The sequence below is a fragment of the Notothenia rossii genome (assembly GCF_949606895.1).
Source record: "Notothenia rossii genome assembly, chromosome: 11".
Classification (NCBI taxonomy): domain Eukaryota; kingdom Metazoa; phylum Chordata; class Actinopteri; order Perciformes; family Nototheniidae; genus Notothenia; species Notothenia rossii.
The window spans coordinates 22,278,322-22,350,410 of record NC_136910.1 but is presented as its reverse complement, the minus strand read 5'-3'; the positions used below and the strand labels follow the sequence as shown (position 1 = coordinate 22,350,410).

Genomic DNA, 72,089 nt, shown 5'->3' with positions numbered 1-72,089 from the left:
TCCTCGAGACTTGGTGCACAGGAGATGTGAGTGGAGGACTGAGGAGGGGAACCGAGGAGAGAGGAGTGGAAGCAGCAGGCGGTTAGAGAAAGGAGAACTCCTCTCCTCTGAGCGGTCATTTTAAAGAGACGTCCATTAATGATGACAGGAGGCACAGCAGCCCTCTGTCTGATGGACAGATGTGTTCATGACCACTTATATATTTACTTTTAATTCATTCACAGTGCGGTATAATGAGACAATAACAGGCTACAGATGCGGACATATACACATACACATATATTTATATAAATATATACAATTTTAGAATCAAACAAGTATGAGAGCACTCTCATAATAACGTAACACAATCAGAGACTGGATATATCCCCCCCCCTCTCTCTGGTCGCTGAAATGGGGAATTGAAATTACGGGCCAAAAGTTGTACAAGTATTAAAAGTAAGCATAGGACACCAAACCAACTGAGACCCGTCTGTCCGCCGCATCTACGCACTGTACAACACACACACTGTACCACACACACACCTACACTGTACCACACACACCTAAAGCTCCTAAAGCATAATCCGCCGTTTTGTATTTTATTATGTGAAGCACTAAATGGTCTTAGAAAAATATCGACTCTTTGTTTGTAGATATCTACTAAACTACAGCATACAAATACAGAAAGTAATGTAGGCCTGCTATACTGAGTGATATTTTACACACTGCTCTGCTTTCTGCACGGACCTCACAGCTGTTCTCACTGGAAACATCGCGTTGCGATGAAAGCAGTTACTAAAATAATATCCAGGGGATGCATGCAGAGCTGTCATTGGCTGAGATAAGTCCGGCCGTGCGTCACGCCTCCACCGTTCCCGGAAATGCATAAGTGGAGGAGCCGTGGAGGACCCATCAGTGTCTCCTCGGTTAGAGCTCCTCCAGAGAGCCTCCTCGATACTCGATGCTCGGTCCTCGAAGTGCATTTAGAGAAATTAGACGTCCTTCAAAATGGCGCGCTGAAATTCATTTCCGGGTCACTACCGGAGGACCGAGGAGTCGAGGAGGGGAAATTTGAGTATTGAGAAACCTCTATTGTCTCATTCCAGGTCCCGTTATTTCCTGCCTTGGTTCTTTTTCCCGCCATCGTCAGCGTCTGCCCCGCCCCTGATTGTTTCCACCTGTGCCCACTTACCTCATGTATATATTGTCTTGTCTCCCCTTGTTAGTTGTCGGTTCGTATTGTTCGTTCGTTCCATGAAGCCAGATCCAAGCCATAATTTAAAGGACTCAGTGTTTTGCCTTTTATTCTCCTTGTGAGCGCTTTACTTTTGACAGTTTGTTATATCCTCTGAAAGAGTGATTTTGTTTTTGCAAAGTAAAGATTATTTTCTTCAAACCTTTTTTGTCTCTGGGTTGTGCATTTGAGTCCTCATTGAGTCAAGATTCCTAACATATTTAAACCCTTCCAAACCCTCCAACATTTCAGTTAATGTGTCCTTGATATTTTGACATCATGACTCATCTGAGAATAAAGCACACACTTTTAGAAAGTCTATTCATAAAAACATATGTGTTGCAAACAAAAGGTAGCAGAAACGGTTGTGTGAAGAATACAAATATAAGCTTGTTAACGAAACAAAAACACTGTCTTCTTTCACTTCTTCTTTCATCCATTAAGATTGTTTTTGGCACTGTGAGACAATCAGGTAAACACTTTGCTTTATGCTTCATTATTGTGAGCATCACTAACACAATTACAGTTACTTACAGAATACCTCTTAATCACATACATAACAATGGATCCTTAACTTCGATCTTGTACGTACTGTGACTTAAGGTACGTAACATACCTACAATTTTCTTATTATTGTAAAGTTGAATGGTAGTCCTTCTTGTTTATTTCTTTACCATACTGAACCCACACACGCACACACACATACACACATGCTTTTAGTTGATGCCCTTTTTCCTCTGCTATAATGTGTGTGTGTGTGTGTGTGTGTGTGTGTGTGTGTGTGTGTGTGTGTGTGTGTGTGTGTGTGTGTGTGTGTGTGTGTGTGTGTGTGTGTGTGTGTGTGTGTGTGTGTGTGTGTGTGTGTGTGTGTGTGTGTGTGTGTGTGTGTGTGTGTGTGTGTGTGTGTGTGAGCCTATGGGGGCATCCGGGACATGATAACATTCACAACAGGGAACAGTTCCTTCTCGTTGTAAGTTGTGTGACGTCAAAGCGTACACATCAGACACACTGGTTATTTTCACAGGGGATGCTCTCCACTGCTGTGTTCAAATAACAAAGTGTTTACACAATCTATTGTGAAGGTACGTTAAAGAGGACATATTCTGCTCATTTCAGGTTCAAATTTGTATGTAGTGCCTCTGCTGTGACATGTTTACATGCTTTAATGTTCAAAAAGCTCTTTATTCTTGTGCAGCACCTCTTTTCACCCTCTGTCTGAAACCACAGCCCAGTCTACTCTGATTGGTTAGTTCTGTTGTGATTGGTCAACAGCTTAGAGATGTCCTGCCCCTTAGCCTATCACGTACAATGATGTAGCGCGAGCTAATAGAGGCGCAAGTGTTACATAGTGATGTCACTATGTTATGGGGGGAAATAGGTGTCCATGGATGCGTTGCAAGCAGGGGGGGGGAGTGTGGGAGAGGAACTCCTTCTTGAGGGAACACAGGGATTTTAGCCTTTGAAGACCATTTACAAGCACAAAAACCTATATACACACTACAGGAAAGAGAAAAGCACAACAAGCATAGTAGGGCCACTTTAAGTTTGGACTCTGGACATCCAGATTTGGGCCTGTCTGACTTAGTTAGAAGTATAAGAAAGGATAACCATGATTATAGTTAACAGCAGAACCTAAATAAATGCGATTTTCTCTTTCTATCACAGTGTGAAACAGAAACGGGGATCTGAAGCTAACAGTAGAAGCCCAGTGGCAGAAAATACATTCCAGCATTTCTTGTTAAACACCTTCTCCTGCTTATTAGACTGTTGGTTTACGCAGCTTCTGCACAGCTCTGAACAATAGAGGCCTCTGCATCGACTTCCCCCTCCTGCTGCGTTCCGGCGCTTACACTCATTATTTCTCCGATGCTACGCGGTAATTAGATGGCCATTTCTCCAAATCAGCACACTGGCTCCTTTTAAATGTGACCAAAATACATTGATGTTGCCACCCTTGATCCCTCTCGCAGCGTGATGATTGTGTGAGAGTTTAGAAGAACTGCAGGAGAGGACATTGTGTTTTTTTGTTGCTTAAAGACCTGTTCATCAGCTCGTTTTTCAGCTTTAAACCTGTTGACCGAGAAAATGAGGTTCTTTTATAGGCAGCTACTGTATCAACACATTGTGATCTGCACTGCCTTGTGACTTTTACTGCACTGTGATTTCATTACTGCTGCACTCATCACTCTATCAAGTAAAATGCCAACACAGAGGGCTAAAGTTACACTGCAGCACTGACTGTACAGAAGGTGGGTGTGTGGCAGAGAAGTGCACTCCAGTTAATCCTGGACTTAAGTCAACTCAAATCACTGTTCTGATGACTTGTAAATTGACCTAACAGAAATTAAACTTGACACATGAAATGAAAGTCAAAGATGTGTGACTACAGCCTCCTAGATTATTGTCTATGTTCATTTTGTGTCTATAGTTTTGAAAACGTTACATATTAAAAACTTTCATCGTTGGGAAGCTCATTGTCATGCTAATGTTAGCTAACGTTAGCCTGATAACCAATGATATCCCTAATCAATCCTAATCACCAGAATAAAATGTTCGCAAACATCGTTTTTTTTTATTGATTACATTTATTTCACTTTTTGTGTCTGTGTTGAGTTTAATGGCCAAGGTGCAAGTGTAACAGGTAGGCTTTTAGTCTGAGTTGAAGATATGTAGACTTTCTGCTGTCAATGGGGTGCTGGTTCCACCATTTAGGAGTCAGGATAGCAAACATGCCAGAGCACGTGCTGAAGTGTTTGGTAAACTATGCATGTCCTGGATGAAGGAAGGGCCTTTACAGCATTTTAAGCCAGTACCAGTGTCTTTCTGAAGGTTAGATCAATTGGCCACCAACATTAGTATTATACAGGTAATAATACCTAGACTATGTCTTTTAAAAGATTGGATACCCGTAGGGGACCTAACCTGCCTCAACTAAAGACTTGACTTGACATTAACTGTGATTTGCCCAAGAAAATATGACTTGGGACTTACTTGAGACTTGGACTTAATAAGATGAGTCACCTTTCTGTTTTGTGGATTCAAACCATTTAATAATTCTGAGATCAATAATGTACTTTGTAATACCACAAATTTGTTTCAAACGGACTGAAGATTTGATCCTCTATTTAGACATATTCTTGTTTGATTTATTTGCAATTTACTTCAAAACTTCATTTTTCTCCGTAAATGAGTAAATGGCTTATGGTTAACAGAGAAGCTATGCGTCTCTGGGAGCAATCCTCTACAACAGGGACGTTCAGTCTAATTGGTATTTCTAATCAACCTAACTTCCTCCTACTGCTACTCTCAAGTCACCATGTAACACTATCATGAGTTACTCCATCAGATAACTCATCACAGAAACACTCATATACCCCCAACTCTATTTTTCTCTTTCGAGTGAATTATGCTATAAGAAATGAATACGTAGAATAATAATAAGCAGAACTGAAGGAAATAATAAGCTTCCTGACACATTTGAAAATGGAGCTAATCCTTTTAAGATTTGTCATCAACAGACCAGATGTTATTGTTCTTTCTGTCAAGATGATGTTGGCAATATTTCATACTGTCTGTCAATGGAACAAAGCCATGTTTTTGCATGCGTCAACTGTGGGCTGTACAGTCATGATGGACATCTTATATTAGATTTGAACAGCAAGCCTGACATAAATCGGAGGTGGACAGATTGGACAAACGCTGCTAAACAATCCAGTGTAATTCATAAACTGTCTGTATTTTCCATAAATTACTGAAAATAAATTGACTGTTAATGTAGCTGAAACCTATTAATTAAAGCTGCTCGTATCTGTCACACTCCCAGGTTTATGTCACGTTCAGTGCTTGAATTGGAATGAAAAAGGTGCCAGTACTCTAAATCAGCAACAAGTATTTGGCACAAAGTCATAGTATATCCTATAATGCTGGTGGGTTTGTCTCTTTTCTGTATATTTTAGAAAGGCTCACTGTACTTAAACAAAATGAATCAGGGTGCATCTGAGATTAGAGGGGGTGCAGTGGTAAAGTGCTATTTTTATAAGTGGGGAGTGGACCTGACACCCTCTAGTCTAGGTGGGGTCCCCCGGGATTTTTTTTTTTAAATATTGAAGTTAGATGCATCAATCTGGTGCACTTTGAGAGCAAAATGAAGAGATATATGGATACCTCTCAACATCCATAATGAAACAACTGTAAACAGATTTACTTTTTCTTTATGGATATAAAAGAAAGTAAAGCTTGACTCCTACTGGCTGGTTAAATGACTCCTTGTCCCTGAGGCCACTACCAGTTTTTTGTGCCATTTTGCTGGATCTATTTGTCAATAGCGTTGCTGCACAAAGTGATAGCCCTCTATTTTAAATCTACTACCCCAAAAGAAACATATGGAGATGGGTTACTATTTAAAAAAATTGGAAAATCTATTTGGGAACAGTGGGGCCGGGCCTCAAATCTTATAGGGGGGTCCGGGGCATGCTCCCCCGGTAAGATTTTTTTTTAAATGTTGGACTTAAATGCATCAATCTGGTGCATTTTGAGGGGGAAATAAAGAGACTACACCCATATGAAACAAAAATGTATACATTTAAATAATCATAAAATCATAAGTCCATGGCCATAACCAATAACATACAATATCCAATATGAAAAAACATTGAAACTTGTTTATTTATTTGTTTTTGGTTCATTTATAGTTGTGAGTGTGTCTGGGCTCCTGAATCAGCCTCTCCTGTCTCCCTCCTCTCCCCCCTGCTCCTCTTTGAGGCAACAGCAAAGACTAGTTTTAGCTCTCAACAAGTTTATCTTACCTTTTTTCACCTAGTTAACATTTTGTTTGTATTATTCATGCATATTTTACTAATCACTACCCCCTCAAATGGAAATATGTGTTTACATAAATGGTGACCGAACCGTTTGAGACCCACTGAGATAACTTAAACTAAGTTAACTATCTAAACACTCAGAGAGTAATTTACCTCACCAGAGCTGTAGTTATCAGCCTCTCAGTCTGACAGCAAAGGACTCTCCCTCCACCTTGTTGTTGAAACAGCTCCTTATATCCGTTAGCGCAGCTAGCTAGCACCAGATGCTAACAACAATACACGTAACCGGTGCGCGCGCTTTCTCGCTCGCTCGCGCCACACATACACCAACACACACCCTCCCGAGCCTGAATGACACACAGAGACCAATCGAGGGCATTAGTATGATCTGTATGAAAGTGGCAATGTCGGCAGGCCACGTCATGTAGACAGCCAGTCACCCTCTGTGAGGCAGAGTCAGACCCACATTTGCGCTGCGTTGCGTTCACAATATATACGTATAAAAAAAATCCTCAGGCCAGCAGGCCACTTAACAGGCCAGGCCATTGGGAAACCTCCCGGTCCCCCCGATGGCCAGTCCGGGCCGTCATGACGTGCCACCGGCGGCCGGCGGCTGAGTACCGGCATTTTACTGAGTACCGGCACCTTGCCGGTACTCAGTAAGAAGTGCCGGTACCACATGGGTAAAAATCAGAAGTGCCGGTACTGCGTACCGGTGAGTACCGGCCCAATTCAAGCCATGGTCACGTTGGTAATTTTGTATGTTTGGGTTTTGCTGTCATGTTTTTCTCCTGGGTTATTGTCTGGTCCTTTTCCCTGTGTTTTTCCTTCCGTCGTTAGTTTCCCTGGTGTGTCTACTTGTTTGATTGTGTTCACCTGTGGCCCTTGTGTTTCTCCTCCCCTACCCGGCTGTTTCTCGTCTTGTGATTACCCCTCCCTGTATTTAGTCTCGTCTCCTCCTGTGTTCAGTGTTGGTGCTTCTTTTGTTCGTGACTTCGGTCACCGTAGAGTGTTTTGTTTGTTCCAAGTTTACTCAAGACCTTGAAATAAAGGTATTATCAAATGTTATCTGCGTTTGGGTCCTACCTTCTTCACTCTGCGTAACAGAAAGCACCAACCTTGAAATGGGCCCAGCAGATCCGTTCGAGCTGGAATTATTGAATTTTTCCTTTTTTTTGGCTAACTGCTCGGATCGATGGAAGAGAGCACCCGGAGTTCAGCAGCGAGAGGCTGTGTTGTCGGAGGCGCGCCAGATGTCTAGAGAGAAACCAGGTTTGGTGAAGTTCTTACCTGGCTGGATTTCAAAGATCCTCCCGGTGTGTGATTCCCGGCCTGCTAGCCCCAGGGAAGCTAGCTCCCTGTCTCCCAATTCCCAACCTGGTACCGTACGCCTCGGTGGGGTTCCGTCTGAAGTCAACTCATGCTTCTGCCCCAGTTCCTGCTCCTGTCCAGGAGTCGTATTCTGGAACTCTTCTGGCTTATGGAGGTCCACGGAGCCTTCAGGCGGCTGCTAAGAGAAGGAGTCATAAGGCCAAGCTAGCAGCCCGAGCCCCAAGAGCCATGGTTCCAGCGCCTGTACAGGCCCCAGCAGCCATGGCTCAATGCTCCAGTACCGGCCCACACAGTCAAGGTTTCGTGCTCCAGTACCATCCCACACAGCCATGGTCCCGTGTTCCAGTTCCGTGCCCAGCAGCCATGGTTCCGGCTACGGAACCGGCCCACACAGCCATGGTTCCGGCCCCAGTTCCGGCCCCAGCAGCCATGGTTCTGGCTTCAGTACCGGCCCCAGTACCCATGGTCCCGACTCCAGTTTCGGCTCCAGGACTGGCTTACCGGCAAACGCCAGCTCCACGAGTTCTGTCGGCGTACCGGCCAACACCAGCTCCCCGAGTCCTGTCAGCATACCGGCCGACTCCAGCTCCTCGTCTCCTGTTGGCTGTTCAGCCGACGCCAGTTCCCCGAGTCCTGTCGGCGTACCGGCCGACTCCAGCACCTCGTCTCCTGTTGGCTCCTCCAGCCGACTCCAGCCCCCCGTGTTCTGTTGGCGAACAAACCTTCTCAAGTCCCCTCTCAAGCCACATCTCCAGTTCCCTCTCAAGTCAACTCTCAAGTTCCTTCTCGAGTCATCTCTCAAGTTTCCTCTCCAGTCCCCTCTCAAGTCTCCTCTCCAGTTCCCTCTCCAGTCCGCTCTTGAGTCCCCTCTCGAGTCCCCTCTCGAGTCCCCTTTCAAGACACCTCTAAAGTCACCTCTCAAGTCACCTCTCAAGTCCCTGCTCAAGTCCCCTCTCCAGTCTCCTCTCAAGTTCCTACCCGAGTCCCCTCTCAAGTCACCTCTCGAGTTCCCTCTCAGGTCCCCTCTCGAGTCTCTTCTTGAGTCCCCTCTCAAGTCACCTCTCAAGTTCCTACCCGAGTCACCTCTCAAGTCTCCTCTCGAGTTCCCTCTCAAGTATCCTCTCGAGTCCCCTCTCAAGTCTCCTCTCAAGTATCCTCTCGAGTCCCCTCTCGAGTCTCCTCTCAAGTTCCTACCCGAGTCACCTCTCAAGTCCCCTCTCGAGTCTCCTCTCAAGTCCCCTCTCGAGTCTCCTCTCAAGTCCCCTCTCCAGTCTCCTCTCGAGTTCCCTCTCAAGCCCTCTCTCGAGTTCCCTCTCAGGTCCCGTCTCGAGTCTCTTCTCAAGTCACCTCTCGAGTCTCTTCTCAAGTCACCTCTCAAGTCTCCTCTCGAGTTCCCTCTCAAGTCGCCTCTCGAGTTCCCTCTCAAGTATCCTCCTGTGTTCCCTCTCAAGTCCCCTCTCAAGTCTCCTCTCAAGTTCCTACCCGAGTCTCCTCTCGAGTTCCCTCTCAAGTATCCTCTCGAGTTCCCTCTCGAGTCTCCTCTCGAGTCCCTTCTCAAGTCCCCTCTCAAGTCTCCGTTCAAGTTCCCTCTCAAGTCATCTCTCAATTCAACTCTCAAGTTCCCTCTCGAGTCCCTTCTCAAGTCCCCTCTCAAGTCTCCGTTCAAGTTCCCTCTCAAGTTATCTCTCAAGTCAACTCTCAAGTTCCCTCTCAAGTCTCCTCTCGAGTTCCTTCTCAAGCCCTCTCTCGAGTTCCCTCTCAAGTCTCCTCTCAAGTAACCTCTCGAGTTCACTCTCAAGTCTCCTATCGAGTTCCCTCAAGTATCCTCCTGTGTTCCCTCTCAAGTCCCCTCTCAAGTCTCCTCTCAAGTTCCTACCCGAGTCCCCTCTCAAGTCACCTCTCAAGTCACCTCTCGAGTTCCCTCTCAAGTATCCTCTCGAGTTCCCTCTCGAGTATCCTCTCGAGTTCCCTCTTGAGTTCACTCTCAGGTCCCCTCTCGAGTCTCTTCTCAATTCACCTCTCGAGTATCTTCTCAAGTCACCTCTCAAGTCTCCTCTCGAGTTCCCTCTCAAGTCGCCTCTCGAGTTCCCTCTCAAGTATCCTCCTGTGTTCCCTCTCAAGTATCCTCTCGAGTTCCCTCTTGAGTCTCGTCTCGAGTCCCTTCTCCAGTCCCCTCTCAAGTCTCCGTTCAAGTTCCCTCTCAAGTCATCTCTCAAGTCAACTCTCAAGTTCCATCTCGAGTCCCCTCTCGAGTCCCTTCTCAAGTCCCCTCTCAAGTCTCCGTTCAAGTTCACTCTCAAGTCATCTCTCAAGTCAACTCTCAAGTTCCCTCTCAAGTCTCCTCTCGAGTTCCCTCTCAAGCCCTCTCTGGACTTCCCTCTCAAGTCTCCTCTCGAGTCTCCGTTCAAGTTCCCTCTCGAGATCCCTCTCAAGTCACCTCTCAAGTCAACTCTCAAGTAACCTCTCGAGTTCCCTCTCAAGTCTCCTATCGAGTTCCCTCAAGTTTCCTCCTGTGTTCCCTTTCAAGTCCCCTCTCAAGTCTCCTCTCAAGTTCCTACCCGAGTCCCCTCTCAAGTCACCTCTCAAGTCACCTCTCGAGTTCCCTCTCAACTATCCTCTCGAGTTCCCTCTCGAGTCTCCTCTCGAGTCCCTTCTTAAGTCCCCTCTCAGGTCTCCGTTCAAGTTCCCTCTCAAGTTCCCTCTCGAGTCCCTTCTCAAGTCCCCTCTCAAGTCTCCGTTCAAGTTCCCTCTCAAGTCATCTCTCAAGTCAACTCTCGAGTCCCCTCTCGAGTCCCCTTTCAAGACACCTCTCAAGTCACCTCTCAAGTCACCTCTCAAGTCCCTGCTCAAGTCCCCTCTCCAGTCTCCTCTCAAGTTCCTACCCGAGTCGCCTCTCAAGTCACCTCTTGAGTTCCCTCTCAGGTCCCCTCTCGAGTCTCTTATTGAGTCCCCTCTCAAGTCACCTCTCAAGTCTCCTCTCAAGTTCCTACCGAGTCACCTCTCAAGTTTCCTCTCGAGTTCCCTCTCAAGTATCCTCTCGAGTCCCCTCTCAAGTCCCCTCTCAAGTATCCTCTCGAGTCCCCTCTCGAGTCTCCTCTCAAGTTCCTACCCGAGTCAACTCTCAAGTCTCCTCTCGAGTTCCCTCTCAAGCCCCCTTTCAAGTATCCTCTCGAGTCCCCTCTCGACTCTCCTCTCAAGTCCCCTCTCGAGTCTCCTCTCAAGTCCCCTCTCGAGTTCCCTCTCAAGCCCTCTCTCGAGTTCCCTCTCAGGTCCCCTCTCGAGTCTCTTCTCAAGTCACCTCTCGAGTCTCTTCTCAAGTCACCTCTCAAGTCTCCTCTCGAGTTCCCTCTCAAGTCGCCTCTCGAGTTCCCTCTCAAGTATCCTCCTGTGTTCCCTCTCAAGTCCCCTTTCAAGTCTCCTCTCAAGTTCCTACCCGAGTCTCCTCTCGAGTTCCCTCTCAAGTATCCTCTCGAGTTCCCTCTCGAGTCTCCTTTCGAGTCCCTTCTCAAGTCCCCTCTCAAGTCTCCGTTCAAGTTCCTTCTCAAGTCATCTCTCAAGTCAACTCTCAAGTTCCCTCTCGAGTCCCCTCTCGAGTCCCTTCTCAAGTCCCCTCTCAAGTCTCAATTCAAGTTCCCTCTCAAGTCATCTCTCAAGTCAACTCTCAAGTTCCCTCTCAAGTCTCCTCTCGAGTTCCCTCTCAAGCCCTCTCTCGAGTTCCCTCTCAAGTCTCCTCTCGAGTCTCCGTTCAAGTTCCCTCTCGAGATCCCTCTCAAGTCACCTCTCAAGTCAACTCTCAAGTAACCTCTCGAGTTCCCTCTCAAGTCTCCTATCGAGTTCCCTCAAGTATCCTCCTGTGTTCCCTCTCAAGTCTCCTCTCAAGTTCCTACCCGAGTCCCCTCTCAAGTCACCTCTCAAGTCACCTCTCGAGTCCCCTCTCAAGTCACCTCTCAAGTCACCTCTCGAGTTCCCTCTCAAGTATCCTCTCGAGGTCCCTCTCGAGTATCCTCTCGAGTTCCCTCTCAAGTCTCCTCTCGAGTCCCTTCTCAAGTCCCCTCTCAAGTCAACTCTCAAGTTCCCTCTCAAGTCCCTTCTCAAGTCCCCTCTCAAGTCTCCGTTCAAGTTCCCTCTCAAGTCATCTCTCAAGTCTCCTCTCGAGTTCCCTCTCAAGCCCTCTCTCGAGTTCCCTCTCAAGTCTCATCTCGAGTCTCCGTTCAAGTTCCCTCTCGAGATCCCTCTCAAGTCACCTCTCAAGTTTTCTCTCGAGTTTCCTCTCAAGCCCTTTCTCGAGTTCCCACTCAAGTCCCTACTCAAGTGCCGTTGAAGGTTCCGCTGGGGGTCCTGCCAACCCTATGTCCTGTGCCGTTGGAGGTCCCGCAGATTGTTCTTCTGCCGGGGGTCCTGCCAACCCCATGTCCTGTGCCGTTGGAGGTCCCGCAGACTACTCTTCTGCCGGGGGTCCTGCCAACCCTATGTCGCGTGCCGTTGGAGGTTCCGACGACTGCTCTCCTGCCGGTGGTCCTGCCGGCCCGGTGTCCTCTTCCGTGGGGAATCTTGCCGACACCCGTCCCACCGGCTCCGGATCCTGTCCGGTCGACGTCGCCTCCTGCCCGGCCTCCGGAGCTGTCCGGTCTTCGCCCTCGAGCCCGGTCCCCTGAGTTCGCCCGCTGTGGTTTCCGCCCCTCCTCGAACTCTGCCTTGCCCCCGGGCCGTCCACCTGAGAACCCCTCCTCGAACTCTGCCTTGCCCCCAGGCCGTCCGTCCGACACCTCCTTTTTGAACTCTGCCTTGCCCCCGGGCCGTCCGCCTGAGACCCCCTCCTCGAACTCTGCCTTGCCCCCGGGCCGTCCGCCCCGAGTTCCCCTTTTTGAACTCTGCCTTGCCCCCGGGCCGTCCGCCCGAGACCCCATCCATGGTTTCTGCCTTACCCCCGGGCCGTCCGCCCGAGTTCCCCACCTTGTTCTCTGCCTTGGCCCCGGGCCGTCCGCCCTCCACCCGTCCCCAGACCCCCTCCACCCACCCTGCTGGACTTTGTTTTTTGGGACGTCTGGGATCCGTCCCTTGAGGGGGGGGGGGGGGTTCTGTCACACTCCTAGGGTTATGTCACGTTGGTAATTTTATATGTTTGGATTTTGCCGTCATGTTTTTCTCCTGGGTTATTGTCTGGTCCTTTTCCCTGTGTTTTTCCTCCCGTCGTTAGTTTCCCTGGTGTGTCTAGTTGTTTGATTGTGTTCACCTGTGGCCCTTGTGTTTTTCCTCCCCTGCCCGGCTGTTTCTCGTCTTGTGATTACCCCTCCCTGTATTTAGTCTCGTCTCCTTGAAATAAAGGTATTATCAAATGTTATCTGCGTTTGGGTCCTACCTGCTTCACTCTGCGTAACAGTATCAATATTGAAGTAGAAATGTTTGACTTGACGAAATGTACAAACATTTATCAACTACTTGCATTAAGAATTATTATTCAAAACAACATTCCCCTATTGTGTCCCCCTATCATCCAATTTACAAGCCAAAGTAGACAATGGCTTCCAGCAAAAAATATCAAATAAATAAAAAATAACAAACCTCCTCTATATTATTCCTCCTTGGCTTTAGGGAACAATTTTAGCATCTTTTAGCAAAGGGCTTCCCAACTGGGGGTGCAGGGACCACTAAGGGTACTTGAAGGGATTGCAGGGGGTACGTTGAAAGATTAGGGATTACAATATATTTCCACACAAAAAACACGTTTTAAATAAATTTTCATAAGCGTGGTGTCCTCCCCCAGAACTATCAACGCTTATGAAAGACAAGCAAGCTCAAGTGTCTCATTCAAACATCTGTCTTAATAAAACATGTTCAAACTGCTAAAAGTGAGTCTTGATATTATTTTTCACTGACAATAAGTGTAAATGTCAAGTTTAAATGCATTTGTATTAAGGGTGAGTAATACAAGTGATTTTCCTTTAAGGAGCATTTGGGTTGAATAAGATTACAAATGGTTTACCACGAGAAAAAATGTAGGCGGATCATCACAGATGAGAGAGGGGGTACTATAGAGTAGCGAAGTCCCTCCCCTTCCGGGGGACCTCCATGGGACCTTATTTCAAAAAAAAATTATGTATTGAAGTCAATGGAGAGAGAAAGATTATCTTTCAATCCCATTTTAATTGTGCCACGAATTACACATATGATGTTTGTCAATTTAAAAGATAATTTTGCAAGTCAAAAAAAAAAAAGTGTCGTAAAACTGTGAAGTAACACATTTGTTTGTGTGAAACGCTCGAGGAACTACATCTCCGGTCTCGCAGAACAACATACTTCACCAAGATGGCCGTCACTACTGTCTTGTCAACAAAACGATTGACTACCCTCACTATCACCACAATGTAACACGTCCAGAAGAATGTCATTCAAAGCTACCTGCCTGCCTTCCTTTGATTCTCTCTGAACTGCCTGGTCTTTTTAATGTTTAATGTCAACCATTTGTGCAGATAGCATGAAGTAGAAAAGATCGGCGATCGGCGATCGATGCTAGCGTTAGCATTTCTCCCCCGAGCTTAAACTGTGTATTATAGAATGATCACACCGGTGACAGTACTCTCCAAAGTGTTCACAAAATATGACTACTACTCTTACTGTTTAACATTTTGGGTTACTTAATGTTACTTCATATTGTCATATTGTCAACATGTCTTATATTTCAACAGTTTTACGACAAACTGTGACTTTTTGACATGGAAATTATTTTTTAAGATTGACAAACATCATATGTGTAATTCATGGCACAATTCAAATAGGATCGAAAGATAAGTTTTCTCTCTCCATTAACTTCAATATATTATTTTTCCGAAATAAGGTCCCATGGACCGGAAGTAGATGGGCGTGACTTCCCCACTCTATAGAATGGCGACCAGCTCAATGGTATAAAAAAAAAGTTTGGGAACCACTGCACATTGTTTTGGTTTGTCTTGCACATTTATTGACCATCTTTCCAGCAAACATCCTGCTGCTTCCAGCTAAAAATATCCAATAAAATGACATGCCTACCCACAAACAGAATATGTTAGGGAAAAGCTGGTGAACAGCATGTAGCAAAAGAAAAATCTTTAATCATTGATCACGTGACAGCTAATAACAGGGTCCCTTCAGCCAAGAAATCCAAAACTGCCTTGTGACCTTCATCGATGGGAGGAGTCAGATCCTCAGGAGGAACCATGGGCGTAATGTACGGTAGATATGTAATATGTAATGCAGCCGAACCGTGTATTACAATGCCGTTATGTGATGACTTTCAAAGACAAAAGCAAGCAAACTCGGAATAAAGTATTATTTTATTTTTAAAAAATGGGAATGAATGGTGAAAAAAAACGTAGGGATCTTACAATTTCAGAGGCATTTTTGTAGAAATACTACATCCTACGTTGCGGACCAATGTAGTTATTACACTTTTTTTGTGAGACTGTGTTGGGGAAACACCATATCCCAGCATGCATTGCGGCTACAACATCCAATCATCGAGCTTGAACCGGGCCTACGTCTGTTTCCGCTGACTTTATTTTGAAAATCAGTTCCTGATGGACGGCTAAAAAGCCCAATATTATAGAATTAAATGAATAAATAAAAAGAAGGATAATTGTACGTTATTGTTGAGTAAATAACAGTGTGTTATTTAGAAAAGGATAACAAATTCGCAGGAAAAAAATATTTTAAAAAATACAGATTTTAGTATTCTGAGGCTCTGAGCCCCATTTCTTTTCCTCACGGACGGCAAAAAAAGTCAGACATTATACGATTTAAAATAAAATCAATAATCGTAGCTTGATATTTAGTAATAACATGTTTTTATAGACCACACAGTTTCCGGTCTTCTCAGACCCGACCGTATCCATTTGACTCATATGCAAGCAAAACTCGGACTCAGAACTCAATGGGAATAGTTGGCGTATGATAGGCACGCAAAATCGAACTTTAGCGTATCTATTGCACGCATTTTCCAATGTGTAAAGTCGTGTCATTTGTACGCAGACTGAAGAGAGTGGGTTGAATATATACAGTTCTGTTTCATATGAGTGTTGAGAGCTTTATCCATAAATCTCTTAATGTTGGCCTCAAAGTGCACAAGATTTATACATTCAACTTCAATTTAAAGAAAAAAATCTTCCCGGTTGCATGCCCTCGGACCCCCCTAGAGGAAGTGAGGTCATCACAAATAAAACAGGTTCACATGGATAGGATACTAGATAAGTGTGCACCAGTGGCGTCGCCTGGCCTGGACATCCGGGGCTTTAGCCCCAAATGTTTTTTCTGTAGCCCCGGACAATTCTCCCTCAATAATATAATACATTAACCGTGCTTTACGTGAACCTCATCATGACACAAGAGAGGACGGCAGGACTGTAATTTCCAGTGTTCAGTGAATGCAACAGAGGCATGACACCAGACCATCAGAGAGTTGCATGGAAATAAACGTGTGCTTGTGTCATTCAAGCTCGGCTTTGTTTGTGTGTGGAAATAGCGCATTTAGTTTGATAGAGAGAGAGAGAGAAGGAGACGGAGCGAGGGAGAGAGAGGGACCGGTGCCAGCAGGGACCGTGTTGTTAGCATCTGGTTAGCTAGCTGCACTAACGGACATAAGGAGCTGTTTGTTCCACAACAAGCTGGAGGAGAGTCCTCTCCTGTCAGACTGAGAGACTCAGGTGAGCTAAAGGACTCTGAGTGTTTAGATAGTTAACTTTAGTCTAAGTTATCTCAGTGGGTCTCAAACGGCTTGGTCACAAATTATTCAAAAGATTATTTCTGCGGCACACCTTCATATGATCATATAGTACACTTTCTGTCCGCTGTGACTGTCGATATAATTATATTTGGTATGTACGATCGCCATATATTTCCAGTCTTGTGCTATTGCGGTTAGCTGTGTAAAACTGTATACCTCTGTCAGCCGCCATTACCGTATGTACAACGTTATCCCCCTGTAAGCCGCCATTATCACGTGTTAAAACACTTGCAATTGTTGCGGTCAAGTGAGCCCTCTTGCGGGCATTTTTGGTATTGTTTACCATGAAGCTGACTGTTCGAGCATTTATGTGTATATACTGTTCCTAGCGGGAAATCGTAATGTAACTATTAGGATTAATATTGTCATTCACTAATTTGATCTACTCTATTTATATTTCCTAAATAACCACAACATAACAAACGGACATACTGTAACACCATAACTCCTGTGAGCAATTAAAGTTTGGATATCTACACCCCCTGGATTGCTGCAATTTTTCTGACAGAAGATTTAGGCCAGACTTGTATACACCAGCATTCTTTATTCATAATTTCACACCCTGCCTATATGCCGTGAGCTGATTATCGAGCCTTCATTGTAACAGTCGCGGATGTACTGTGTGTGTGCAGTAACAAATTCCACTGTAGTACCGCCGCCACTGTGGGCTAAGCCCCGAATGTTTTCATGTCCAGGCGACGCCCCTGGGCTGCGCACTCATTATATACACTAGACATTTTTCTTGGATTTGTAAACACTATAGCCCCTAATATATTTGTAGAAAGGCAGGAAATGGAATTAAATTGAGAACATTTTCCATTGCGGAGGACCCCCTGTTTTGTGTCCCCCCCACTTCTCAAACCAAAGTTACACCCTTGGGAGGAACAGTGTGTGCTTGTAATACTTCAGTATATTCAGTATGCATGAGGAAGAGTAGCAATGCCACTGGTCACTGTCAGTCAAGCACTCCTTTTAACAATATCCTAGTGTAACCCCGGTGTAGTGTTCCCTCAGCAACAGACCACTCAGAGCTGGTGATTACTTCAATTTATTTCCATACCTGCATTGCAATGGACAACATGGGGTTGTGATCAGCTGTTTTAGCGCAGTACTGCTGTAGAGACCGACGTTAACAGCAGCCCTGTCTGTGCACACGGAGACCGACTCTGTCGTCCGGTGATCTAACCGCCTTCTGGAAAAGCTTCACAAGTACGTCGGTACACAAATGCGCTTTTTGACACAAGTGACGGTACGCATTTCAGATTGTTTCCGCGCATGCGCACCTGCGTACCACTTATGTGCACCCCTGTAGGCCTATATATATATATATTAGGGCTGTCAGTCGATTAAAATATTTAATCGTGATTAATCGTATGATTGTCCATAGTTAATCGCGATTAATCGCAAATTAATCGCAATTTTTGTATCTGTTCTAAATGTACCTTAGAGTTCAACATATGAGTTGACAAATATGCTTTATGCAAATGTTTGTTTATTATCATTTGAACAATGACAAATATTCTCATGAACATTACATTTTTTTGCCTCAATTCAACCTGGAACCTCTTTCATACAATACAATAATACAATACAAAGTGTGTGTGTGTGTGTGTGTGTGTGTGTGTGTGTGTGTGTGTGTGTGTGTGTGTGTGTGTGTGTGTGTGTGTGTGTGTGTGTGTCGGCGCAGTGGTCGGCGAAAAGCCGCTCCTCTGTTTTCATAACTGTCAAAGCATGAGACTGAAGTTCCCACTGTGGGTCAAAATAATGCGCTGTGACCCCGAGGTAACTGTCATTACTGAGTGAAGTCCAATAGTCTCCTGTGAGCGCAACTGTGGCGCAAGTCTTTTTTAAATCCTCCTCTACTTTCGCTTTTTGGACTTCATACAAGTTGTGTATTTTCGACACAGTGGTGGCTCTGGAAGGCAATTCATAAGTGCAGTCGTTGGATGCGACCCAAATTATATCACGCAGCCCCTCCTCCTCCACAATCTTAATTGGCCTGCAAGCTGTAGCTTTAGCGACCTTTGTTGAAAGTTTGCTGCTCGTAGACGTGTCCAGGCGTCTCCCCTGCACACTTTCAAGTGTGGTCTGTCTGCTGCAAGCGGGCGGCAGGAGCGGGGCTTTCGGCATCAGCAATGTGCTTGGATTAGATTAAACTCGATGCGCTCTGAAACTACGGGGTGGCCGAGGACGAAAAACGCACATGCGTTAATCGCGATAAAATAATTAGTGGCGTGAATTTTTGTTTGCGTTAACGTGTTATTAACGTTAACTTGACAGCCCTAATATATATATATATATATATATATATATATATATATATATATATATATATATATATAATCACTATCAGGAGTCTAATCAAAGAATATGTCTCTCATAATAGAAAACACAGAACCACTTGTTGATACTGAGTCATCAACAATCTGCTCGTTCATTTCACAAATGAGTCGAGCTGGAAGTTTTATAGGTCTACCTGTCCTAGTGCAAAGTGGAAGAGGCTGTTCACTAACTACATGTCCCTGTGTGAGTGCACCTAGTTGTGTATCTGTTGCCATGTCACGGGAGGGCACACAATGAGCTCTTTCTGCTGAGCGCTGTAAAGATGCATCTTGGGACACCTCACATTCAACAGTGGAGGGCAACTGTGCAATACGTACGAAAGAGTCTGAGGGATTCAACAACACAACATGTGAGACCAAAGACTCTTCTGCTTCTGAAGATGCTGTGCTCACAGCCACAACTGAAGAACAATCAGGCTGGCTGGCTATCTCATCCCCATCATTTGCATCATGATTGATCTGCAGGTGCCAGTTAACTGTCTTCGTCTCACTGTCCTGTACAGCAAGAGAAACCACTGGGTCACTTTGTCCACTTCCAGCGACAGAAGAGCAGCTTGACTCAAGATCTTCATCACCTCCCACGGGGAGAAAACTCACAGGAAGCAGGAGATTCCTGTGAACAACTTTTTCCTTTGACGTCACAGGGTCTCTAATGCAGTACACATTGATTCCTGGCTTCACAGATATCACTTCATAAACTGTGGAAACCCATCTGTCTGCAATCTTTCTTTTCCCTCTCTCACCACGATTTGCAAGCAAGACTCTGTCACCAATAGTGAGAGGTGACCCTTTTGCTTTGCGGTTGTAGTTCTTTGCCTGACGCGCCTGTTCAGTCCGACTGTTCTGCCGGGCAATGTGAGCAGCTTCAGCCAGGTCACGTTTCAAGCGGGAAACAAACTCACAATGGTCAACAACAGCACTGCTAGAGAGGGCATGCTGGAACACAACATCAACTGGCAGGCGTGGGATCCTCCCAAACATGAGAAAGAAATGTGCAACGCCTGTTGTCTCATGCTCAGTGCAATTGTAACAGAATGTCAGCATTTTGAGCATTTGTGGCCACCTGGCCTTGGAATGTGGAGGCAGGATCCTTATCAACGACAACTCCATTCCCCATAGGATGGTAAGGGGTGGTGTGTGACTTCTGGACGCCAGCCACCTCCATGAGCTCTTTAATGAGTTGACTCTCAAAATTGTCTCTTTGATCTGAATGGATGCGTTTGGGGAAACCATATATGCAGAAAAAGTAATTCCAAAGTCGACGAGCGACCTGCTTAGCTGACTGATTTTTACAGGGGAATGCATGAGACATTTTAGTAAAATGATCTGTGACTACCAAAACACCCACACACTTTTTGTCAGTCTGTTCAGAGGTCCAGAAATCAATACAGACTAGTTCCATCGGTTCAGAGATGCAAATGCTTTCAAGAGGAGCACGGTCGTTAGGCTCAGGTGTTTTTCCAACCACACATCGGAAGCAATTTATCACATGATTGATGATGTCACGTTCCATCCCTATCCAAAAGAATCTCTGCCTGGCAAGAGAAAGCGTGCGGGCCTGTCCCTGATGACCAGCTGAGTCATGTATGCCATTGAGGACTTGGGCCTTAAGGGAGTCTAGAACCACAATTTGGTGGATTGTCATGTTCATTTGTCTGTCTTTCTTTACCTTGCACAAAATGCCATCCTTGACGGAGAGTTTGGGCAAGTGTCTTTGTCACTCCGCAAGACTCAGCAGCACGCTCACGTCTTGTGGGTCTCCTGCGGCGCTGGATGTAATAGAGAGCCCTGCCTATGACATCATCCTGCTCTTGGAGATTAACAAGTTCACTCTTCGGTAGAGATGAAGTCTGGCCGACACCAGCGACCTGAAAAACAGCTGGTGCTGTTCCTCTCACTTGGCCGACACCTCCAGTGTTGTGTGCATCCAACACTGCTGAGACGTCATGTGATGACAGGGACCCCTGAGAAGGAGGCTGGGTGATGACGGCGACTTTCTCGGGCTGATCAACAATCACCTGGCAGTTATTAGTACACCTAAATGCATCTTGCACTGTTCTATCCACCATCCCAGACATTTGGTTCAGTAAAAACGCATACGGTTCAGTCACAAGACGGTTGCTCATGCACGACTGGACAAATGGCTCTCTTTGGACATTTGCACATTCTTTGGAACAGGGATATAGTTCAGGTCAAAACTGTATGCTGCGAGCTTTGAAACCCAACTCTGCTCACAAGCATTCAACCTAGGCTTAGTCAAGATGTATGTCAATGGATTATTATCCGTCCAGACTGTGAAGCGTCGCCCTTTTAGCCAATGGCTACATTTGTCACAAACTGCCCATTTAAGAGCGAGAAACTCAAGTCGATGTGCTGGATAGTTCAGCTGAGAGTGGGAAAGTGTCTTGCTAGCAAATGCTACAGGTCTGGCCATCTTTCCATCAGGAGGCAACTGTGAAAGGACGGCCCCTATGCCATCAAAGGAGGCATCAACTGCAAGAATGAATGGAGCGTTAAAATCTGGATGTGCTAAAGTGACACTGTGCACCAGCTCATACTTCAATGTTCCAAATGCTTCTTTGCACTCATCATTCCAGTCTGTTGGAGAGAGTTTGAGATAGCCTTTTTTAAACTTTGGTTTGTGGCCTCTCCCTCTTTCGTGTGGTGTTGCAGGCTCAGGCACAAGGTTGAACAGCGGCTTAGCTTTGGCAGAACATCCCTCAATGAAATGGTGGTAATAGAGAACCTGTTATGAACTCAGACACTCAGGATGTAGGACCCAATTGCACGACCCGGGAGACAGAGGTAAAGTATTGGTAAGATACTTTATTTTCCAGAAACAGCAAGATGAACAAAAAAAGGTCACTATCGAATCTCTAGCTGAGATGAAAAAAATTGAGAACAAAATGAAAGCGCTCATGTAGTGAGGAACAAAACTTTACAAAAGCACAAAGAGAGCATAGACCTGACCATGGCAAGAGACAAGACGAACTGACAATGAACACTGGGATACAGGGGAATTTAAACACATGAAAACAAGACACAGGTGAAAAAAATCAGGGGCGGGGCTGGTGATGATGAGCACAGGAGACACACAAGGGGTACAGGTGAACACAATCAGACAATTAGACACACCAGGGAAACTAACGACAGGGAGGAAAACACAGTGAGAAGGACCAGACAATATACAATGAGGAAAACATGACAGGGAGAACAGAACAGCAAAAACCCATTACCAGACACACCAAACTAAAACCGTGACATGACATAAGAATCTTGACAGAACCCCCCCCTCAAGGGACGGATTCCAGACGTCCAAAAAAAATCCAAAATATCCAAAAGGGTTGGTGGAGGGGGTCCTGAGGACGGGTCCGGGACGACAACCCGGAGGCAAGGCACAGTCCATGATGGGTGTCTCGGGCGGACGGCCCGGGGGCAAGGCAGAGCCCATGATGGAGTTCTCGGGCGGACGGCCCGGGGGCAAGGCAGAGTTCATGGTGGAGTCCTCGGCTGGGGAACTCAGGAGACCGGGCTCGAGGGCGAAGGCCGCTGGGGAACTCAGGAGACCGGGCACGAGGCCGAAGGCCGCTTGGTAACTCAGGAGACCGGGCTCGAGGGCAAAGGCCGCTGGGGAACTCAGGAGACCGGGCTCGAGGGCGAAGGCCGCTGGGGAACTCAGGAGACCGGGCACGAGGGCGAAGGCCGCTGGGGAACTCAGGAGACCGGGCTCGAGGGCGAAGACCGCTGGGAAACTCAGGAGACCGGGCACAAGGATGAAGGCCGGCAGGACCCCCGGCAGAAGAGTAGTCGGCGGGACCCCCAACGGGACAGGACATGGAGTTGGGAGGACCCCCGACGAAACAGGTATTGGCTGGACCTCCAACGGCACAGGACATAGGGTTGGCAGGACCCCCGGCAGAAGAGTAGTCGACGGGGTCTCCGACGGCACAGAACATAGGATTGGCAGGACCCCCGACAGAAGAGTAGTCGGCGGGGCCTCCGACGGCACAGAACATAGGATTGGCAGGACCCCCGGCAGAAGAGTAGTCGGCGGGGCCTCCAACGGCACAGGACATAGGGTTGGCTGGACCCCCGGCAGAAGAGTAGTCGGCGGGACCCCCAACGGGACAGGACATGGAGTTTGCAGGACCCCCAGCGGAACCTCAAACGGAGCAGGACATTGGGTAGGGACTTGAGAGAGGACTCGAGAGGTGACTTGAAAGGAGATTTGAGAGGGAACTCGAGAGGTGACCCGAGAGGGGACTCGAGAGGAGACTTGAAAGGGAACTCGAGAGGTGTTTGGGAGGGGACTCGAGAGGAGACTTCAGAGGTGACTTGAGAGGGCACTCGAGAGATTACTTGAAAAAGGACTCCAGAGGGAACTTGAGAGGGAACTCGATAGGAGACTCGAGAGGGGTCCTGAGAATGAACTTGAGAGGGGACTCAAGAGGAGGCTCGAGACGGTCGGTAAGCCGACAGGACACAGGAAGCTGGCATCGGTCGAAAAGCCAGTACTGGAGCCGAAACTGGAGTCGGGAACATGGCTACTGGGGCCGGTAGTGAAGCCGGAACCATGGCTGCTGGGGCCGGTACTGGAGCAGTCTGTAGGTGAGTGAACAAATGATTTATCTGTGCAGCCAGTTGTTGCATCTGTGTAGAAATGTTTTCCTGAATCTCTGCCTGGCGTTCTCCCAGCTCTTTTATTACCTGGTTGACTATGCCCAGCTGTTCCTCGTGGTGATCAATCTTCTCGCCTCGTGCTGACAGGGCGGCATGAAGCGTTCTTGGGTCGGCCTGTGTCTGCCGTAGGAAGAGTATTGTGGGCAAACTCGACCCATCGAACAGCGGCTGGAGCAAGCCCATCTTGACCTGAGACGAGGTCTTGTTACATGCACACACCGGACAAGCCGCTACATACTCCCCAACGTCCTTGGTCACACATTTCAATGGATTTTGTGACAGGATTTCTTTCATCCAGAGGGAAGACTACGGTCATAACAGTGGTGGATCGATTTTCAAAGATTGCTCACTTCATCCCATTGTCCAAGCTTCCCTCTGCCAAAGTCACCGCAGAGGTCATGATGAATCAGGTATTCAGGATCCATGGATTCCCTGATGACATTGTTTCCGACAGGGGTCCATAATTCATTTCCGTTTTCTGGAAGAAGTTTTGTCGACTCATAGGCGCCACCGTCAGCTTGTCGTCTGGATATCACCCTCAGTCAAATGGACAGTCGGAGCGTCGGAACCAGGAACTAGAAACTACGCTACGTTGTCTTGTCTCCCGGAACCAGACCACCTGGAGTGACCACCTCACATGGGTCGAGTTTGCCCACAATACTCTTCCTACGGCAGACACAGGTGGGGACAATCAGGGGCGGGGCTGGCGCTGACGAGGGCGGGAGAAACATACCAGGATAGGAAGTGGGAGACAAGACAGAAAATGGTTAAACAAAACATTAAACATGACTAGACTTAACATTTCTGTCGGTGCACAATAGAACCATCCCTAAGAAAGACCGGACTTTCTTAGCACACGGTGTTTGCCCATCTTGCTCCATCAATTCAGCTTCCTGCATATCATTTATAGCCTCCACTTTACTCTGGTCGGTCTTAACACATATCCTCACAAATAATGTGTTCCAGAAACTTGACTGACCTGCGTAGAAAGTAGCACTTCTTAGGAGAGAGCTTTAAGTTGTTGGCTGCAGAGTTACACATATTTTCAGTTTTGCCGTGCCGATTTTGTTAGTCACTGCTCCACCTTTGCATTCATCGGAGGAGGACAGCAGAGACATCAACTTGGGCAAACTATCACTCTGAACACTTGTCACAGGAGATGTGATATTTTGGCAACTTACAGTTTTTTTCATCTGCGAAATGAGCCAATTGATGGCATTGCTGCCGAGAGTCATTTCATCAGTCTGGCCTGGCAAAACTAGAACAGGAATTATTACCTTATAGCCATAAACTGATGCAGTAAGATCATACATGGCAGATGGAGTAACAAGGTGACCACCACAACCAACTATGCCAAAGTCTTCAGCTGATTTCCTTTGCATGTTAGGGGCAGATTGTGAAAGTCTTATGTCAGCTGCCTCACTAATTGTGCATGCCATAGATCCACTGTCCACTAATGCTTTGAGAGCATGTCCATTATTGGTGGTCACAGCTGTGTGGAATAGACTATCAGTCTCTGGGAGTCTTTGCAGCCTTTGTACAATCAGTGTCTTATTTGATGGCACCATGCTGCTGTAGGTGTCATACAATGTTTCACAATCATCAATGTCTTTCATATCCAAGGTGGGAGGCTCACTCACATAATCTGCACTATCCTCCCTCTCGCGCAGATCATTCACTTTCCCTGCTGGTTGTAGTGAGGAGGACGTCTCCCCTCTGGGCACTCACGTCTTGGGTGGCCAGGTAAGTGACACAGGAAGCAAAGTCTGTTCTCTCGACAGTGTATGAAAGCAGAGTGAGAGCTGTCATTACATATAGAACAAGGCATGTCCATAAAACCCTCAATCTTTGGTGGCTTTTTGCTAGTATGTTGCCTCCTATTAGCTTGAGCATACCCAGGGGCCTGAAGCAACACCTTCTCCAGCATGCCAATCAACCTCTCGAAAGCGGGGGTGCCCTGGCTCACAGCTTGTGCCTGTTTGGGAATGTCTGACACTAAAGCAGCATTAGTGTTCACCTCAGCTACATTCATGTTTATCCTGCCTCTCTCTGTGGAAGACCTCAGTCCCTTCTCTAAATGGTATTCATCTAACACTTCCTGAACTTCTCGTGCTGACCATCTATCAATTGTCTTGGACCTAAATGTAAGAGCTAAATCTCTGCTGGGGCGGTGTCTGATGAACATACGTGTGACTTCAATACTGAGATTATCAAACACCTTACCTTTTTCCCTAAGACAACTGTCAGCCACATCGACAGCTCTGTTTAGTCTGAGCCAGTACTCATATGGGTCCTCTTGTTCTTTTGGTAGGGTGGAATAAAAGTCAGCCAGGGGCTGGAGCTGAAATGTTTGCAGAGGAGTCCATAGATGAACTGCGGGTTCTCTTGGACATCAATTCCACTATTTCTTATCCCAAACTCCACAACATCCTTTGCTCTGCCCCTCAGGTGAATCAGAACTTCTTCAGCTTGAAGCTCTGGCTGGATACTGCTTTTCCTAATGTAATTTCTCATTCAATCTTCCCATTCATCAACAGGCAGTGTGTCTGAACTCTGTACACAGGTGGTTCTTTAACTCCTCTCTTAGTGACTTGCTGGACTTGGGAGAGATCCAGTGTTTGGCTGTGGAGTGTGTCTTTTTTAATGCATGTTTCTTCATGAATCGTGTGCGCAGCAGCTGTAGTGTTAATGCGTGACATAATGCTATCAGCTAGCTGCTGCCCTATCTGCTGCACAATAGTGCTCATTTTGTCAGCTAGTCTCACATCATCAGGAGGGTTGGGGACTGATGTTCTAAAGCACTGTGGTGTAGATAACTCTATTGTAGGCTGGATGGAAGGTGTCATCACATCTCCACTTCTGATAGGACTGTGCACTGAATCCCCATCAAAGGTTTTCCTATCCCCCACCTTAAAGTCACTTAGTGAAAATGGAACAGGTGTGCTACAGAGCCCTCTACCCCTACCAACATTGAAAGGAGTCATTTCAAATGTATTAAATCTACTGGAACTCATGTTTCATCGATAGTAAAGCAAAAATAAAATGACAAGTTCAAAAGAATAAGACTTATATCAACAAAATAAACCTGAGAGTCCAACACACCGAAGGAATTGAAGCTCCAAAACATTGCAGCGGCGAGAAGACATCCACCCTGGTCCGGCGTAGTCAAGAACGGGTTACGGCACCAATGTAACCCCGGTGTAGTGTCCCCTCAGCAACAGACCACTCAGAGCTGGTGATTACTTCAGTTTATTTCCATACCTGCATTGCAATGGACAACATACAATGGACAAGTGAGCTGCGTTTCTCAACAGATCCTCACGCGGTATCTAAATCTCCTTTACAAAATAAGTATCCAATAATCAACAACACAACAATGATCATATAGTGATAGTATAAACAATGTGAAACATTAAACATAAACAAAGTGGTGTACAAAACTCACATACCTGCATTGCAATGGACAACATAAAATGGACACATGAGCTGCGTTCTGTTGGAGAGATAGCACCACGCTCACGTTAGCCTATTAGCTCAAATTAGCTATTGACGATCACATTAATAAATCATATAACACAAGTAGCCAATCACACAAAAAAACATGTAGCTGTGAGCATTAAACGACTAACATTAAACTAAACCAACACAACAGAACGTTATTGTCCTAATAAAATAATAACATACATTTTGTCCTCCGACATAATACAATAGCACCTTACTTTCAACAGATCCTTACGCGGTAGGAGAATCTCCCACAATCCATTGCGGTAACAAAGCTACAGCAATGCAGGCACACGTTTGTAACACCAGATGGCGTAATTCTCCAATTTAACCCGGATTTTACACCAACCTTTATAACTCAGTTACACTAGCATGTGTTTGCTTCTGTTACAAGCCGATAAATGCAGACACAGAGTGTGGATGAGGAACAGGCCAGGGGGCGTGTGTTTATGACCCAGCAAGAGAGCACCCATTAGAGATTAATGAGTGAAGATGAGCTCAGTTAACAGCAGAAAGTGAAGCACATCACTGCAAATAAATCTGGCAAAGCAGAAAATCAACACTATCATTCAGCTGTGAAAGTGGTACAGCCCCCGTCATAAAAAAACCTCCACCTTCTTGATTTAAAGCTGAACTAGGTGACTTTTTGTTATGCACGGAGCTTCAAATGACAGAAAACTTAAAATCCTGCAATGTGACATCAGCAATTCACTGCCTGAGTAGTTTTGCTGTGTGCGTGTACCATAGACTGTATATATATAAATGGACGTTGTGTCCGTGACGTCACCCATAGGTTTCTGCCGAGTTGCTGAGAAGCCCTTAGTAGGCGGAGTCGGCCGCTGCCGTCTCGACATTGACGTCAGAACCTAACTCCTACCTGATCCAAATAAGGGCAAAGAGGCGGAGCCGAGGCAGCATAAGATAAGTCTATAGCAGGGGTGTCAAACTCATTTTCACCGAGGGCCACATCAGCATAATCGTTGCCCTCAAAGGGCCAGATGTAACTTATAAATGTAACTAAATGCAATGTAACTAAATGCAATGTAAAATAAATGTAACTACTCCTTAATGTTAAATAACTGAATTTATTACTTATTCAAGTTACAAATATTACATATATATTTGCATAGATGTAAAAAATATGTTTGCTTGTTGCTCTGTTATTATAACATAAATCCTTTTAATTTGTCAGGTTATGAAACCCATATTACTCCATCAATCAACGATCAAACTATCCAAGTGAATAAAGAAAAATAACATCAAACACAAGTTATGACATTAACTTTGTTCAAAACTTGAAATAACAAATAACTGTAAAACCAACAATTGTGAGCTGCTAAGAACATGTGTGACAGATGTAGCATTTTACAAAAACAAATGGCTGCACACAGCCTTGCAGGGGGCATACATCCAACTCATGAGAGATGGTTTGATTACAGTAAACATTTGTTTGCAGAAACACATAAAACCTGCAAACACTAAATACATTGCTACACATATAAAGTAGTATATGTAATAAACTCAAAATAACAAAATAAGGGTTGTCTCAGTCCACAACTATATTGGTCAAGTTTTTAGGTTAGTTTTTGATGAGGAGATGCTGCCTGTCCTTGAACACACCATGTGGATCCCCTCTCCACCATCCTCATCCATTGATCATGTTCTGTAAATAACAAACACAAAACAAAATGCAAACACAATCATTACATTGCACATAGTTTAACTATTGTTCTTCTTGGTTGAATTGCATTTTATTATATATTATTAGGTTTTTTCAAATGCTTACCAATGTGTTTTCTGACCAGATGTCTGACACCGTTTTTCCGTGGCCAGTGTGTCAATGTCTGGTTTTAGGTCCTGTGCTGTAGCAATCCGTAGAACAGCGTGGAGGTTGTCGTCAGTGATGCGTGATCTGTGCTTGTTTTTGTTTAGATTCATTATTGAAAACATCTGTTCGCACAGATAGGTGCTCCCAAACATAGACAGAACACGGGCAGCATGAAGTCGAAGCTGTGGCATGAAAGCAGGGGGCAGTAGACGGTAAAAGTCCTGGATTGTAACATCCTGGAACTTTGCTCTCAGGCCACTATCGCTTTGAAGCTCTATTAACTCCATCTGAAGTTGTTGGGGTGCAGTGCACACGTCGGTGGTGAAAGGACTAGCAAAGATGGCAAATCCAGAGTGCTGTGGTCTGAAGTCAGAGAATCGCCGATCAAACTCATTCATCAACAGGCTCAGTTTGGTAGCTAACTGAGCACATGAGAAAGTACCGGGACATGAGGCTGAGATGCTCTGAGAAACAGGAAAGTGGGCAAGATTGTCCTGTTTCACTTGGCACATCCATAGGTCAAGTTTACGCTGGAAAGCCGTGATCGTGTCGGACATCTGCGTGATGACTTGTTTGCGTCCCTGCAGCTTCTGATTCAGTTGGGCGAGATGTTCGGTTATGTCACACAACATAGCAAAGTCACACAGCCAGTTTGGATCTGACAGTTCAGACAAGGGTTTTCCTTTACTCTGCATGAAAAGAGCAATGTCTTCCCTAAGCTCAAAAAAATCGTTTGAGGACTTTGCTCCTACTCAGCCACCTTACTTCTGTATGGTACGGCACGTCTCCGTGCTCCGAGCCCATCTCCTGCAAGAACAGCTGGAACTGACGATGATTCAGGCCACGCGCCCGAATGAAGTTCACTGTCTTCATGACCGTGGTCACTATATCATCCATCCCCAGCACCTTCCCGCACAAAGCTTCTTGATGGATAATGCAATGATACGTTATCAGAGGCGTGTGACAGTTACTTTCTTGCATTTTCTCCTTCATTAGTCCAACCAAGCCCACTTTTCTTCCACACATTGCAGGTGCACCGTCTGTAGTTAATCCCACCAAGTTTTCCCAGGGCAATGCGTTTTTACTGACGGACTTCTGCACCGCATCAAAAATGTCCCGTCCCGTTGTGGTCCCATGCATGGCAGCCACATCCAACAGCTCCTCAGTGACAGAGAGGTCCGACTTCACGCCTCTAATAAAAATAGATAGCTGCGCTGTATCCGTGTTGTCTGTGCTTTCATCAACAGCTAATGAAAAAGCTATGTAGCTGCGTGTCTCTTCGGCCAGCTGTGTTGCCAGGTTTCCTGCTAGTTCCTTAACTCGGTCCGCGATGGTGTTTCTTGATAAACTGACATTTTTAAAAGTCTGTATCTGGTCGGGACACACCTGCTCACAGACCTTCAGCATGCACTGCTTCAAAAACGCTCCCTCTGAAAAAGACTTTGAAGCACGGGCGATTTCTTCAGCCACAACAAAGCTAGCTTTCACTGCCGCGTTGTTTTTGGTTGTGGCTTTCGCGAACACATTCTGCTGCGATCGCAGTTTGCCTTTTAATTCTTGGGCAATTTGTTGTTTTTCTTGATGGCTAAATTTGGCATACTTACCTCCGTGTTTGGTCTCAAAATGCCGACGTAGATTGTACTCTTTGACAACCGCCACCGCCTCATAACACAAAAGACATACCGGTTTTTCTCCTTGAAGCACAAACATGTATTCGCCTTCCCATCTTTCTTGAAACACCCTTCCATCTGCATCAATTTTTCTCTTCCTGGACATTTTGGGATCATTATTTGTATTTCTCAATTCCACTTGTTGGGAAAATCGCATCGATGTGGAAACACTGCAGTCTAGTGGCGGGATGCCGTCACTTCGCGGGTAACATAATCGGCATGTATTGTGGGAAATGTAGTTTTTGGTCACGGCACGCATTTGACTTATTTATTTTTAGACAATCAGACCTATTAAGAAAAAAAAAAAAATTAAGAAAAATTAAAAAAAAAAAAAAAATGCAATGTAATGTAATTAAGCTCTCGCGGGCCACATAAAATGACGTGGCGGGCCACATTTGGCCCGCGGGCCTTGAGTTTGACACGTCTGGTCTATAGGATAAGTCCGATATTTAAATGAAGAATACTCCACCAAGCACCAACACAACAAACACGTCCGAGTTCAAGTTGTGTTCCGCGGATCAGCCTTGCAGCTGAGCCCCTGTAGCATCCTGGAGCTAACAGAGCTAAACAGAGCCAATAGAGGGACAGAAAGCTAGAAGCAGCACTCACCACAGAGACCTGTCACTCAAGGTGACCACACCCTAATTTATGCAAAATCTTTAAGACCTAAGATAACTAAAAGGGGTACGTTATAAAAAAATTCAATCCCCAATCCATTGTCATGAAGGTGGAATCTAACTATATCCAGAATCATTTGTATTGCATGATGGGGTAGAAACATGGTATTTCTGCTTTTTAACATGAGCCGCTTTCACACCAAGTACTTTGTGGTACTTAGTTCCCAGTACTTAGTTCCCGGTACTTAGTTCCCCCAAACTCTTTAGCTCCTGGAATGATCTACTCTTTAGTTCCAGGAACTAAAGAGTAGATCGCGTTCATACAGGAATAAGTCCCTGAGGGAGGATTACGCAAATGAAGCCGCTGACGTCACTTCTTCTTCTTCTGCTTTGGGTTTACTGGCAGGCCGCAAACAACTTTGCGGCGTATACTGCCACCCGAAGTCCCGGGTAAATTGCCAGAAGCGCCGACACCTCCTCATCAGTGGCGTTTCTATATGTACAAAAGTGGTGGGGCAAAGAAAACTTAGATGTCTGTATATAAGCTTCTGCAGTGAGGTTCATGGCTGGTGAGGCACTGGCACTGACTCTTCAGGTTTACAAATATTATATTTTGACCTAAATCAAAATATATTATTATTTTCAAAAGCTTTTTTTGTCTGATGCTTCGATTCATTTTAAACAGACAGTCCAACAAAAGGATACCCAAAAAATGTAATTTTATCATTTAAATATTGAATTGTTCTCTCTTAGTAAGATCCCATTTTCAATAAAATGGCGGTCTTACCTTGACTTGAAGATGAAGTCCATTTGGCTATCCTTCTGGACAAAAATCTCTATTACTTGTTTGTAAAAGTCCTCCTTATCTTCTTGTAGTTTCAAAAGTCTATCATAAATCTAATCGATAGATTTATGATTCGAAAATTTTAAAAGTAGGGTAGACATGTGGATATTATCCGGCTGAACAAAACGTGCATTTATCTAACAGTTACGTTTCCCACAGATCTTATTTTGAGCTATTTTCTAAAATCCTATGGAGAAATCTCATTGCTATTTGTGGAGGGAACCCATGCGCAGCTTACTTCCTGGTTTTGGGACGCGTCTCTCTCCTCCTCTTCACACACCACACTTTTCGCGGCACACATACTTAAAGCCAATCAGCTCTGAATGATGTGAGATGACGTATGGTGGGGATGGCAGCACTATAGAGAGGCGAAGTCACGCCCATCTACTTCCGGTCCATGGGACCCCGGAAGCGAAAAATTATACATTGAATTCAATGGAGAGAGAAAACGTATCTTTTGATCCCGTTTGAATTGTGCCACGAACTACACATATGATGTTTGTCAATCTTAAACAATCATTTCCATGTCAAAAAAGTCACATTTTGTCGTAATACTGTTGAAATATAAGACTATGAAAAATACGCGACTACAAAGACTACAAATCCCAAATCCCATTCTGGGTCGCGCATGTGATGTCACAGGCGATAATGCTCCAAGTGGTTGCGACTCGTAATTAAAGCGAAGAAGAAGATTTCATAACTGATTTATTCCCTCCAATAAATATAAGAGATTGCTCCAATAAATTCACTTTTACAAGATGCCTGTGTGCTTTGTACCATGTTGTAATCACAAAAGTGATCATACCACTTGCTCGTTCTATCGCTTCCCGTCTTATGAAAGGACCAGGAGTCGCTGGATCAGACATATCAGGTAATATCATAGGTAATATACATGTTGTGCATGGAACATAGTCAAGTTAGCTACCTAGCTAGTAGCGACGAGTAGCGAGCACGTTAGTTAGCATTACATTACTTAGCCTTGTCATTTTTAGTAGCCTTACCATTAAGTTATTATTTTATTACATGAAGTACACCAAAATGTTAAACAGTAAGAGTAGTCATCATGGTAAGTATTTCGTGAAACATTTGAAGAATGGCCTGCTGCGCCCTCCACCGGGTGCTAAGGAAGCAGTTCAGGGAGAGTCGAAGGAAGGCAGGCAGGCAGGGAGCTTTGCGTGACATTCTTCTGGACATGTGTCATTGTGATGACAGTGAGAGTGAGTCAATCTGTTTGTTGGAAAGACAGTAGTTGAGTGATTACTGAGAGAACATTATTAAAAGAGATAATTATTCAGTGTTGTTACTTTAAAGTGTTGTTACTGACCTGTTTCTCTTTTATTGTCTTTACCTCACCTGTAACTGCTGAGACCCTGAGGAACATGCACACTGACCTGCTCTGGCAACCTGATTTCCACTGTACGTGATAGTATTTGGTTATGGTATATTATTTATATACATCAAAGGCACAATGCACCCCCCAGAGACACACATGTATTGAGTGTGATATTTTGCATAGGTCATGTGAAATCATCTTTACATACTAGAAAACTGTAGGAGTGGCAACTTGTTTTGAAATTGAATTTTTAATATCCGATAATAAAGTTGATCTGTTTTCTTTATTCTTCTCTCTCCCCAGCTCCATCCATCACCGTTCTCTGTTCCTGCAGGTCCTGCTTGCTAATCAATGCTCATATGTTTTTACACAATTACAAATAAAGTCAATGTACTGTATGACATGAAGTTGTGCTTCATTCTGAGTCAATAATAAATTCATTCTGCTTTCAACTGCAAAATGATTGTGGACTGCACCGACATCCATGTAGCTGCCCCCCCCCCCACCCAGTAAGATGAACCAAGCAAAGCTGACACTCAACATACAGCTGTGCTCTTAAGTTTACATGAAGAATTTGTGAAATATTGGTAATTATTTGGAAAAAATGACTGACGATGCAGAAAACTTTTTTTATTTAGGAACAGTGGTCAGGTGAAGCATTTATCACTACATATGTGTCACACTTAAAAGGCCAAACACACTGGCCAAACACACCTCGTTTACAACTCCCCAGTTGACAGCCATGACTCCGTCTAAATTGTACCCCCCTAGCACCCTCTTCATGAGGGACGCGCATGGAGTGGATGAAAGTCCCGACCTCAGCACAGCACCAAAATTATTGGCTGTCAACCTGCCCTGCCTGTGTAACTGCCACTGAGGATTTGTCCGCTGTCCTATGGTGGCTGTCTGGATGGCAGCTTAATGGTCTCTGCTCAGTCGCATTGAGGCAAAAATTGCCTCAAGCCCCCGACCCCCACGCTCCTTCACCAGCTCCGGCACGTTGAAAATGGCCTGATGTTGAGGCTGCAGCTCTGGCTCAGGTGACAAAAGCCATGCCATGCCACGCTGCGCCCCTCAGTGGAGACCTGAACAAGTCTACTTCCTCAGTGGCGATGTCTCTGGCCAGTGGGTTGTATGTCTCCTCTTGTTGTTGGTAGAGTTGAGACACCGGCTGGACTACTTTTGAAGTGCCAGGCTTCCTCCACTGGCACTCAACTTCTGTGGAGCTGATCTGCCACATGGCAAATATTGCCAATGCTGCAGCGTGGCTGCATTTGTACATCCCCCGGGCACAACCACAGACAGCGCTCTGCATCGCGCCATCCTCTCCCATGTAGATCTGTACAAATAAAGTAAGTACCATGTTTGTTAACATGCTATAATAGATTGAATGAGCAATACAAGGATGGTCCAGATCTGGGGGTGGGAGGGTTTATTTTTCCAAAATGTTGTCCTCTTGTCTGATTGTTGTTGTTTGTTTTTTCTGAATTTTTTGTAATTTGTGTTGTATTGGTTGTGATTGTACATTGTATTTTTTTAAATGTGTATTACATTTTTGAAAAACATTTGATCAACAAAAAAGGATTTGGTCAGGGTCTAGACTCAGTGTGTAGTTTATGAATTAATCAATGCTCTCTACATTAGGAAAACATACCAGTGTACCAGAGGGAGTCACACACAGCTGTGCCTAGATAACCAAACAAATTGACAAGATAACCAAAATCCTTGAATCTACACACAGCAAATAAACTGAAATGACACAACGAGATGTAAAAAGGAGATCACACATATAGTCGATATAAAACTGGCCGCTTCAATCTGAAGAGCAACTAAAACAAAACACGGGAGTGTACCTTGTTCTTGTGAACACTAATGTTATCCACAGCATACAAACCCGTATACAGTACACCCGTTCTAGGTTCTGATTGGCTCTCTAGGTTGGCATTCTAGCTTCTGACTGGCTGTCCAGGTTGTCAATCACAGCCGTGGTTCATATTATGCTTGTCGACTCGTAACATCGCTAAACTTTTTTTCTTGACGGTTTTCTCAGTCAACTAATGCTATTGATAACAGTAACCTAAATTAACACAGCCCTGCACACTGCAGTCATTATATGCCGGGTCTGTGGTTCATCATCTTCTTTTTCATTCTCCTCCTTATTGACTGACATTAACCTGTTAACATTGCACTCATATTACTCACCGAAACCTTGTAAAGCCGGTCCCGCATGCTGGCTCTTACAGAACCGACTAACTCCCCTTTCGTGTATGTACAGCTCTCAACGTGCCCGGACTTGTAGTGATTTTCACCTCGTTTTATACTTTTATTCTCATTCTGAAAGAATGAGGTTAAATGTGCCAACGTGACGGCCATCTTTGTGTTGGTGACGCGTATTGTGCGGGACCAGAGACATGTAGTTCACTGAGCGGCTTAACACAAAAAAATGTGTTACTTCACAGTTTTACGACACATTTAAAAAATGTTGACTTGCAAAATGTTCTTTTAAATTGACAAACATCATATGTGTCATTCGTGGCACAATTCAAACGGGATCAAAAGACACGTTTTCTCTCTCCATTGAATTCAATGTATAATTTTCCGCTTCCGGGGTCCCATGGAGGCTCCCGGAAGGGGAGGGACTTCGCCTCTCTATGCCCCTATGGTCATTATTTTTTTGCCACACACATTAAATAGGACAATACTCTGAGCATGCGCAGTGTAGTTTTTACAGTCACCGTTCACTTAGACAGTGAGAGGGAGGGCATGATCGGGTTTTGTCCCACATGGCTCTAAACAGCTCAATAGGCACACACTGTAGACACTAATTAGAAGAACACAGACTAAAACAGCAATGTACAGACTAATAAGATGATTAGACATGATCTTAAAATATATTTTATATATTTTTTAATTTATTTTGCATTTTCTTGTAATCATTATTTGTAATACTTTCTGCTGACACTAGGTGGGGCTGTGACTTGAGATCGCGAGCGAATGCTACCCGCAGATCCATTCTCACAGCGTTTATCAACCTTTTTCTAACTCAATATCAAGCCACACTTATTGTTTTTACTTCTTTATTTTTATTGAATAATGTAGGACTTTTGTTGCTGTCAGTTATGGGGAGAGTAGGGGCTCAGAATACGTGGGTTGATAAACGCTGTGAGAATGGATCTGCGGGTAGCATTCGTTCGCGATCTCAAGTCGTCTACAACATACGTTTAGGGAGCTATATAGAAGCCTATGGACATCCCGGAAAGTTGAAAATGTACGCTAAGGGCCGCCCCCTTGCGTTGGAAAAAGCCGACACAGGGGACTTGACATAACGTCAACATAGGCCGACCTGGGAGTGAGGATGTGTTGTTCTTTACGCTTCAGAGCTGCACAGTTGTCGATAACATGTCCAGGTTGGTGACAGTAAAAGCACTCTCTCTCCTCTCTTTTTACATTATACACATGTCATGGGCAGTGTTGGGACTAACGCGTTACACAGTAACGCGTTACTGTAACACAACTACTTTTAGCGCTAACTAATAGCGTTACAGGTTACCTATTCCCATTAAATAACGCTGTTATAGTTACTGTGATTTAAATGGGTGCGTTACTGCGTTACATTATGTGATGGAACTGAACTGAATCTCCCTGCGGATGTAACTTACAGGCGAATACAGTGATGTCCTCTCACAGTACCATGGAAAAGTGAAAGTAACCAGAGAGGAGTGATGATTGGTTAACGCGGGGTAACATTTCAGGGTAAGCCAATCACAGACAGAGTTGGGCGGGTCTTGCCTTATGCGGAAAATACACACACACAAACACTTGCTAATGCTAACCATAGACTGATGCTAACATACACACACACGGCAACGCTCACCACCAGCACACACACACAATGACAGATGCAAGTATCAGCGAGAGCAGCAGCGCATTTGCAACTTGGAAATATAACCACTATTTTCAATTTGTGGGGATAAAGGACGCAAAAAATATTACGGTAAAATGTAAAGTGTGTGCAGGACAGAAAGCATCGAATAACAGCAATGCCAATCTCCTGAAACACCTAATGTACATGTGGGGAGTTGTCTTTTCTCTTACTGTGCCACAGAACAACACAAAAACTTGTATTTGTATTGTTATTATTTTTTTTAAAGTAAAGTAATTTGTTACTAGTTACTTTTTTAATTTAGTAACTAATAAAGTAACTATTTACTTTTTTGAGAGCAGTAACCATAACTATTACTAGTTACTTTTTAAAAGTAACTTGCCCAACACTGGTCATGGGTGAGTACATGGTGCGGCTGACACACGGCGTGACCTCTCAGTAGGCAGGGGAAAACACAGATTTATGCGTCAACACATATTCATCGGCTAACACAGCAGCAGCAGAGAGAGAGTTTACCTTTTGTTCATTCACGTACATAACAATGCGATCAGGCAAACATTTCTTAAACTCCTCCAACATAATCAATTCCCTCTGAAAAGAATCATCTGTAGCATTACATAAGGCAATCCACTTAGCGAACAACATTCCCTTTTTCCTGGCGAACTATATGTGCATTTGATCAGGACCCTTCCTATGGTGTCTAAACTTTTGCCGGTAAGCTTCAGGGACTAACTCATACACTCTGAGGATGGCCACCTTCACTGAGTCATACTGCAGGCTGTCCTCTAATGTGAGAGCCGCAATTGCTTCCTGAGCTTTTCAATACAATTTGCACGTTACCATCAGAGCCCAAACTTCAGCCGGCCACCGCAATGCTGTAGCAATGCGCTCGAATGCACCAAAATAGGCATCCACCTCAGTCTCACGGTAGGTTGGCACTAGCAAACTTTTTTTACTCACGTCAAAGGCAGGTGAATGAGAAGGAGAGGATAGGCTTCCTCCGGCATGGTCAAAAGCACCGGATGCGCGCAGTTGAGTCTAACTCGAGCTGACGCATCCTGACTTCCTTGCCTGCCTCGATTTTTTTTACCTCCAACTGAAACTGTCTGTCCTGCTCCTTGTCCTTGGTCTCTAGCTGAAGATGTGCGAGACGGACCTTGAGTTTACTCCCCTCCCGGGAATCTGCTTTAAACTGCCCGCCGTCCTCACCGTCACCACCCTTTACCTGAGCAACTGAAGACTCCGCCTCAGACTTCTGTTGTCTCCCAGCTTCAGACAGAACATTGAACGCAGCGAACTCAGTTTGTACAGGCAGCACCAGAGAACCCCTTTCCACCAACTCATCCACCACCAAAGCCTTTAATTCTTTTTTTACCACTGTGAGACCGAAATGTTGTGCAATTTCAAATAAGTCGTCTTTACGACAATGATCCAACTGCTCATGAGAAGGACAGACCAAAAAGGACTCCAAATCAAAGGTTGCCATACTCAGGTGAACTACTCACAAACCTTACCAAATTGTTCCCAGCTATTAAAAAAACACCTATAACCCCAGGAATTATGTTATTTATCCCGGACGAGCCCCCATGTATGTTACGTCCCCACTAGGAATGAGGAAATGCAACACACACCAGTTGGAATTGGTATAATTATAAAGGGTTTATTTTAAATAGCAGAGGTAAACAAAATGGCAGGCATGCAGCCTGGAACAACAAAAAAGGCCAAAAGAGCACAGGAACCCAAACAAAAGGAGGGCTCTAACAAAAGGAGTCTGTTTGTATACAAGGGAATAAACACTATTACACTAAATAAGAAACCAAACCAAACCTCACTTTAGAAGTGGTACCCGTAACTGAAAAGTCTGTAGAAAACACAGCTGCTACTAATCGACCGGTGCTAACCGCTAAGCTACCCTGGATCCTAGTTACTGTTAAATATGTTCTTTATTCTCACGTCCAGGAGAGAAGCTTTAAAATGAGACTAAATGGAGTCTCTGAGAAGATTCAAATGGGATACTTTAATTTAAAAAAGGCGCGGTAGTGTTACAGACAGAATATTGTTCAGGCAGAAAACAGCTGTGATCTGGCTCTCATGAGCAAGAGAAGAGGGCGAATCCCTCTTCCGGTGCTGCTATATATATCCTCTGCTGGCTCCTCCCCGCCAGCCGGCTCGCCTCGTCTCTAATGTCCGTTGTTGCATTTAAACAGAGGATTGGTACTTTTCACATTCAATATATGCTTAACCCGCCTTTTCTCCTCATATTCTCTTTCATCACTTTTCATGTAACACATTCTAAACGCTGTAATCAATACTCCAAAACATACAGAAAATACTTCACGGCTGGTTTGGTTTCCAGATGTTGTCACATGCTACTTTCGTCTGTAAACAATAATGTATTCAAATAAACTGTACTTTCATTTAATATTCAGCATGGTAGTATCAACATCTATAGTTGTAGTTTTAAATCAGTAGGTTTCGGTTTGCACCACTCCATGTCATTTCCCTACTCAATTCACCTCTTTAGGAAATCGTATATTAGCCACATGCTAAATGCTAACCGTAGATGAAGGATTTTCAGAATAAAAGCTTAACTGCTTGTGCACAATAATTTCTGGTTTTTCAGTATAAAAGAGCGTTTAAACTGACGGTATGTTTAAGCTACATTATACCATCAAAACATTGATTTTAATTTCTAACATTACACAATTACACTGCATATATATCTAACTAAACACAGACGCTCTAAGTTAACACGCTGTTAAACAATATAGATTTTACATAGAAGTCACTAAACCATCACAAGAATATCAAGAGGCTAGAGGCGTCTGTCCCACATCACAGAGCCTCCAGAGTGATGATTGTCCCCAGGCTTTGAAGTCATCTCCAGCAGGTGTGCGCCGGCTGTACGCTACGATTGGAGTGTGTCGAGCCCGGCGTGCTCCAATCACAATCCTCAGGGGGCTGACCAGGAGATGGCAGCCAATGACGTCAGGGCAATCGCACTGCTCATTTACATACCACACAGATTAACACAATAGAGAACCGCAGTGACGCGTCGTAAAACCCGGAAGTAAGTTAGCATTTTTAGCACTTCCGGTTCCTTCCTCAAAAAGCAATGCATTTTTTCCATAGGATTTTGGAAAATAGCTTGAAATAAGGTCTGTGGTTGACACAAATTTAAGAGGTAAATCACGTTTTGTTCTACGACATTAAATACATCAGCAGTGACCCCACAGGGGATTTTTGAAGAGTTTACGTGTCTGAAAAACGATGGTTGTTACCGAATGGCTGAATAGGACTACAGAAATTGTCGAGGCCGTTGTACGTCATTACGCCGAACACGTAAACACTCCCGCCAAGTTTTTTTCCCCCTGTGTTCTGCTTCAAAGCAAGTACCTGCCTATCTTTAGTATCTGTATATCTATATCTGACCATTAGAATCTGTATTTTTGAAATTGTTGTTTTTAACACCGTAGTTTTACAAATTATAGAATAATTAATTAGCAGTGTTTTCCAATTTTACTCGGCAGTTCGTTTTGTTGGCTAACGTTAGCTAAAGTGTTAAATATGTTCTTTATTCTCGCGTCCAGGAGAGAAGCTTTAAAATGAGACTAAATGGAGTCTCTGAAAAGATTCAAATGGGATACTTTAATTAAAAAAGGCGCGGTAGTGTTACAGACAGAATATTGTTCCGGCAGAAAACAGCTGTGATCTGGTTCTCCTGAGCAAGAAGAAGACAGCGGATCTCTCCTCCGGCGCTGCTATATATATCCTCTGCTGGCTCCTCCCCGCCAGCCGGCTCACCTCGTCTCCAATGTCCGTTATTGCATTTAAACAGAGGATAGGTTCTTTTCACATTCAATATATGCTTAACACGCCGTTTCTCCTCATATTCTCTTTCATCACTTTTCATTTAACACATTCTAAACGCTGTAATCAATACTCTAAACAATACTTCTCGGCTCATTTGGTTTCCGGTCATTCCGGATGTTGCCACATGCTACTCTCGTCTGTAAACAATAATGTATTCAAATAAACTGTACTTTCATTTAATATTCAACATGGTAGTATCTCGACATCTATCGTTGTAGTGTTAAATCAGTAGGTTTCGGTTTTCACCACACCAAGTCATTTCGCTTCTCAATTCACCTCTTTAGGAAATCGTATATTAGCCACATGCTACATGCTAACCGTAGTTGAAGGATTTTCAGAATAAAAGCCCAACTGCTTGTGCACAAGAATTTCTGTTTTTTCAGTATAAAAGAGCGTTTAAACTGACGGTATGTTTAAGCTACATTATACCATCAAAACATTGATTTTAATTTCTAACAAAAGCTAGCGCTACTAGTTAGCTACGCAATGGTTTGTTGCTTTGCTCCGGGTTGCAGCCACAGGTCTTCGCATGAAACGTGCTTGTTCTATCGTTTCCCGGCCAATGTTTTCCAAAGGAGAGTCTGGATTCGTGCCATGAGGTAAGCTGACGTTACATTTTTGTCCATGTCACGGTGAAATGTAAATAATGGGAAGTGACTGTATCGCCGTTATAGAGATGGCGCTGCTGAAAAGACCGCAACATAAGTAAAGATAATGAATACATCCTATTAAAACCTGTGTGGCTTATATGATAAGTCTTATTAGTACAAGCAGCATAACGTTTCACCATGTAACTAAAGATTGTAGTCAGGGAAATCAGTTTGACATATTGAACTAATAACAAATCAGAGAACTCTCTGCTCCATAGCTGCTCTTGGACGTAAAATCACATGTACATTTTACATTTATATTCAATTTAATATTCCATCCCTCACATACTTTTGTATATATAATAACTTATATTTTGTTTTTCTTGTTATGCTGCTGCAACACAAACATTTCCCAAATTGGGATCAATACAGTAATATCTTATCTTAATTAATTAAGAAATATAACTATTATAATTAGTGAAGCAGCTGACACCTATATTCAATACGGATTATTCACCATTTATTTCTTTAGTTCAATTTTCATCTATAAAAATGTCAAAATAGTGAAAATGTTCACGAGACTTATCAAAGTGCAAGGTTATATCTTTAGATGTTTTGTTTTAGCCTATGTACTGTATGTCTTAATGCTCTTACAGTATATGTGACGGTGTGACTTCCATGAAACTATATTTTATATCTTCCCAACAGACGAGCTGACAGGAAACCTAACACTCTAACAACCACAACATTGCAAAGGCGAGTAAATGTAAATTAAAAACAATTCACAATTTTTTTATTTCTTCTTCCTTGCAGTGAGGTGAAGCTGACCTTGCACTTGGTGCCAGTAAGGATGTTCCTCACGCAGGCTGAATGTTTCTCCTTCCTTACTGACAAAGAAGCCCTTGATTTGCAATGCTTCACTAATTGTCATTTCCCTGGCTCCGTAGGGACACTTTACCTCCAGCACAGCGGAAGACCCTACCAGACCATCCGGAGATGCCCCCAACAATCCTGATAGGGAGAGCCACAAATCTGACTCATGGACCTGCATCTGAGTTGCAGTGGTGAATGCCCTGACGCCCTCACATGCATTCCTAGTCCCCCACTGTACAGACAAAACACCATCAAGGGCCTGTTGTTGCCCTAGCACCCTGGCAATAAAGGAAGCAGTCACACGCTTTGACCTCAGGACAGCTCCAAAGTTGCTGGCAGTCAACCTTCCTTTCCTGAACAAATGCCAGTTTGGGTTGGTTTGCTGACCAGTGGTAGCAACCTGAATTGCCCTCTGTTGCTCTTCAGACAATGCCATGCTTGCCACAATTGCCTCAGGTCCCTGATGCCCAACAGATTTGATAATTTCAGGAACAGTAAGTGTTTCCAAGCTGTAGTGTTCCTCTTCTGGCTCGGGGGAGAGAAGCCAAGAAATTCCTGAGAACCTGCCTCCCTCAGCCAGTCACGATCTTCGGAGGTGGGCTCTCTTGTCAGCGGGTTAAATGAGTTATTGGTTTCAACAGTCACATTAAAACAGTTACTAAATCAGCTTACTATCACCTAAAGAACATATCTAGGATTAAAAGACTAATGTCACAGCAGGATTTGGAAAAACGTGTCCATGCTTTTATCTTCAGTAGACTGGACTACTGCAATGGTGTCTTCGCAGGTCTCACTAAAAAATCGATTAGAAAGCTGCAGCTGATTCAGAACACCGCTGCTCGAGTCCTTACCAACACTAAGAAAGTGGATCACATCACTCCAGTTCTGAAGTCTTTACACTAGCTTCCTGTGTGTCAAAGAATAGATTTCAAAAATACTGCTGCTGTTTATAAAGCACTGAATGGTTTAGGACCAAAATGCATTTCTGACCTCCTGCTAAATGATGAACCATCCAGATCTCTCAGGTCTTCAGGGGCTGGTCAGCTTTCTGTCCCCAGAGTCAGAACTAAACATGGTAAAGCAGCGTTCAGTTATTATGCTCCAAATATCTGGAACAAACTCCCAGAAACCTGCAGGTCCGCTGCAACTTACTACTTTTAAATCCAGGCTGAGGACTTTTCTTTTTGTCGCTGCTTTTAATTGAACTATTCATATCTTAGACTGCACTGTAACTTTTATCCATGTATTTTTTCTTTTAGTGTTTATTTTATTAGCTTTTCTTTTTAATGACTGATTTTAAATGCCATTTTCTTAATGTCTTTCATTTTTTGTAAAGCACTTTGAATTGCCTTGTGTTGAAAAGTGCTATATAAATAAACTTACCTTGCCTTGCCTAATAAAGATTTCATGTGACACATACAATTGATTTGTTGATGGGAATTAATGGGAATAAATTAACTTGAGGTTAACGGTACTCTTGCTATCACGACTACTCACCGACACTATAAACCTTGTCCCTCATGCTAGCCCTGACAACACCGGTAAGCACACCTTCATCTAGGCTGCACTGTAACGTGTCCTGACTTGTAGTGGTTCTCTCCTCTATCTACATTCTTCTTGTCATCTTTGTAAAACGATATCAGACTGGTAATTGACACAGCCATGACTTCTAGTTAAATTCAGTGTGGCTAAAATGAAAAGCTTTGTTAAAATATGCAAGCACGCGAAAGTCAAATTCAGCTTCATTGTCAACAATTCTACATGTGTTATACATCCAGAAATATCGAAATATCGTTTCCCACAGTGTGACATGTATACATAAAACAAAAAGGGCTAAGATAAACGTGGTACACATTAAACAAAACGGGCCTAGATAACCGGGGTATACAGTTTAAAATGTTAATATATTTAAAGTGTTCAAAGTGCAGTTTCAGTGCAAGTCAGTTGAAACGATCTTAAATTGGTGTGACGTTGAAGTCGTGCGACCCTGCTGCTGTACTGGCTTGTAGTTCGTTTATAGCATAACGTTAGCATTTCGCTTTTGGCGACTAGATTTATGATTCAAAAATTATAAAAGTAGGGTTGACATGTGGAGATTATCCGGCTGAACAAAACGTGATCCCTCTCTTAAATGTGTGTCAACCACAGACCTTATTTCGAGCTATTTTCCAAAATCCTATGGAGAATTTGTATTGGTTTTTCGCGAAGGAACCGGAAGAAGTTTACTTCCGGGTTTTACGACGCGTCACTGCGGTTCTCTATAAAGACGACCCGGAAGGCAGCAGCCGTAACAGAGTCCCACGGTTTAAAAAGTTAAATCTCAGGTAAAATAGTCTTGAACACATTGTCTTCAGTGATTCTAATGTTATGTTAAAGAGGACATATGATGCTCATTTTCATCTCCACGCTTTAATGTTCAAAAAGCTTTTTATTATGTTAAAGCTCTGTCCGGCTCTGTTGTGATTGGTCAACTAAGAGATGTCCTGCCCCTGAGCCCATCATGTACAATGTGTTGGAACACTAGCCAATAGAAGTCAGTGTTACATTATAATGTCACTATGTCACAGTAGTAAACAAAGGAGTAAAATGCAGGCTTTTCAGAGGGGGGGAAGTGTATGGGAGAGAAACTCCCTCTGCAGAGGGAACACAGGGATTTTAGCCTTTTACAGATGGAGCACTGAATTTCGGACTCCAGCTTACAGCTTCCTGCCTACAGCCTGCCAAAGACCAGTATAGAGGAATGTTAAGCCCTCCCACTATTTTCCAAGAGGGCGTTGCCAGATTTTCAATTTCAGGTTTTAACCAGGAGATGGCGCTTCATTCACAAATACAGAAAGACAAGTTTCATGGACTTTCAGTTGTGTTTTGAAGAGCATTTGAACACATCAATATTTTAGATCAACTAAAGTATATCTAATCTTGTAATTCAATAATATATAGTCTTTATATATTAAATAATCATAATTATAATGTAAATGTTTACATTACACTTCTTTATTTGTTATGCTCATACTTTAACCTTTACAATCGTTTGCTTTAATATGCAGTATATTTTTGTGTTTGCTTCCTCCTGCTCCCTTTCGGACACATACTGTATGATTTATTATTATTATTAATATGAAGATATTATTAAGATAAGATAAGATGTTACTTTATTGATTGAACATTTTAGTTTAGAATGTGCTGTCCCACGGTAATTCAGAAGGCTCACAGGTCACATTCCGACCATTATTTAAAACAATAGGTGCTTTCACACCTTCTACAGTTTGATTTGTATAGAGGGAGCTCTGTCAGTTTTCGAATTACCCATTTGCTTTCGGGGAGCCCTATTTTTCAGCGCACATCCTGCTACTAAATATGTCACACGCACGCTCTGTTGACTGGCGCAGCAGCGCGGATGCGATCAATTGCTATAAAAACACTCTTCTACTAATACAGAGGGTGTCACTATGCCGGCGGATGTGGCCGTTGTTGAAGCCTCTTCAGGCTCCGCATCGGCAGGCCTCTCCCTCGGTGTGGAGCTGTCAAACTCGACGGTACATCTACACTACAGGCATCAAAAAATGCTTTCAACGCTTCGCCCATTCACTTGAATGGGGTGACGTAGAAGATTTTGAATCTTCGCCGAACTGCATTGTGGGGAGCATGGCATGGCTTTGCAAGCATCACGAGCATCTATCGGCATCAAAAGTTGAACAATGTTCAACTTTTGAGGCTCGATGCTTGGCATCAGCCAATCAAATCCCGTTTATGCAAATCCCGCCAGTGCAAGCGCAGCCAATCAAACCGCGTGCAAGCTGGGAGAGTCAGACCGCAGTTCATTTCCTCATATTCCAAACGAGATATTACGGTAGCAAATCACCCGGTTCTTTACGACCGGAACTATTTACCGGGATACAAACCGGAGGAACCAGGCATGGAGGGAGTGTCCCAGTACTGTATGACTGTACTCTGTTCACATACCGGGACCTAAACCGGAGGAACCAGGCATGGCGGGAGGTGGCAGAGACAGTTGGTGAAACTGGTAGGTTTTCAACTGTTTGGGGAGTTTATATCCAGTTTACTTCGTTTTAACATTGAATGGACAGCTAGTAATGTAGCATAACATATAATATATATTAATATAATAATAAAATAATAATATATATAATATATATAATATAATAAGTATAAGCATAATATATAACATAACGTATAATACATGCACAGCTATCAAGCATAGACAGTATATTTAGCCAGCATGTAGCATAAAAATAGCATTCATTATTGGAGGAATAATTTAGTAAATTCAAGAAATTAACTTATTTATTAACTTTATTATTTTATTTCATTTTATTAGAGGATGTGTGCAAAAAGAGATGGAAGACTCTGAGGGACAGGTTCCGCAAGGAGAAGAATATGGAGAAGGAGGCAAAAAGAAGCGGGGCAGGGTCTGCAGGGGGGTACAAACCCTGGCGTTTCATGGCAGTGATGGGGTTTTTAACCCCATTCATCATAGACCGTGCGACGTCCAGCAATGTCCCCCGGCAGACCCTGCTTCCATCCACCCTGGTGGCAGAGGAAGAGAGCCAGGTAGAGAGTGAGCCAGCCAGCCAGTCCACCAGCCAGTCCACCAGCCAGTCCACCAGTCAGCCCGCCAGTCAGCCAGCAGCAGCCAGCCAGGAGGAGAATGCTGAGGTCCGGGGCAAAAAACGGGGGAGGGAGAGGGAGATGTCCTCGTTTGAACGAAGTCTGCTGTCTGCTGTCAGCAATTACCCAGCAATTGCCCAGCCAACCCCACCAGTGGTGGAGGAGGACGAGGACTTGCAGTTTTTTAAGAGCCTCTTGCCCACCATGAGGCTGATGACAAGGGGACAGAGGGCAAGAGTCCGCCTCGGGATACACCAGCTAATTTTTGACGTGGATCAGGACAATTTATAATTTAATAATTTTTTCACACATACTGATCCACATTACATTTTTTTACACTCATCACACACACTTCACTCACAACATTACCAAATAAAACATTAAAGTATGTTATGACTATACTGTTTCTTCACTTGTTCATGTGGTTTGTCAGTTGCAACATACCAGAAGCTTCATGTATGTCGGTATATATATGTATATATATATATATATATATGTGCTTTCTTCTGTAATTTTTCTTGTGAAAACCTATTGAAATTATGAGTGGTTTATCAGTAAAAACAGGGCTGAAAGAAAAAGGTTGTTAGTCATCTCATAATATAATAATATCAATTCAAGAAACATGTTTATTAGGAATGTTTGATTTTAAAATGGCTCATTTGGAATATTTGCTCTTTAAAGAAAATGGGTAGCTCTTAAAAGAGCTTTTGGTTTGGAGGAGCCATGGTGACCCTACACAACTTTATGCTGCCATGACACTACACCCTCCTCATTCAAATAGGAGCAGAAGGTCTCCCGCAGTTGGATGGATCGGCGTGTGGCGTTGTTTGAGCCCATCCTAGGTGCATCGCGCAGGGTTGGAGCGTCATCACTCGACTCTGCGACTACAGGGACGACAGGTGTGCGTGATGGCTTTCCTATTGTCTTCCTGCGGAGGAAGTTGTGCAACACACAGGTGGCCTTCACACACAACTCTGTTACCTCCGGGCTGGTGTTGATGACACGCCGGAACATTCTCCACTGTGATGCAAGGACGCCAAACGCACATTCAACAACCAACCTGGCCCGGCTGAGGCGGTAATTGAACAGCCTCCTTTCACGCGTGAGCTGACGTCCAGGGAATGGACGCAGCAGGTTGTCCAGCAGCGGAAAAGCCTCATCCCCAACAAACACATGGGGAAGAAGGCCCAGCCGCTCTGCTCCTGGGATGACGCTGTCAGCTGGTAGCTGCAGACTGCCATCTCGGAGGCCCTCTCCAAAACGGAATTTCGCAGGCTCCCACCGTCGCTGCTCCTTCCAAAACCTCCGACATCCACTACCGTGAAGAGGTACTGGGCATCCACGACAGCCAGCAGTACCAAGGAGTGGGAGGACTTGTAGTTGAAGTACAGGGACCCAGAATTTGCCGGAGCCTGGATCACCACGTGCTTCCCATCAATGGCACCAACGCAATTCGGAAAGTTCCAGCGCTCCTGGAACGCAGCAGCGATGGCTCTCCAGTCCTCCGTCTGTGGTACTGGCATGGTCTCCTCGACCAGCGCGGTCCAGATGGCACTCGCAACCTCCTTCACGATGACAGCCACTGTTGCATGCCCGACCCGATAGCTGAATGCTATGGTCCTGTACGAGTCACCGGTTGCCAGGTACCTGAGAAAAAAGTAATATACATGATTAAAAAAAAAAATGTCACACACACACACACACACACACACACACACACACACACACACAGGGGAGCAATACTGTGTTTACCTAGCTATCTTAATTAATGTCATTCATCTGAACTAAATCACAGACTTCATTCATAATTCATCCATTGCATGCATTCTCTCTCTTTATATACAGAGTCATATTAAAGAAGTAGAAATACACAAAACGTACCGTAGGCAGATGGCGAGTCGCTCGGCGGGTCGGATTGACAAACGCATACGGGTGTCTGCCTTTGCAATCAGTGGACTCACTTTTCCGAGCAACTCGTTGAACACGTCTTTGCTCATCCTGAAGTACTGCTGAAACAGTACACCATCCAGGCGGAGCTCTTGGACAAGAACGTGGTATTCCCCCCGTTGCAGACGTTTTCTGAGTATCGGATGTACCCAACAGCGACGCACAATACGTGGCCTCCTGCGAGACATTGCATAAACCAACGCTACCCTTCCTACAAAACCGGCATCCATTTTGGCAATAGTGGAGAAGAAGAGGGCTTTTTTTTCGCTTTGTATGCCGGGGGCGGGCGGGAGATTCCTGATTGGTTGTTGGTCGCTTTGGGCGCGAGAAATCGCCAAGCTTCAGACACGCCCAGCTTCAAGATTTTTTGATGCCTGTAGTGTAGACGTACCGTAACGCCGCTTACAGCCGGCCAACTAAAAGTTGTTTTCCGTTCACGTTGTCATTTTTAGACTCCTTCGCTTCTTTGCTTGTGAATCCAAAAGCTGTGACGCTTGGCTGTTTTCGTTTTGCCATATTTTTTTATTACACAGCCAGAGTTAAAAAAATATCAATATGAACATTTCAAATACCGCGCCGGCATCACCGCCATAATCATAGCAACGTAAGTAAGAATGCAGCGCCGCCACATACAGATGGCAACACCCAGACATATTCACAAATATAAAACAAATATTCAGAAACTGTAATGAACAATAACTATTATTTATTTCAAGAACTGTTATTTACAGAAACTCAACATTTCTAATCTGTGTGACACAAATATGCACGATTGTTTTGGGCTCCCCCTATTTATCTCAAAGTCAGCCTTCAGGGGAGCTCCCTCCCTCTTCGGGGGAGCCAAGCTCCTCCTAGCTCCCCCCCATTTCGAACAGTGTCTGTGGCTGAATGGCCAGCAATTAGGTACGGCGCATTTGTCATAGGTGATCAGAGATAACTGCCTGCCGTCAGATTTCATTTAAAAAACAGATCTGATTTTAAGACTATTTCTGCGCTCATAAAGAATGATAAGAATAAGAATAATGCGTATTGAACTGGTTTCATTAATTAGTGAGTTTATTTAATACTAGAACCGCCAATCGGGTCAATTTGTGTGATGTGTGTTGTGTGTGTGCAATGTAACTTTTTTTCAATAAAATATTAAAGTCTCCCAGTCCCTGACTTTTCCTGAAAGTGTGTTATGTAGCACCCTATGTTGTTAAAAATTGCATTCTAATAGCGGGATTTGACAGGTTTAGGTAGGCCTATACAAAAACCTCTGGCGGTTCTAGTGTTAAGGTAATTAGGTACAGTAGAAGCCCTTTTTTATCAGTAACGAATTTAGCAGTTGAACATAAAAGTCAACTAACTGAGGGTCACTTGCAATGACAGTGTTGTGTCGAACTGTAAGCTTGTCACTCAGAGTAACCTACCGTTAATTTAGCTGCTGGAGAAGAAAGATCAAGGGGGGAGGGGGGAGAGAGCTGTGGTTGATGGGCCATTAGTTGTGTAAATACACAGCTGAGAGCTGCCGTTTCATTCAGACTGTTTAAAAAACTGTAACAACGGACTATTTTTCTTAGCGGATGCATGTCAATTTAAAACAATACATACAACTATTTTTTAAATCAATACATACAACTAATTTTTAAATCAATAAAAGACATTTTCTAAATCCATAAAAGCATTTCAATTAATATTGGGAGTCATGTCGTTACTTTGTTGAGAATTTGGCCGTGTAATAAGCGGGATAATTTGCAGCGACTTGTTCCTTATGGGGAAAATAACACCCGTCATGTGTGTGTAGAGGTGTGTGTGGTTAAAACACTTTCATGAAGTGAAGGAATTTCCTTCTATAAAACAGCTGTGGGCAGCAGTGAGTGTCACGGACATGAATTCATAGATCAAGGCAGACTGGTGCACACACTCTCCTGTCCTGCCAGGCGACACGCCCGTTCTAAGCCTTGTCCCTCACTCCTCACATCCCAAGCATCCCCACAAGTGTATTATGTTGTTACATCGTTTCAGATGTTATGTTTCAGTTGTGCTCTGTCTATGTTCAGTGATGCAAACTTGTCACCTTTCGGCGAAATTCGCCGTTTTGAATCCAAAATAAGTCGTTTGTGTGATTCATGTAGATCTGCAATACAAATATTTTTGGGGTATGGGGGGGGCTGGGACCCGGAGTAATCTGCGGCCGTGAGCTGTTATGTGCCATCATGACACGCATGGTGTTCTTTTTTTATATATTATAATGAAGTACGAGCTGTGTGCTCGAGTCTTCCTGCCTGTCGGCTCTGCTCATGGATGTATAATAAGGCTCTGCTGCTCCGAGATGATGGTCTAGCTTCAGCAGCTACATTACCTACGGGTGCGTTCGTTAATATTAACTGTGCGTCCGGAGTCACTGTGGCACAGACTTGACCGCTGGTGAACAGCTGTTAGAACGGGCTGTTCAGGTGTTCAGAGCAGAGCTCCCTGTCGGAGCGGCAGAGCGTGATGTGAACTGAAAAGTTTTTCTGTGGTAATATTATTTAAGGAATCGTTGAGCTAGCTAGCTAGCATACATTGTCATTATCTGCTAACGTTAGCTTTAGCCTTCTATTTCTAATAGTTTTTTTCATAGGCTATAAACAGAGGTGGTATAAGTATATATATTGTACTTGAGTAAAAGTAGAAATACTCAGATCTTGTACTTGAGTAAAAGTAGAAGTACTCAGGTCTTGTACTTGAGTAAAAGTAGAAGTACTCAGATCTTGTACTTGAGTAAAAGTAGAAGCACACAGATCTTGTACTAGAGTAAAAGTAGAAGTACTCAAATCTTGTACTTGAGTAAAAGTAGAAGCACACAGATCTTGTACTAGAGTAAAAGTAGAAGTACGCAAATCTTGTACTTGAGTAAAAGTAGAAGCACTCAGGTCTTGTACTTGAGTAAAAGTAGAAGCACACAGATCTTGTACTAGAGTAAAAGTAGAAGTACTCAGGTCTTGTACTTGAGTAAAAGTAGAAGTACTCAGATCTTGTACTTGACTAAAAGTAATAGTCCCAGAGTGTAGGAATACTCTGTTACAGTAAAAGTCCTGCATTCAAAATGTTCCTCATGTAAAAGTAGAAAAGTATTATCATCAAAATATAGTGAAAGTAGCGACAGTAAAACTAGTCATTGTGCAGATTGGTCCATTTCAGAATAATAGATATGATATGTTTTATAATGATTGATCATGAAAGTGTTCTCAAAGCTGCTAAAGGTGCAATTAGTTCGAATGACTTTGTATACTGCAGGGTAGCTTGTGGATTTACTCCAGGTGGAACTAAAGTCCGATTTAACACTTGATTATATTTCACTTAATTAATCCAGATCTGTGAAGTAACTAAAGGTATTAATTACATGTAGTGGAGTCAAAGTACACCATGTACCTCTGAACTGTAGTGGAGTAGAAGAACAAAGTAGCAAAAACATTGAAATACTTAAATAAAGTACAAGTATCTCAAAATTGTGCCCAAGTATAGTACTTGAGTTTATGAACTTAGTTACTTTACACCATGTGGCTATAAAGATAAAAAGACTTAAGCCTTGCACAGAGGCCTGAAAATACATTTTCAAAATGCTCAACAGTGCTGCCAAAATTATAAACTGACTGCTCCACAATTTGAAATAAATGCTTTTATATATTTCTATTATGTGACTCTTTGGCGTTTCTGTTATTATTAACACTGCTGCTTTAGTTGTTCTGACTGCTAAAATCCTCTGTCATTCCGTGGGGTGGGGGAGCCGGGGGCTCGGATCCTTGTCACCTTTTTCATACCTGATGAGTTTGCATCCCTGTATGTTAAAAAGCCTCAGTCACCTTAATTCATGTAATAAAAACATCTCATGTCAGTAACACTCAAAGCTAAATGTGCAATACCATGTTCAGCTATGTTACTATTTATAATGTTATTATTGTTACATCAGAAGATGTACATATTGAAATGATTTCTTAACTTACAGTAGGCTATATTTTACAATGTGTGTTGGAAGGATTTAGTAAATTACAATGAATATTGTCATTGTTGAAGGCTTTTAGAGAAGGGTGAACTATAAACCTGAATTACATAACATTTTATACCTAAAAACATAAAAGCCACAATAAATAAGTCACAATTATTGTAGTTATTTTTACCTCCCGTATTGCTTTCAACCCACCAGCTTTTATGGTGTTGTTACGTCACTAACTGTAAGCTTGTCACATACAGTCTATGGTCACTCAGAGTAACCTACTGTTAATTTAGCTGCTGGAGAAGAAAGATCAGGGGGGGAGGGGGGGAGAGAGCTGTGGTTGATGGGCCATTAGTTGTGTAAATACACAGCTGAGAGCTGCCGTTTCATTCAGACTGTTTAAAAAACTGTAACAACGGACTATTTTTCTTAGCGGATGCATGTGAATTTAAATCAATACATACAACTATTTTTTAAATCAATAAAAACATTTTCTAAATCCATAAAAGCATTTCAATTAATATTGGGAGTCATGTCGTTACTTTGTTGAGAATGTGGCCATGTAATAAGCGGGATAATTTGCAGCGACTTGTTCTTTATGGGGAAAATAACACCCTTCATCCAGATGAGGATCCCTCCGCTACACTTTGGGATCCTGATCGACCGACGAAACTCCATTAAAATATACATATTTTTGGTGAATTACTGAGTTTAGGCACGTTAATAACGTTTTAATGAAGTTGAATACAGTATATTCATATGTGTCAGTGATTTCATGTCAATTCGGCGAACATAAACATAAATGATCGTGGTGAAGATGATGATTAAATTAGGATTAAAAATCGAGAGCCGGGCTGCATTTCCTCCCGTTCGTTTTTTTCGAATAACAAAATGATTTTGTTAAATAACAACATGGTGATGTTTTGTAAATGATTACATGTCTCTTATTTAGCACAGTAGTATGATATCCGTGACATATGATATGGATCTTAACAAAGTTCCGCTGTACATCCAGCATACTGTATCTCACTTTATTTCACATGAGCTCCAGTGTGGAACCCCACTGCACCCCCTGGTGGATCAATGATCCATTGCAGCTGGCTTCATTATAATTACATTTATCTATCACGGGGGCGGTCTCAAGTCAAGCTGGAGGTTTTCCCTTGAGCGAGGGCAGATCACGTACCAATCACGGCCCTCGCGTTTCAAACTGTCTGAAATGAATCGCTACATCTGTACATTCACAATAACATAACACACTACAAGAAAGGGACAACCCCCAAAAGCATAATAGGGCCACTTTAAAAGTCTGTTTTCTTGTATCTGGTCTTAATATATCTCCTTTTTAATGTTGAAAATGGAGCTGCTGTGATACAAGAAAAATGTGCGACTTGATTTGACAACAAGGTAGGCCTATTATGGTATTGTATTTGTGAGAAGTGTCCGTACCCAACCGCAGAATGTCATTTCGGTGAATAAAAGTACATTATCCCAGTCAGAGCTGAAGGTATGCTCCTCTCTGTTGCAGTGTCACTTTGTAATTGAAGGTGTTTTGACATACAAATCTCACTCACTGCAGCTTTGACTTCCTCTCCTTTGTGTTGGTGCCACTCTCCGTTTTCTTTCCCTCTCTTCTACCTCTCCCTCAGTTACCTCGCCGCTCCACGCTTCCGTTGTCCGTCAGCGTCACTTGTTACCGTGGGAAGAACGATGCTGACATCACACTCATTATGCAATTCCATCACCACGCAGCAGGGAGAGCTGCTTTTTTTTAGCAACCACTCAGAAGCAACGGGTCATTCAAGCCTGCACATCTGCCCTAAGAGAGAGTGTGTGTGACTGCAGTGGCGCGTGCATATGCTAGTAAGCACGTCTGCATGTTTATGTCTGATACAATTACCCGGAAGATCGTGAGAGAGGGAGAGGGAGAGTAATAAAGGGCCACAGAGAGGGAGAGAAATACTGCAGTAACCCAAGGGCAGTTTGCTGCTCAAGTGGAGGGAAGATGTACCTCTTCCTAACACACACACACACACACACACACACACACACACACACACACACACACACACACACACACACACACACACACACACACACACACACACACACACACACACACACACACACACACGTACGTACACGTACGTACACACACACACACACACACACACACACACACACACACACACACACACACACACACACACACACACACACACACACACACACACACACACACACACACACACACACACACACACACACACACACACACACACACACACACACACACACACACACACACACACACACACACACACACACACACACACACACACACACACACACACACACACACACACACACACACACAGGCAGAAGATAGCCCAAAACAGTCAGCTCCACTATAGCCAATGTTAGCGGTGGCGCATTAAAACATGTTTCTCATAAGGAAGTTCCTCCCTGTGCAGTAATGCTACAGGCTCTCAGATGCTGTGTCACTTTTAAATATTGCACCAGCATGCACTTTCACTAAAAGCACACCGAAGCTAATTTCAATTCCCATATACAAGGCTGTTTTGAATGTCTACATGCAGAAGAGATGAAATTGTAAAACTGTTGGCAACTTTTGCCTGCCTACCCTGCAGCCCCTGAAATACTGACAGATAACAGTCTATCTGTCCTGCTCTCCCTCTCTCACCCAGACAGAATAGGAAACAGAGGAAGAGGACTGGAGCTGAATCCCAATATTCCGCCTGAGCCATCTCCTTCTGTGCTTCCTTATTTGTCCCAGACGGAAATATCTACAAAAACTAATTGAATGAATTGCCATAAAATGTGGTTGAGGAACTCATGTCCCCCTCATTAAAGTCATTAAGATGAATGACTCAGATTACTTTCCCTCTGGTTCTAGATCATCAAGTCAAAATGTAAGTTCGTCCAATACTTAGATCAGCTGCTGTACTTTGTCTTTAGTGCTGATTAGCAAACATTAGCGTGCCTGCTAACAAGCTGATCCAAGGACAATTGATAAAGGCCCAGATACACCGGCCCGAAATTGGCAGTAAATGGGAGTCAGACCGAACATGAGCGTGGGCACGCCCTATTCGGAGTGGTGTGCGCCGCACGTCTTTTCTGCCGACCTGACGCCTTTTATTGCCGATTCGAGAACACCACCGGAAGTCGGACAAAGGGATAACACTGATTGGCTGTTCAGCCAGCGAATCAGTGCATGAGAAGCGTTAACGGAAGTGAGGGAGGTAAACAAATGATTTAACACAAGCGGGAGTCCAAGGGCTGCTAGCTCCAGTACCTCCCGTTTGTCCTGCTCCTGTTCGTTCATGTTTTCAATGGACGAGAGTGAAAATGGAAAGAAAAACGCTATTTGTTGTTTGTTTATATTACGGAGTCTGTTCTTCTTCTCTGTCTTCCGGTTGTTCCAGTTGTTGCCTCTTTTGAATGATGAATACACACTACCGCCGCCTGCTGGTAAGGAGAGTTATTGCCACTCACGCATGCGCAGTTCATACGTGCTCGGCTCGGATTTGCGGTGTGTTCCAGTGTGCGAAGTCGGCAAATACGCAGGAGAGTCCGGCGACGCAACAGTCGGTGTCGGCGTCGCTGACTTCTCAGGTGACTGGCCGGTGTATCTGGGCCTTAACACTAAGCCTGCTTTAGTTATTGTGTGCATGTTAGCATCACACTAGCTTGTAGCCTAATGCACCTTCTTGCTAACGGACACAGAGCAGGGCTGTGGCATGTATTTTGGTTTGTTTTCCAAAAAGGTTTTTATTCAGCTTTTTTTCCAATATAAGAACAAAGTGAATCCAGAAACCAATCCAAGAGTCTTTAGTCACTTCTGCAGGTTCAGGTTACTATCCAGGCTCAATCCACCATGTTGTTTCAGCAAAAGTTGACTTGGTTATTGATCACTTTTGCACAGCAACTCCAAATCCATTTATTGGAGATCAAGTAGATTCACTATATAATTTCGGGGAAACCAGCAAACACACATGTTCAAATGTCCTTGGGGTGAAATGGCTTTTGGAGGAGACGGCTCTGTTTCACAGTCTCTTTAAATGAGAGCTATAATTATTACAAATCAATACTCTCAGCTGCTTTTAGGGAAAGTGGTGGGGGGTGGTCTTGTCTGAGGTAAGACAGAAATGAGCTGCGAAGCACAGCCTGAAAATAAGATTTATGGAAAGGCTGTGTTCACAGCTGATTGGAGGTAATTGTCTCCCCGATAAGCAAGAATCCCATTCTGCTAAATGAGCCAATGATCAAATTAGAATTAATTGATTGGCTGGCAAGCACACGAAATATCTTCACTGTTTAGCAGAGACTGTTTCGAGATCTTTTCAGTGTTTTTAAGGGAAAAGATAACAATGACTAAAATGCATTTTGCATCAAGGACCAAATACGCCAAGCCTGCCAATATGACTGCCTTAACGGGTGTGGTGTTTCTAATATGGGTGTGGTATTAATATTACACTGTTGAGGCACTTGAGGCACCCAAATGGCAAACAGCTCCCCTTTTCTTTTTGGTCAACACACACACTGAGCTGTCAGTTAAAAATAAACAGCAATAAAAGCAAGCAGGATATCAGAAGATATCTTATACCATATGATAGTACACTGTATTATAAAAATGTAATATCACACATAACAAAACCCATCTAATGATCTTAAATTACATATTTAATTCTAACCTGGGGCAAATGGAAGTACTGACATGTGCTACTTGAATTGAAATTGGAGCAGAATCCAAGCTTAATGTTTGTTTAGCCATTGTAAGGGATTATTTTATCAGCCCTCCGTATGACTGCTACACTGACCACCCACACAGATCATTATTTTCAATATGTTCGCATAGTTATAGCCTTGGAATAGGCTACAGTTTTTGTCTGGACTGATAATAGGACTGACTTAATCCCCCTTAGTTCAGTTTACAGGGATACATGTTGCAGATTTGTCAATCATGATCCTTTGTAAATCTTGAAATAATGGGTCCTTGATTTTAGAAAAAGGTAGATAACAGCAGCTGCTGATTTTTAGCCATTGATAACTGTTATTAGGATCCGCAATGCATATTTTGTTGTCTGTAGCGAGCTAATTAATTCAGCTATCATTAGCCCTATGCGTTGTTTAAACAAGTCTCTCAGGCTTAAGAAAACTAGATGGCTACACACAGCAGTATCTTCATCAGTTGATGATCAACCAAGAAGACATGGACTTAAAGAAAGAGAACCTTTCTTCTATAGGGGGGAAGAGCAATCTGTCCCATTTAGATTTATTGTATACTCATTATAGTATGAGTATACATGTTTTCAATGTTTTTGTCAAACGTAATGCTATCTGGGTCGGATAAGCTGTCCCTAGGCTGTCAATTCAAATTCAACAGAGCTGCTTATCTTTTCCATTAGCACTATTGAAAAAAGCGCTAAAAAAAGCTCCATTAACAGGATTTTGATTTTAAATGTTACCTGTTACCATACCAACCAACATAGTTATTTAATGATTTACTCATGGGGCTTGGAAAGCAGACCTTGTTAGTTCTGTGTTCTAATGATTGCTCAGATATGGCCGATAAACATGCTGTTTAATCCTTCAACAGGGGGGACATGAAGCCTAAGGGGCCATATGAGATACTGAATGGCTGTCTCCAAATTAGTTTTATAATGTTTTTAGTTTGTATTTTAATATGTCTGATTATACAAATGAGAAGGGCAAACATAAATTGGCCCAACCTAGTCATTTACAATCATCCATGATAGTCTGTTGCACATGAATCCTCGTGCTATCAGAAGAGCTAGCTAACCTATGCTAAATCTTTATGTGGCAACTATCAACTACTGTACTTAGTTAAGGCTTTATATTATAATTTTGATAGTATAGTACTGTTTGCACCATACAAATGTATATTTATCAATTATATACACGTAGTAATCCTACTGATCAGTGTCTGACACTTTTACTTTTGTGTTTGGAGTATTATAGAAAGGCACCAAGCTATTTGAATGCTGAATACACTAACTCTCTGTAACAGCCCGCCCACACTGCTACAACATGTGGAAAATCCAAAACAAAGGCATACTGTACCAAGTTTCAATAACATACATTAAGGGTTAAGCAAATGGTAAACTGCCCTTTCATTTCCGTAAACTCATGTGTCGTGCTTAAGATGTGTGAAGGAATTTAGAGGTGTTTTCAGAGATGCAGAAAAATGTTTGGTCTACATCTAATGGTCCACTTAAGTGACCGGTACATGTAGCTCACCATTAATAATGGGTGGGTCTGTTTCACTGAGAAATAAAATCCATTAAATATGTCACTTGTGACAGAAAGGTGTGTGATATTACCAGAGATTAATAGGGGATGATGGGATGTACAGGCTTATGGGCATTTCAGAGGCGTCAGTTTTCAATGGCTCATTACAGCAGCCCCAGGTTTACTGTTATCTTGTTAAAACAAATTCAAAAGAGACATTTTATAATTTCCTCTTCCTTCCTTTTGATATCTTAGACGAGGTTTCCTGCACTCCAAGCAGTACAGATGTGAAGTAAGCATACGATGACATGGCAGTCTCAGGTCTGTGTGTGTGTGTTTGTTTGTTTGTTTGGTGTGTAATGTAAGTCTGAGTGTCCTCTGCTTGTGTGTGAGAACACTCAAGATGAATGACCTTTACAGTTGCTGCGTGTTGAGATAAAGACAACAAAAGGATAGAGTGAAGAGGCCAGGCGAGGTCAGCATATTGGATATTAGAGTATGGAGGGTGGTGCATGAGGGGGAAAATTCTCCACTTTGTTGTCTAGTCTGGTGTAAGGCCACACAAACAACACAGAGTAAAGTATACTCTTTTCCCTTTTAGTGCAAAAAGCTAAATTGCTGTGCTGGCAAATTGACTTTTATTTCAAAATGTCCACATCTGAGATTAGACGGTTTCCTTATAAACAAAGCTTAAGTAAAACGGGACTGGATTTGTTTGTATAGGACATTCGAGCATTGGAAACTCTACTTAATTGCTTACATTTGCTGATACAACCATCCGCCCCTATAGAAAGAATCGTATATACTTAGGAATTTGCATAGACGTAGGTGCCAATGTAAATGCAGCATAAGAGTGAATATGAGCTTGAGAGGCTGCTTACATTTAGAAAAGTTTCACACGTTCACATGTGTCTGTCCTGGTGGTGTGCAGACTGACTGGAGTTGTCATCAACGTCCACTGGAGGACAAAATTAGCTTCCAAGTCCTTGACATGCATCAGCATGCAACACACATGCTTGCATGCCTTACCCTCTGCAAGTTTGTTTCTTTGTGTGCATGGTTGTGTTTGTGGGGAATTGCTATCCACACAGCATCAAGAAAATATTACAGATTATATAAAAAATATAAGACATCTCCACTTCCTCCAAAGGTTCTGAAGTAGCCTACTTCGTATGATTAATTTGGTCAAATAACATTATCAAATTTTAGGAGAGCCACACCATTCATTCTTGTTTTAATCCTGTTTGAAGTTGGTGGATAAAGCTGAACCAGAAGCAGCCCCATTGTCCATCGGAAGTCTGAGGTGAGCACTCATGCCTTATCCAGACTTCATATTTGAATTCACACTCAGTTACGTTATTTTAGCATGAACACGGAAAACGAAGGAACACCTAGCTTAGCCCATTTAAACCAGCTTTTCTACCTTAGCCAAATATAAATACATTTTGGGATATTTTGAGGTTTTTTGTTTAATTGCAAGCGTTTGTGCTCACAGTGTCCTTGTATTTTGCATTTGACAATATGGGGACTCTTGAATAAAATGTGCCACATCATTGTTTTTATAAGTCTTAGTTAATCGGTGTGATGTAAAACAGCCTTATCATCTTTGTATTTATCAACCACTACTTGCACACTAATCTTGCCGCTTCATAACCAATATTGTCTGTGTTAAATAAAACCTTTTTCAGAAGACAAATTAATTATCTGGCAATCCAGAAATGTTTTGAAAAATGTAAGATTTTACAAGAACTTATTTCCAGCAGTACCAAAAAGTGAGGTTCTTGCTAAAAGACATTCACCATTTCACTTCGAAGAACCTACAACTGCCTCAATTTTGTTTTGAAAGGCTATGAATGAAAATCATGTGTGCAGAAAAAGAAAAAGAAACTTTGAATCAGCAACTCTCAGCAGAAAATACCCTGACTATTATTTGAATGAAGTATAATGATGTGATGTATAATTAAGGTCAGGAGTCTTCTAAAAAAGTCTGTTAATTTTAAGTTGCCTCAAAGACTACACCAGTACCACAAATCACTGGACATGGACAATCTCATGACAATTTCTTCAATGTTAATATGGTCTCAGAGACTCACTTGTTTTCATTAAACACACTTATGTTCCCCCGCTGTGCCAGAACGTCTCCTTCTAGGCTGATTGCGTCTTTGCCCTTCCAGTCCGGGTTATTTTCTGCAGTGGGTCCGCTGATGGGGCAGCTGGATCGCTGGCTATTTGCCCTCATCATGTGATGGGTTAGTGGTGTCATGGGTGCTGTTCCAAGACCCAGACTGACTGACAGGTAGAGTGACGTTAGAGAGGCAGGAGACCTCACCAGATCTATTAATAGGTCAGTGCTAAAAGTGAATGTTTGAGGAGCCATGTGTGTGAGTATAGGAAGGTGTTTGTCCAGTGTTTGTAATGCGGTTGAAGTGAGAATGGCTGCCTTTTAAAAGCTAGAATAAGACATACAACCGAAAAGAAAAATATGAGTACCACAAAGTTTGAATGATAGATGTATGTAGGGGAATACATATAGTAAAAGCTAAAACGCAATGTGGGTTTGGATTAGAAAGAAAGAAGGGAACTGCACATTAACAAACCAACTGGAAAAAAACACACATACCTGAACAATGCGTACAAATATATTTTGAGTGCAATCCAACATGCAATTTTGTGTTGAAAGGTAATTTCAGAGAACTTCAGTAACCATTATGTACTACTCTGTTTTCCTCTAATTTCTTACAAATTGGACACATTCACCTCCAACTCAATTGATTTCTGAGGTTCGTCCAGAAAAGGAGCTCTGGTCTGTTGTGTCTCCGAGAGTAAATTAGAGGAGGTGTAAGAGAGGCAAGACATCTTAAGCTTACTTCCATCCATCCATCCATCTTCTCCCGCTTATCCGTGGTCGGGTCGCGGAGGTAGCAGTTCAAGCAGAGAACCCCAAACTAAGCTTACTTCAAATAACTTAAACTGAGCCACCATTTTTCCATAAACCCAAATGTGATGTCCCTTCTGCTGAAATCATGCTGAACATTCAACAATAAATATAGCTAATTGTTGAAACAGGATAATCATGTTAATAGCAACCAAATAACCATCCAACAGTTTTTAATGCAGATATTCAGAGTCTGATATCGCACAAGTGAATTCAAGACTATCTGCTTGGGGCAAATGTGTCACTCAATACAGTGCATTGGGTGTAACATCTTTAAATAAAGCTATGACTTGTTTGTCAAAAGTTCATTTACCCACAGGTGTTGTATGGCTGGATTGGGTTGCCCTCTGACCCCTCTGTGGTTCGGGGAAAGATTCCCTGAAAGAAAATGCTTTTTGAAGTTAAAGCATCGATCTGGATTGCTGAGATGGGAGAATTAAGGGGATGGATCTATAAATGACTTTGAGCTCTTGTTACATTTGTTTGATCTAGAAAATAATGTAATAATAAACGCTTTTAGTTATATAGTTGTGAATCGTGAGCAGTTTTCTTCAGCACCGGCGTCTTTGCTCAGCCTGGGTGGTGGTTGCTTGGTTTATTCTTCTCGCTAAGCTAAATTAACTAACCAAAAATGTCCTATTGTTTCAATTGCTCATTCCCCCAACATTCTGTTGTATATATAAGAAGTACAATATAAGACAAGCTCAAGTTTCAGGTGGCGGCCATATTAGACTTTTTGGATTAGCTGAGGGCCAATTAAAAATGAACAACACGCCGCAGTTTGGACACCCCTGGCTTAACCTAACCCCAACCAATCTTATCATGCCTAAAATTAACCAAACCAAGCAAAGAAAATAACAATTACTGGCCAATCGGAGTAGGGTAATAACTTCCTAATTGTATTAAAATAATATCGCTCTATATTCGAACAATAATTAGCTATGTAATAAGCACAGGTGTACTTTCATAGCAATGGGTGTTTGGTTTTGGTGTCCAACGGGTCATTTTCTGACTGTGTTTTGTAAAACAATGGGCAGTCACACAACCATTGTGGTGATGGTCTCTCAAAAGGCACTGTTGTTCTGAACACTGATGGGCAGTAGAACTACATCTGCTGTGGGTTATGTTGTTGTGACCCAGCCTTTTTTTAAATGACTATTCAGCACTATGACTCATGAGCAACATCTTCTGGTTACTGCATACGCGCTAACATTATGGCACAGGCAAGAATACATTCATGCGCATTGCTCACATCTTTGTGTATTCATCTAACGGTCACATGTTTCCAGTGGACGCACACGGGAGGAAACACACTTTATTTGTGTGTTTTTCGAGTTAACCCTGGGCTTTCTAGCACCTGCTGTGTTTCATATTGAATGAGTACTCTTATCAGCTGCGTGGTCGCCTAACCGAGGAAAACAAACATGAGAATAGAACATCTATTTACAACCCGAGCCCCGCCGTCCAATTAATCACCAGGCGGCCAACAGGCCTACTAAATTTAAAAAGAGCAACAGCTGCCACAGCAAGGACAGAGCGAGAGGGAGAGGAGGAAGAGGAGACATGTTTAAGAAGGGAACTAAGTGTATTAAAGATGATGTTGGACTGAATAATAAAAGCAGACGAGGAGCACAAGCAAACAAACACACCACTGACACGTTGGCCACCTCTAACCTCACATGAATTCATCAACTAAGTGCCCATTTATTTTTGGGACGCTGGCAGATAAGCAGGGGCGTGTGATGTGTGATGTCCTACACCTCCAGGAGAATTGGACACAGTGTCTTTTAAAGGCATTGCTCTGCACTGAGACACACACACACATACACATACACACACACACACACACGTACACACACACACACACACACACACACACACACACACACACACACACACACACACACACACACACACACACACACACACACACACACAGCCCCTGGGGTTGGCATCGACTAAACCCTCAGGGTCCAAACTAATTTGCTCACAATCTAACACAGTAACTCCCTCAGCACTCCTCCAAACAACTGTCTAAATACTCACCTTGCTGCAGGGCACCACTGAGATATAATGAGATCTCTCTCTCTCTGTGTGTGTGTGTGTGTGTGTGTGTGTGTGTGTGTGTGTGTGTGTGTGTGTGTGTGTGTGTGTGTGTGTGTGTGTGTGTGTGTGTGTGTGTGTGTGTGTGTGTGTGTGTGTACCTTCAAGCTTGGTTGCAAAAATGCATATCTGTATTTGCTTATCGCTATTTGTACACTCTGTGAGCTCAGAACTTTTAGAAATTAATCTTTAATTGCCTTTAATGCATTTCCTATGCAGATTTGTATGTTATGTGATTGTGAGTAAAGTTAGGGTGTGGGGATTTAGTTCCTTGTGATTAAGCGGCCTATGCTTCATATATGTGTAGAATTAATAATAATAAAAAATATATTTATCATTTTTTTAACACATTTTTAATAAAGGAAACATATGGGGTTACCCACCTCGAAAGAAATCAACAAATTCACGGTAATAAATAAATAATTGTTAAGTAATTAGCAACATATATTATCTTTAATTTATATTACTTTTTTTTCCTGATTAATTACCATTATTTAATTATTTATTAATCAAAACATTTTGAGATTTAATTTCTTTGTTAATGCTGTCTTTCTGTATTTAGCCTTCTTTTTCCATCCATTTATGTTTTAATAAATTAAGTCTAAACCGCACCTTATACATTTTTGTTTATGATGTAGTACTGCAAAAAGCTGGTGCCATGTTGTTGGAATTGAATCCCTTTGTCATCACAAAAAGCCTGATATGGATTGTCTATGTTGGAATGTATATGATGTTGTTTATTCTCTGCTACGGGAGAGGTACCCTTCCTCAGTTTCTCTCCCTGAGCTCTCTTCCATTTCTCCCCCGTTAGTTGTAGGGTTTATTTAGTTTCCTAGGTTTTAGAGCAGATGGTGTTCAAATCTGTAAATTGTGATATTGAGCTATATAAATGAAATGTGATGGATTTTATTAAGTAATTTTAAGTCCTCCATATTTTTTCCACTAACTAAGTTTGTACATTTTTGTTGTCAGATCATTTAACTGACCCTAAAACATGTTTACTAAAGTGACTAGGGAAATAATCTGTTTTGTGTTATTTTGTTTTAGCATACACTCACTTTTGATTGCCAATTTCAAGCAATGGGATGATTACAGGATATCAGTATTTGAACATAATTGGATTTATGCGTCACACTATAAAACATGGTGGGTCCACAAGGTAAACAATGATTCCCTTTAATCTTCATTGTAGGTTTTCCTTTTACTTTATGCTGTGACAAGTTTGTGCTATAAACACAATTGTATTTTAATAACTGTGTGCTTTTTACTTAAATGTTTCTTTGACAACACAGACCTATTTGTTTGTTATCCCAAAGAAGCAAATTGGAGTTTCCCATGGATCAGCACATTAGTCGGGACACGCATATGGATGCACGTCTGTGTATGTGTATACAGTATGGCTGTGTAAAAAAAGTACTATAAACAGCTATCATATAGACCAGGGGTGTCAAACTCAAATACACAGTGGGCCAAAATAAAGAAATTGGTACTATTCGATGGCCGGACTGGTTCAATGTTTATTGCAGAACTTATTGAAATGAACTTATTGCACATATTCAACCTGGAACTAACAAAGCTTAAATTATTGCCTATAAAAACAACATTAAACATTAAATAATCAGTTGCATTAATTTCTTATGCCTCTATCTGCAGCTTTTCCAGAGTCATTTCTTGTGATTACATTTTTCCACAGGGCAACAACAGCTTCAAAAAAACGATTTCTCTCAAAGAGAAAACCAAACATGCCCTGTTGTCGTGAGAGAAAAAGTGCAGAAGGAAACATCCATTGAAACTCAGTTTGCTGTTCTGTGATGCTAGTTCAAGCCAAATATTTGCGTCTTGGGTGCAAGTTCATCAATGTTTGGGCTCAGGCTCTGAGGATTCAGTGAAGGTGTGCGTGCAATATACCGGTGGGCCAGATCTAATAGTAATTAAAAATTATCCTGCGGGCCAAAATTAAATCCACCACGGGCCTGATTTGGCCCCCGGGCCTTAAGTTTGACACATGTGATATAGAACGTTACTGCCTTCAAACTGGTATCTCCAAACTTTTTTCGACGGTTGTTAAATCCATTGCATTAACTTTGCTTTACAAGACACCAATGCATCATTTACAGAAGCAACACTCCTGTGACTTCATAGATTCAAAATCAACGTCATTAGCTTAATCTTGTAACGAGTTGTGTTAGGACCTAAATGCAGCACATTGGAGAGCAGGAAACAGTTTAAAATGAAGTGTAATACCAAAATCCACGGTTACAGAGCAGCGCAGGTAATCTAGGAAAGGTTATTGTCTCATGGGAGTCTTAGACAGGGTTGAGTCAACATAGTGGATCAGGGAGCCAGTAAATAGCAAACATGAACCAGGACGCAGAAACAAATCTCTAGTCGAAGAGAGATGGCTGGTAGGTTTACCGGGACACAGGCGAGTTAGCCAGGTCAGGGACAGTCAGGATGGGAAACAGAGAATCAGTCTGGAATGCTGGAAAGTCTTGTATGAAGCGAAGAACAATATGGCAATGAGTGACTGCGCCAGAGAGGATTATAAACTGGCTTTATTAGCAATGAGAAGCACCTGGGAGCCCAGGTGTGCTGATGAGGAGGGATTCTGGGTCAGGGAAAGAGAAAGCAGACTGTGACACATTTCAAACAATCATCTTTAGTGTCTTTGGAGCTGTTAGGGAGGGCTAAGGGACTCCAAGAATACAAACAAAGCATTAAGGGTATATGGGAAAAGGAATAAAGCAAAAACATGAAATAAGAGAAGGAGGAAAACACAGGAGAGGTGACGGATATGACCTGTGGCTGTCTCTCAGTGTGTCTCGCTGTCACTTCTCAGTGTGTTTATTGCTGCTGCCCTGGGCTTCTTGTCCTACTAAAAGCAACCTCCTCCCAGGACGCTGTATCCTCATCCTTGACTGCTGAGTGTGAAAACATTTGCATAATCCTTGTGAATGCACCCCTGTAAAGATGCCTGGTAATCATCATCAGTTTCTATTGGACTTCCCTCAGTAAGTCAGGGATCAATGGCCCAAAGAGTTAAACAAACCTTATATGGAGGCTAACGGCTGCCACAACAACGTTATTATGTCATTTTACATACATGTAATGACAATATAAGCTGAAGCCATTGTTGGAACAAGCTGATAAGTAGCTGTGCAGGCTGTCGAGGGATGGTGAGTTGTGATGGAAACACTGACCCAATCAACTTGAGCCAGCGAGCCTAGCGTCTGTTGACCTCCTCGTCTCTGGTTTCCCTGTGTTCACTTGAAACCAGCTGTCAGTCAGAAGGAAAACACACACATGCATGATCCCCATACGTCCCGCTGGAGAGGAGGCCGCTCTCATTCATTCCCCTTGGACTGTAACCTCTGTCACATCTGCCTTCCTCCAAAACAAGAGATCGGCTTACGTTTTGTTTTTTCTCGCTTGTATTATTCTTAACACAGCTGTATACGACCTTCACAGGCTCGATAAGCAGGAAGAGATATTGTTATATTGCGATGTGGTAAAATAATGTGCAATATTTGTATTTCAGGATTTAGACTGGCAATGTTCCCAAGAGAAGCTGCAATATATGAGCAGATAGAGAGCCAGGGCTTTAGGTCAATGTGACTTTTACAATATTACTTTGCTGTTGATACATTCATTATAACTGCAAGCAGTGTAGTTTATAAAGTAGCTTTTATTGAGTTTTAATTCTCTAAATATATCTTCAATAAAAAGTTAACTGATACAAAGGTTGATGTAATTGTAAGGCAAAGCAATATAAGGTGATTTTTAATAATCTTAAGTAGTAAAGTCAATAAAAGGAGACAACTGGATGTTATGGGTTATTTAAAGAGACCACTATTAGGAAGCTTAAATAGGTTCTACTGGTCTCTGATTGGATTAGATGTACTTTATTGATCCCAAATAGGGAAACAGTTTTTTTTACAGTTGCATGTAAAAAAGGCATTGAATTCACACTCAGTTACGTTATTTTAGACACATAAATATAATATTAACATAAATAGTAAATAGGTGCATATTAACAATAGGAAAGATTACAGTATCTATAGAGTTTCTAAAAGTACACAATATAAACATATACATAAGAAATTAGAAGAAGTGTTGTCTATGATAGAAAAACATTATACTGAAGAAACTATTAAAGGTCCCATGTCATGCTTTTCCTGTTATTACCCGTCCCCTTGTGTGTTATGAAGGTTTTTATGCATGTAAACGGTCTGCAGAGTCAAAACCCTCAAAGTACACCCTGTAGCGAGTAAAACTCTGACACAGAAAATACCTCCCCAAAACGCCTCGTTGGAGATACGTCACTGTCCATTGATTCTTCCGGGTACCGCATGATGTCATGCGTTACCCGGAACCAAATGGACCAATCCGTGGAGCCGTTAAGTTACGTCCGCGGAGCCGTTACGTTAAGCCCCCGCTGATTGGTCCAAATTGAGCAATCCACGGACTTCCTCACACACACACTCAGTGCAGGCAGCTCTGCTGATCTCTCCTCCCTGGCTGCAGGCTGATAACAGACAGTTGGGATTGCGGCGAAATTCTCTCTGCAGACCCATTCTCACAGCGTTTATTAACCTTTTTCTTACTCAATATCAAGCCACACGTATTGTTTTTACTTCGGCTGTGACTTTGTGTGTGCTCAGGGTGAGTTTGGCTGTATTTCGCTGTGTATCGCTAAACAAGGAAACCACACCTCCACGGAGCTCAGCGCGATTCACAACGTCCCGACCAATCATAGCACACTGTGCTCACAGGGAGGGTGGGGGCAGGAGCTATTGGAGCTACAACGAGCCGTTAAAGGCAGAGAGTGAAATTCAGTGAATACACATACTATACAGAGATGCTGTATGAGAAACCAAAGTGATTTTGGAAAATTGCACAATATAAATCTATTCAAGTAGACCTCAACAATGGAATTATGATCAGTGGAAATGGCCATGACATGGGACCTTTAACATTAAACATATACGATAATACATTATAAAGTGTGCAATATATTTAGATTGCAGATTGTGAGATGTACAATTTCTCCACTTTACTTTATACAAAAGCTAAAAATCTATAATTTTTGAAGCCAACTTATCTTACTAAGTTCACAGCCTATATGGGTCGGTGCCAAAAAACGGTGGCATGGTTCACATTACATCCAGGAATTCACTAACTGGCTCTGAGTAAAAGCCAACGTTTTCAATGGACTGAAACATATAATACTATCAGAAATGTTAATTATACTAGAACACGTTATCTATTCCGGTATGTGACAGGATAGCAGTAAATCCTTTGAAATAGAAAGGTTTGATATTCAAACCATATAAAACTGTAAAACAAAATTAGAGTGTATAGGACGATGTTACTACATGTCATGTGATTGGGTCATAGCTAATCAAATGTCACTTTTTTTCCCTCACTGACAATAAATATCCAGGCTGGTTTTTTATTGAAGAATCACTGTACATTAAGGATTTTTTTTATTTTACAATTCCTGGGTTATAGGGCTGTATTATTGTCCAATTTAGCTACATGTAGTTATTGATTAGGTTGAATTAAGCTGGAAATCTGATGGATCGCAACTATTGCTTTTACAAAACAGAACAGGTAAAGAAGCTTTTCTAGAACCGCAAACAAAAGTCCTTCTAGAAACGTTCACTTTTATAAAGGGGTGAAAGGCCAAAGACAAAACTCACAAGCATGTTCGTATTTTCTACATTACATAAGGTACATTATAACTGGAATTGGATGATGTTGAATCCAAACACAAAACAATCAGTTCAAATGGATGTGATTACAAATCTGAATGAGTCTAATTTAAAAGCTCCATCAGACCATCAACTCTCAACATAATTATTTAGTAGTGTACAATCTTACATAATGTACCTTAACATAAAGATAATAAATCGCATAGTCAGTGTGAGGAGTGAGCAATGGTGTTTGTTACATTGAGCATAAACATTTGGCTAGTGACACTTGACAAAGTGTTGGCAGAGTGAACACACCTCTTGATAGTGGGTTAGCCGTAAGTAGTGAAGTGTTTGAGTAGTTTACTCCAGGCTGAGCTCAGCAGATTGAATTAGAAGCAGCGAGAGGCTGAGTGGGGATAATTGGGAGCGATGGCCTGGTCAGTGTATTGGGCCCAGCTGACCGGAGCAGCTCAGTTTAGCCTCACAACCACTCTACCTTACTCACAGTATAGAACATTTCACTGCTGCAGGGTAGCTGATGTTTTATACCCCTTTTCAACGAGGGACTTTCAGGAACGGTTCGGAGCCTGAGACAATTGTGAAATCGTTTTTTTGTGTTTTCTCTGCTGCAAAAATGGTTTCAAAAATGGCTTCAACCAAGTGTTTGCCTGGCCACGAAACAAGATCCAAAAGCCGTATATATTGGAGGCATGCGTGATTTACGTTGGCAACAACAGTTCATAGTGAATACGCCAGAGACACAAAGTTGTTGGAGTAGTTGTGCTTGCAATTTAAAGGTGACCTATCACGCAAAATGCACTTTTGTACGTCTTTTATACATTTCCTCCACACCCGAATCTCTTAAAAAGGGGCTGCAACGGATCTGATACAGACTGATCCAGATTTGAACACTTCTATGACGTCACAGAAGTGGCGCTACGGCTATTGGGCCAACTCCACCAATCAGGAGGAGACAGCCACGGAAATTGCAGTTCGAAAGCGCTGGAGACGCTGTAGTACATATGCCAGGCCTGTAAATGGTGCTGTTCTCACAGAATCATCCCATGCAAAGACAGTGTTAAATTGAGCGAAATAAGGAATGGAGAAAATGCATGATCTGTTTGGTATTTTGAAAAATAAAAAATATAAATATGCCTTATATATGTATGGTCCTACACTATATTATTCAAATATAGCATGATAGGTCCACTTTAACCTGGCTTTTTAAGTGGGCAACCTTTGTCCGGCATTTTTGTTTTTGTGATGTTGTTCATGCCCCCAGGACGAGGGACGGACTTTGAAATAAATATTCAAAGTGGTCAAACGGTAGTACTCCAACTTCCGTGTCCCTCTGTGACATCATAAATAATAATTTTCCCATAGACTTGCTTTGGGAAAGCAACATCTGTAAATCAGCTGCTATTTGTTAAATCAAGTACCCTGTACGAATACTTGAATAGCCCTTACTTAAATCATTAGGGCTTAAGAGTTGTAAAATGCGCTAAAAGCTAAATCAAGAGTTATTTAACTGTGAATTTGAGGATGTAAAATGCAAGTGCGCATGCAGGAGCATATTAATGGAAGTACTATTCAAACTTCATCTTTCACTTTAACCAATACACATTGTATTTTACTGCTTTTTTAACTACTTCCAGTAATTGAGCAGGACACCCACAATACTTCATCTGTTTCAGAGCTTTAACTATTTTAAATAGGGGAAGAATTCGACAGTAAGCACACTTTCTTCAGAAACTTAAGCCTTTTCTAGTTACGAGATTTGTGTGTTACCAACTATTTGATACAAGAGCAGAGCTTGATATTCAGTGTTTTCACACAGAAGAAGAAGAAGAAGTGCAACCCGCAAAGCCAACTCTTTGAACTTCGAGCAAATTTTCGCAACTAGTGACACTCTTAAATACTCCTTCTTTCCGAGAACAATCAGAGAGTGGAACTTGCTACCAGAAGAAGCTGTCATCGCAGAAACCGTGGAGTGCTTCCGGCAAATTTTAAGAGACATTTAGCGGGGATCATCCATCCCCCACTGAGCGTGATACCTCTGGGTTCTGCTCAGTATTAATCCAGATCCAGATCCAGGGAATTTTGTTAGTTAAGTGAGTCATTTATCGATTTAAGGTCAGGCCGCTGAACTGGCCCAACAGGTCTAGCAGACCCTGTTAGCTCGCTCCATATAACTGTTGATTGAGCCAAGAATAACCCCAAACACAGAGAGATATATCACCTTATATCAAAACCATCTGTCACATCTCTTATATTTAGCATCTGTTTCCTACATTTGACCATGCTCACTACCTGTAAGTCCTTTGCTCCAATGGCTACACTTGGGTTGGAATGCTAATGTGCTGCTGTTCAGTGTGAGAAAGTGGAAGTGGA

At 43.0% G+C, this 72,089-nt stretch overlaps 4 protein-coding genes and 1 long non-coding RNA gene across 11 annotated transcripts; 2 read left to right on the top strand and 3 right to left on the bottom strand.

Annotated features, from left to right (window-relative positions):
- Positions 1 to 18,440: 18,440 nt before the first annotated feature.
- LOC307024244 (uncharacterized protein) lies at positions 18,441 to 61,325 on the bottom strand. 7 transcript variants are annotated; one of them, XM_079658215.1, is made up of 3 exons: positions 61,058 to 61,325; positions 24,786 to 26,406; positions 18,441 to 23,854 (listed from the first exon to the last, which is right to left on the bottom strand). In XM_079658215.1, exon 3 carries the CDS (start codon positions 19,768 to 19,770, stop codon positions 18,481 to 18,483), a length of 1,290 nt encoding a protein of 429 aa, XP_079514341.1. In that variant the 5' UTR covers positions 19,771 to 23,854; positions 24,786 to 26,406; positions 61,058 to 61,325; the 3' UTR covers positions 18,441 to 18,480. The 7 variants fall into 7 exon arrangements, with proteins under 7 accessions (XP_079514341.1, XP_079514338.1, XP_079514340.1 ...); XM_079658212.1 differs by having other exon boundaries at positions 18,441 to 23,067; positions 23,173 to 26,406; positions 61,058 to 61,324; XM_079658214.1 differs by having other exon boundaries at positions 18,441 to 25,486; positions 26,248 to 26,406; positions 61,058 to 61,324.
- LOC307024245 (general transcription factor II-I repeat domain-containing protein 2-like) lies at positions 27,807 to 30,526 on the bottom strand. Its single transcript, XM_079658218.1, has 2 exons — positions 28,433 to 30,526; positions 27,807 to 28,309 (listed from the first exon to the last, which is right to left on the bottom strand). Exon 1 carries the CDS (start codon positions 30,401 to 30,403, stop codon positions 29,195 to 29,197), a length of 1,209 nt encoding a protein of 402 aa, XP_079514344.1. The 5' UTR covers positions 30,404 to 30,526; the 3' UTR covers positions 27,807 to 28,309; positions 28,433 to 29,194.
- LOC307024249 lies at positions 30,605 to 33,341 on the top strand. Its single transcript, XR_013803873.1, has 2 exons — positions 30,605 to 33,021; positions 33,242 to 33,341. It is a non-coding gene; the product is annotated as an uncharacterized lncRNA (long non-coding RNA).
- On the top strand, positions 45,698 to 47,077 carry LOC307025157 (uncharacterized protein; the record flags this gene model as incomplete). The annotated part of the gene is made up of 2 exons (XM_079659772.1): positions 45,698 to 46,181; positions 46,497 to 47,077. The coding sequence occupies exons 1-2, from the start codon at positions 45,803 to 45,805 to the stop codon at positions 47,075 to 47,077; spliced, it is 960 nt and encodes a 319-aa protein (XP_079515898.1). The 5' UTR covers positions 45,698 to 45,802.
- On the bottom strand, positions 47,764 to 48,963 carry LOC307025156 (uncharacterized protein; the record flags this gene model as incomplete). Its single annotated transcript, XM_079659771.1, has 2 exons — positions 47,764 to 48,433; positions 48,668 to 48,963. The coding sequence occupies 2 exons, from the start codon at positions 48,961 to 48,963 to the stop codon at positions 47,764 to 47,766; spliced, it is 966 nt and encodes a 321-aa protein (XP_079515897.1).
- Positions 61,326 to 72,089: the final 10,764 nt, after the last annotated feature.

Excerpts from the sequence above, each read along its gene's own strand:
- LOC307024244 (XM_079658215.1), bottom strand. The coding sequence starts at position 19,770 with ATGCATTCCCCTGTAAAAATCAGTCAGCTAAGCAGGTCGCTCGTCGAC.
- LOC307024245 (XM_079658218.1), bottom strand. The coding sequence starts at position 30,403 with ATGCGTGCCGTGACCAAAAACTACATTTCCCACAATACATGCCGATTA.